The sequence below is a fragment of the Cupressus sempervirens genome, chromosome 1, assembly GCF_028749045.1.
Source record: "Cupressus sempervirens isolate cs-2001-9-10 chromosome 1, ASM2874904v1, whole genome shotgun sequence".
In the NCBI taxonomy this organism is placed as follows: domain Eukaryota; kingdom Viridiplantae; phylum Streptophyta; class Pinopsida; order Cupressales; family Cupressaceae; genus Cupressus; species Cupressus sempervirens.
Genome location: NC_143118.1, coordinates 84444975 through 84517063, shown reverse-complemented (window position 1 = coordinate 84517063; position 72089 = coordinate 84444975). Strand labels below are relative to the sequence as shown.

Here is a 72089-nt window from a genome sequence, read left to right as displayed (position 1 = left end):
CTCCCATCCTTTATATGTTGGCAGCTACTATAGCAGACCGCGGGCCTGCCAATGGCAGGCCGCAGCTGTGTATGTAGTCTGTGGCTACCTTTAGCAACCCGCGAGCTGCTAATATCAGCCCCTTTTTAATATATGTGATAAGTGTTTAGTTTTAAATTATTATTTTATTTAGTTTATTATTATAACATGATTAAATTTTAAATTATGTTTATTAATTATTTTTTTAAAAAATTATTTATTTATTTATTATTTTAGTTAATTAATGAATTAGTAAATATTATTTAATAAAAAGATTTAATTCAAAGTTTTAATTATTAATTTATTTAATGATTTATACATATATTATTTATAAAAGAATTTTGTGAATAGTTGTTGATTATTAATCAATTAATAATTATTAAATAACTATTAATTATTAATTTAGTAATGTAAATGGATGTTAGAACTAGGTTGAATTTAATGATAAATATCATTTGATATGTTAATTATATTTATTATTAAAAAATCCGAATATTAATGGATTTGGGATTATTTTTATTTAATAACCAATTATTATTATTTTAATAATTTAATAAATGATTATTATTACTCTTAAGTCATGATATGATTTTCTAATTATAAGAACAAGAACAGGTTGATTCGTAGGGGTAAACTATGAAACTAAGTTACTTGAAACATACATTAAACTAGAAACTGGAACCTTACATTTAATTCAACTATATGCTTTCAAATCAAACCAAACTATGAGATTATTATGTTTTCTATGTATTGTTTATGTTTTGGAGTTTTGGGGTTTGTCCTAGTGTTGACTAGTCTTAGGTTGTTTACCAGAGGCTTGGGGGTTATGTGCTTGTGATGTCATGTTGATGTTTTGATCTCGATCTTTTTAAACTCGACCATGGTAATGTGATGGTATGCTCTATGATAGCTTGTATTTACTATTTGTTCTTGCTTTCTAGTCTTCTTGTATGAAGCTGAGGTGTATGTTTATGAGATACCTAACTTAATCATTTTTGTGTCCTCGATCAGTTATATTTGGGTTACTTTCCAGTTGCCTTGATGGGACTGAAGTGTTTGCTTTGATCTTGGTGATGTCATGTTGTGACACATTTGACTTAACCATTTTGAGTCGTTGACTAGTATTATTGGGATACTTTCTGGTTGCTCATTGAGAACCGATGGGTATTGTGATTTATCTTGGGATGCTTTCTAGTTGCTCATAGAGAACTAATGTGATTATTGTGGATTATCTTTTGATGCTTTCCAGTCACTTGTATATGATTGAGGGGATTTTACATAATTATTGATTTGTACTATTATGAGCCTAGGGTAGGTTATCTACATTTAGTGTCGGGAAGTGGCTTGCAATGGGGTCGGGCCCCTAAGTGGTTCCCAAGGTAACTCATTGTAAGTTGTTTAATAAGTGAAAACATTACACTAAATGGGGATTAAAATGAACCTAATAAGAGTCTTTGTATGTTCTTTCCCATGCCTCGAGTGCTAGTACAGACCAGGATGGGAGTAGAGAGAACGCTTGGTTGCGACATTTCATTCTGTAGTATGCATTGTCAGTACGAGAGGATACTAGCGGTCACATAGGGATCACTAGGGACCCTGGAGTCCTAAGAAACTACCAAAGTAATTCTAACATGATTCGTGCGATGACACTTGCCCGCTTACATAGTAGATTTCCTACGTGTCTTGTGTGCCTCTGGGAATTAGATGTCGACCTATCTTAGAACCTTTGAGCTAGATTGCTTTTAGGATTTCCTGAACTTAGAGAGTATCTTTTGATATGTGGTTTGATATCTTGTTTGGGACTTGAGAATATCTCCTCAACGTGGTGGGAGTGGGCCATTTAGGTTCCACACGATCGGGTGGTAGTGCTTTTTCACTCTTACCATTGAGATCCGTTCATAGTCACCGTGGCTAGAGCTTCCTTGTCTGCATTTACTTTCATTCTTTCTATGTATCATTTGATGGATGGTTATATTTCATGATGGATGTTGTATCTTTTATGATAGATGGATGTATCATGTATGGTGGATGGTTTCATTTATCTTATTGCACTTTGTATCATGGATCTGAGGAGGATGATGTATTTCTATTTCTACATATGTATATTCTTTAGCCTTTCATACCCTATGACATGTACAGTGGATGATTGAGCATTCCGAATTTCATTTGCCAAGAGGCATTTAGAGCAAATGTATATTATTTAAATGGACATTGGACTTTATAATTATTCTTTCATATTGATGTGGTATTTGATGGACTTAGTATTAGATTAAATTTATATGTAACTCAACGTCATGGGATCCTTAAGGAATGTAACCTATTATGTATGCTTTTAGTTGATTGTATGTTAATGCTTTTGTTACTTTATGTCTGATGTGTATGTTCTATCTTCCTTGTTTTTTTATAATAAAAAAATTGTTGGCAAACTTAGTAAAATTTTAGGTTATTTCTTTTGGATCCCTTAGCAATGCATTACAGGTAGGGTTAGGGTTAGGGTTAGGGTTAGGGTTAGGGTTAGTGTTAGTGTTAGTGCTACAATTAGGGGTATTGTTAGGGTTATAGTTAGGGATAGGGTTAGAGTCAAGGTTTAGGTTAGGGTTAGAGTATAATTATGTTAGATTTAGAGTTAGAGTTTGAGTCAGAGTTAATGTTAGGGTTAGAGTTAGGGTTAAGGTTATTGTTAGGGTACAATTATTGACATGAAGTTATAAGTGAAAATTAAAAGATAAGAATTCACTATATGGAGCACATTTTCATTTAAGATTAGGGATAGGGTTAGGGTTATGACTAGAGTTAGAGTTAGGGTTAGAGATAGGGTTAGAATTAGGGTTAAGGTTATAATTAGAGCTAGGTTTATATATAGGGTTAGGGTCAGGGTCAGGGTTTGGGGAAATTACTCCATCTCCAATTTCAAATCCAAGCATGAGAATATGATATTACTAATTTTATGTGAAATTAGTAATAAAATTTTGAAGATTATAGGATAAAGTTACCATAAAATTAGTCATCAACATTTATTATAAAAAATATATTCTCTTTACAACACCTAATCTCTCTCTAGATATGCCCCCTATTCTCTCTCTATCCCTCCTTGCTCTCTAGATACCCCCCTAATATCTCTCTCCCTCCCTTCTCTCTAGTCACACCCCCTAATATATGAATATCTCCATGGTCTCTAGATACAACCCCAATATATATCTCTCTCTCCCTTCCTTCTCTCTAGATACAACCCCTTCTCTCTCTCTCTCTCTCTCTCTCTCTCTCTCTCTCTCTCTCTCTCACACACACACACACACATCAACTTCTAGGAGTCATAACTTTTGACTCAAACCTAGGTTTTCTCTCAAATTTTTACAGTGGTTTCATAAGGTGGAGTTTGATGGCCTAACAATTCAACTCTACTCCATTGTGTCTAGAATAAAAAAAAAATTAGGTCCTAGAAAATCCATTTAGACTCCCAAAACTTAGTTGTCATAATCTTTGTCTATTTTTTAGAGTTTTTTTTTTCTAATAACTTTGAATGGACATTTCCAAATTCAAAGATTAGTTGGTAGGTCAAGTTGTTGTAGCTTAAGGAAAGCCCAGTTTTATTTTTAGATTTTTAGGAGTTAATTTTGAAGGTTACCTAAAATGGAAAAATTGAAGATTTGTTAAAATATGCCAAAAAAGGTAATTTTCTATTTTTTTTCAAATTTAGAGAGTTTTTTGTTATTTAAGAAGCTGCAAAATGATGTAGAAGGAGGTTGGTTAATGGAAGATATGCGAGTTTAAAAATATGTCTATTGTATATGTATTTTTCTATATGTTTTCCTTCTGTAGAATGGATTATTGTGAATAGGTTCTTGGGTACTACATCATTTGGTATCAGAGTTGGAAGATGGCTAGGAGAGGAAGACGAGGTGTCACTCCAATGAAAAGAATGATGTTGGATATGCAGAGGTAGATTGAACAGCTAAATGAGTGAATGGATAATCAAGGAATAACTGTAGTACAAGGAGAGAATGAATCAAATGAAGAGGGAAACTAAAGGAGTGCTAATCAAAATAAAGAAAATAAAGAAGAATAGTTGGAAGAGTTGAGCTATGAAGATAGAGTGCTTCGAGCCGTAGAAGATAAAAATGAAGGGATCAAGATTGAAGTTTCAAACTATGCTTGTAGTCTTAAGCCAAAAGAATTGATAGACTAGCTAAATGAGGTCGGAAAATTTTTTGAATGGAAGCTTATGGAAGAAGAAAAGAAGATGAAGTTTGCATGCACAAAATTAAAAGGACATGCAATGATATGGTGGGATCACCTCCAAAAAAAATGAACCAGGAAAAAAAAAAAGGAAAAGATCAGAACATGGAGCAAGATGGAGAAAAGATATGGGAAAAGTTCTTACCCTTGGATTACTTACAAACCCTCTTTCATAAGTTCTAAAATTTGAAGTAAAGTTTGTCCCCTATACAAGAGTACACAAATGAGTTATATAATTTATCGATGAGAATATAACATCAAGAAGATGATGAGCAGATGGTTCCTAAATACATAAATGGCCTAAACTTTTCTATTCAAGATTATTTGAGCATGCATCATATTAGCAGTATGGAAGAATCCTACCAACAGGCCCTAAATGATGAAGAAAAATAGAATCAATATTAAAATCAAGGAATAGAGGAGGAAGAAGGGTTTCCTTAACACCGTTTTGAGGAGGTTCTAATTACGGCCAGAGAGAATCCTCCCAAGGATTTGAAAGAAATATAGATTCTAGACAAGACCCTACAAGACAAGAAAGAGGAAGGGGGTTTCAGCAAGGACAAGGTTATGGTAACAAAAGAGGTTGGGAAAACCAACAGAGGCCCTTTACCTATTCAAGATGTGGCAAAGGACACAAAGCTTTTGAATGCTCAAATTATAACATGCTATAAATAAATCAAGGAAGACAACCTAGAGTGAACCTAGTTCAGATAAAAGAGGAGGAGCAAGAAGTTTCACCAAATGTGGGAGAAACCCTCATGATGAGAAGATCAATGATCATTCTAGAAAAAGATGAAGTTCCTGCAAAGAACTATGATGATTCGTGGCTCCAGACCAACATCTTCAGAACTAGATGTACTTTTGGTGGAAAGGTATGTCAAGTTATTGTTGACGGGGGTAGTTGTGAGAATATGGTGTCTAGAGAAATGGTAGAGAAATTGAATTTACAATGTAAAAATCATCGTCATCCTTACCATATTGCATGGTTTAAGAAAGGAAAAGAAGTAATTGTTTATAAAAGATGTTTAGTCAGATTTACCATAGGAAAATTTTATAAGGATGAAATACGGTGTGATGTTATCCTTATGGATGCTTTCCATATATTGTTGGGAAGACCATGGCAGTATGATAGGAAGGTCATACATGATGGGGAGAAAAATACTTATACATTTTGGAAGGATGGCTCTAAAGTGGTTCTCTTGTCACTTGAGGATGAAAAGAAGAATGAAACCATGTTGTCTACAAAAGAAGTTGTCAAAGAAATGAAAGTAACAGGATGATGTTATGCACTAGTACTAAAAAGAGGAGAACAAGAAAATTGGATGCCACTTGAGGCAATGAAGGTGTTGGAGGAGTTTGTTGATGGTGTTCCTGATGAGCTACCTAATGGTCTCCCACCAAAAAGAGATATTCAACATCAAATTGATCTTAATCCTGGAGCAACTCTACCTAATCAGGAATCCTATTAGTTGAATCTAAAACAACATGCAAAGTTGAATAAACAAGTGACAGAACTAATGCAAAATGGTCTGGTTAGAGAAAGCATGAGTCCATGTGTAGTACTCACATTATTGACTCCAAAGAAGGATGGCACATAGAGGATGTGCAGTGATAGCAGAGCAAAGAGCAATGAATAAGATTACCATTAAGTACTGGTTTCCTATTCCTCAGATAGAGGACATGATGGATGAATTAGTGGGGGCTAAGTATTTAAGTAAGATTGATCTCTGAGTGGCTACCACCAAATCTATATTCGAGAGGGGGATGAATGGAAGATGAAATTAAAGACAATAGATGGTTTGTATGAATGGATGGTTATGCCTTTTGGGCTTTCTAATGCACCTAGTGCATTGATGCAATAAATGAATATTGTACTGCAACCTTACCTTAGTAAGTTTGTTGCAGTTTATTTTGATGATATCCTAATCTATAGTAGAAGCAAGGAAGACCATTTACAACACTTGTGGGTCATCTTGAGTGTATTAAGGAAGCAGAAGCTCTTTGCAAATTTGAAGAAGTGTAGATTCATGCAAACTATTTTGACCTTTCTAGGCTTTGTCATTTCTCAAGTTGGTGTTCAAATGGATCTAGAAAGATAAAAGCAATCCTACAATGGCCCAGTCCTTCTAGTATAACATGAGTAAGAAGTTTTTATGGGTTGGCAATTTTTTACCAAAATTTTATCTGAAATTTTAGCAGTATTTTAGCACCCATAACAGGATGTACCAAATGAAGAGAATTCACATGGACAATGGATGTTGAGGAGAGTTTTTAATTCTTGAAGAAAAAAGTAATCAAAGCTCCTATATTGACACTTGCAAATTTTGACAAAGTTTTTGAAGTAGAGTGCGATGCTTCACATGTTGGGATAGGTCTTGTTCTTAGCCAAGTAGGTAAGCTTGTAGCCTTCTTTAGTGAGAAATTGAATGAAGTGAGAAAGAATTGTTCTACCTATGATCTAGAGTTTTATACAATTGTTTAAGCATTAAGATACTGGAGGCACTACGAGTTTATCCTATTTACTGATCATATTGCTCTGAAATATCTCAACACACAAAAGAAGTTGAATAGTCAACATGTCCAATGGGTATCTTTATTATAGGGATATACCTTTGTTCTGAAACATAAGTCTAGAAAAAAAACCAGGTTGTTGATGCCTTGAGCAGGCATGCTACAATGGAAACTAAAGTCACTAGTTTTGATGCTATTAAGGCCTTATGTGAAGGTGATGATGATTTCTAGGAAATTGTAGAACAGCTAAAGACTTCATCTTCTGGTTAGTTGGATCATGTTAAAGGTGACTATTTTATGCAGGATGGCTACCTCTTTAAAGGTAAACAACTATGTATACCAAGCGGATCTATGCGAGAAAACATTATCAGGGAATTTCACAGTGGTGGACTAGCTAGACACTTTGGGAAGGACAAAACGATAAACTTAGTTGAAGATAAGAATTATTGGCCCAAGATAAAGAGGGACATCAATAAATATGTGACAAGGTGCAGGATATGTCAAGTGGCTAAAGGACATTCACAGAATATAAGATTATACATTCCTTTGCCAGTACCCACCGAACCATGGACTGACTTGAGCCTAGACTTTGTATTGGGTCGCCCACACACTCAGCGAAGTAATGATTCTATTTTTGTGGTTGTTGATTGATTTTCAAAAATGGTCCACTTTATTGCTTGTAGAAAAACTAATGATGCAACTAGAGTAGCAGAACTATTCTTCTCAGAAGTTGTCTGTTTACATGGTTTTCCAAAGACCATTACCTCTGATAGAGATACTAAGTTCTTGAGTCATTTTTGGAGGACTCTCTAGAGGAAATTTGGAATAAATTTATAGTTTAGTAGTGCTTATAATCGTCAAACTAACAGACAAACAAAGGTAGTCAATCAGAGTTTGGGAAATCTGTTACGTTACATTGTGAGTGAGAAGCCTAAACAGTGGGACTTGGCATTGCCCCAGGCAGAATTTTCCTATAATAGTTTTGTAAACAGATCAATCAAAAAATGTCCATTTCAAATTGTCTATGGTCAAAACCCTCAAGGTGTTCTAGATCTTGTGTCACTTCCATTGGGAGATAGAATTAGTGATGATGGAGTTGTTTTTGTTGAACACCTTCGCCAGCTCCAACAAGATGTCAACAAAAGTTACAGGATAGTAATGTGAGTTACAAGATTGCTACAGATGCTACTCAGAGGCAATAAATATTTTCTACAAGTGACTTGGTGATGGTTTTCTTGAGGCATAAATGGTTTCCTATAGAAACATATCATAAATTGAAGTATAAAAAGATTGGACCTTGCAAAATCATCAAAAAGATCAATGATAACACTTATGAGGTTAGCTTACCAGCAAATCTTGACATCTCCCCCTTGTTTTTAATGTTTCTGATCTGTACACATTCCATGGAGATGTTCCAAATACAGATGACGTACAAGGATTGTATTGGCAACATCACCTTCCCAATAAGAAGAAGAAAAAGATTGCCAAAATTCTTGACAAGCATACTACCTCCACAAGGCATGGCCAGCATAATAGATACCTAACACAGTGGGATGGGTTACCTAAAATAGAGAGTACGTGGTTATCTAAGTGGGCTATGTTTCTTTCAAGAAGGGGAGAATGATGCATCAACTTCTAGGAGTCATAACTTTTGACTCGGACCTGGGTTTTCTCTCAACTTTTTATAGTGGTTTCGTGAGGGGGAGTTTGATAGCCCAATAATTCAACTTTGTTCCATTGTTTCTAGAATAATTTATTTTTTCAAATCTCAAAAAATCCATTTAGACCCTCATAACTCAATTGTCGTAATCTTTGTCTATTTTTTAGAGTTTTTTTTTGTAATAACTTTGAATAGACATTTCCAAATTCAAAGATTACTTGGAAGGTCAAGTTTTTGTAGCTTAAGGAAAGCCCAATTTTATTCTTTTTAGGAATTAATTTTGAAGGTTAACTAAAACGAAAAAATTGAAGATTTGTTTAAATCTACCAAAAAAGGTAATTTTCTATTTTTTTGAATTTAGAGAGTTTTTAGTTATTTAAGTAGTTGCAAAACGATGTAGCAGGTTAGTTAATGGAAGATATGCGAGTTCCAAAATATGCTTATTGCATCTGTATTTTTCTATATGCTTTCCTTCTGTAGAATGCATTATTGTGAATAGGTTCTTAGGTACTACATCACTCTTTATATATACCCTATAATCTCTCTAGATAATCTCTCTCTTCCTTCCTACTCTCTACATACACCACTTGATCTCTCTCTCTCTCTCATCTCAAGATATGACCCATAATCTCCTCCCACTCTTCCTTCTCTCTAAATATGCCCCCTAATTTCTCTCTATCCCTCCTTGCTCTCTAGATACACCCACAATCTCTCTCCCTCCCTCCCTTCTCTCTAGCCACACCATCTAATCTATAAATATCTCACTCGGCTCTAGATACACTCCCAATATATCTCTCTATCCCTCCCTTCTCTCTAGATACACCCCCAAATCTCTCTCTCTCTCTCTCTCTCTCTCTCTCTCTCTCTCTCTCTCTCTCTCTCTCTCTCTCTGTATATATATATATATATATATATATATATATATATATATATATGCACAATAATAAAAATATTTTCCTATGGCCTTGATCAAAATCAAACTCTAGCAAAATCCATAATCATACCCTGACTCTAATTGTATGCTAACTTCAACTTAATGTGAAGCTCGACTAATTTAAACCCTAACCATTAATTCAATTCTAACTATAGACATCTCTTATTAATATAATTAAACCCTAAACCTAATAATAGCTAAACTTTGTCCATAAGCATTATCGTATTCAAACCTTAATTTTAATTTATTAGAACTCTAATATTAACTTTTAATAAACCATTATCTAATTTTAACACTAACCTTAAAGCTAACCCTTAAAAAACCCTAACACTGAGATTACTTAATAACTAATCAATCTAACTATCACCCTTTCCTAACTCAAATATTTTATTTATTTTAAGATACTTATCTATTACCATCCTCAACAACTACTTATCTAGATTATAGGTATTTATACTTTACATATTTTAAATTAAAAATGAAAAAGACTATTCATTGAAAATTGATTAATGATTATTTGTTAAAATAATAATCAACTTAATTGTAAATAGTATTCTCCTAATTGTATTATTAACACTATAGTAATCAAGACTTATATTTGTAATATAACTCATTCTCAAGTTTAGAGTTTATGATGATGATGCATAATCCTCACCCTAATTGAACCCTCATTTTAAATTTAATAAGACTTTAATATTAACCATGAGAATCCTAAACCTATTGAACACTAATCTTAAATATAATCCAAACTTGTGTATTTATAATATAACCTTAATTGAACTCTTACTATAATTTTCTCAATTATTCTAGCCCCAACTTTATTTGATTTTTAACTAATTCAAATCATAACCATAATTAAATTCTAACCAAATATTATTCAACCATAAGTCTAATAATAACATAACTCTATACATAACCATTATCATAACTAAATCATAATTCTAATTGTATAAACTCTAATCTTAACCATTAATAAACAACCACCTAACATAAACAGTACACTTATTTATGTAAAGTGTATTATTAATAAATCCTTAATTTAAGATAAACTTAACATAAACATTACACTTATTTATGTAAAGTGTATTATTAATAAATTCTTAATTTAAGATTAATAGTAGAAATAGTTTTAAATTTATTTTAAAATTAATTTGTGTTTCATTCAAAAGTAGAGTTTATATTTTTTTATTAAAAAAAATTTAATCATTTAAATATTTTTACTAAATGCAAACCAATTAACATGTTCTCATTAAATATTTAAATGAATCATCAAAAATCTTCCAAATAAATTTAAAACAAAAGTCTAGATTTCAATTAGTTTTAAAATTTATTCTAAAATTAATTTGTGTTTCATTTAAAAGTAGAATTTATATTTATAAAAAATTTAATTAAATTAAATCATTTAAATGTTTTTACTAAATGCAAATCAATTAACATTTTCTCATTTAATTTTAAAATATTTGAATGAACCATCAAAAATCTTCAAAATAAATTTAAAACTAAAGTCTAGATTTCAATAGAATCTTTTTATATTTTTTTCTAAGTATTTTGTGAATATTTCTATTTTTGTTTTATATTTCGCATACAAAACATTCTAAATTTTTCTAATTAAACAAAAAAAACTACTTTCTAAATATTATAGAATAAACTATGTTTTATTTCCATTCAGTCTTTGACATAAATAAATATCTAACTAAATTTCATATTACATATTATTATACATAATAATATCATATAATATCATTGAATGATTTATATTATTTTATAACAATTATTTTTATGTAGTGTTTATAACAATTAAGAATATTTTTTTTTTAAATTTATTTCTATGTTTTTTCTTGTTTTTTTTATTTTTTTTTTGGGGGGGGGGGGGGGTGGGGCATGTGGGGGGTCCACCTTTTTATTTTGGTATGGTCATTTCACCTTATTATTTTGGGATGACTATGTGTCACCCTCTTATTTTGAGACCTATTATTTCAAGAATAAATTTTTGTTTTATTTTTTTATAAGGTGCCACATGGCCATGGCAAAATAAAATGTATTTATAAAATTCTTTTTAATTAAATTAGTGTGTGATCGCTCCCATTTTTTTTATTGATAGAGAATCTATTTTGGCATATTTTCATGTTGGGATTTGCATTTGTGCTCCCATTGTATAAAATGCCTCTCGGCGTAAAGATGTCTCAACCTTTGCAATCCTAATATTGGTAATTCATTTATTGTATTTTATATTTATCATTTATTTAATCAGTTGTCTACAAAGGTGTAGGCATCTCGTGGGACTCAAGCTTGGTGGCATTCTACATGGCAATGACTATATGATACATCAATTGTACATGTAGGCATCCCACTTTGAAGATCTTACATTAAGTATTTATAGGTAATATGTGCCATGTTATAACAAATTTAGGGATATTTAAATCAATACATAATGATTTATACACTAAATTGACCTACATAATTGTAAACTAAATTAACATACATAATTGTAAACTAAATTAACATGCATAATTGTAAACTAAATTGGCATACATAATTTGCAAAGTTGTAGATTGTTTCACTCTTTTATATTTGACCTCAAGAATGTGTTTAGTTACACCAAAATCTTCTATTTTAAATTTATCTACAAGTTGACACTATAGCTCTAACATTATTTCTTGTTACCAATAAATAACAAATTATTAAAATATAATGCAATAAACAAGAAACAATCAGCATCAAATCTATGTTAAGCACGTAATATGATTTTAAAAGCCCAAAACCTAAACTCATATCTCATTGTTTTGGTACCACATCCTAAACCCTAATTAAGGTGATATTTCAATTGACATATCAAATTACTTTTACCTTTCACCATTTAGTGTGATGGTAGTGTTATATGAGTATGCTTCTCCAAACACCATAAAGCAAAGTAATTTTCACATTTATTTTTCAACCTGAATATCATAAGCAACAACATCAGACGACAAAAAATCTAATAAAAGCAACAGCATTAGACAACAAAAAGTCTAATAAATGTAAATTTTGCAATAGAAGAAAACATCTCACCGTAATAGGAAAGGGAAAGGGAAAGGGAAAGGGAAAGGGGAGGGGGAAGGGGGGCTTTTATAGTCCACGACACCAGCCATGGGTGTATGGGTTGACATATGGTGAGTTTATGAGACTACTGCGTACTCCTTGCAAGAGGTATCTAACTGCACTACAAACGAAGTGTACATACCCTACCCCCTAGTAAGATTTGAAGTTTATGAGACTACTGCGTACTCCTTGCAAGAGGTATCTAACTGCACTACAAACGAAGTGTACATACCCTACCCCCTAGTAAGATTTGAACTTGTGACCTCTATTTTGAGAGCACAATGAATCAACACCCTCAAATCTTTGGCAACCTTTCACAACCAACCTTTACAATTCTCAATGCCTCAATTGAACCAATTCATTTTTATCAATCCCAAGCTATATTGAGGTTTTTCTTGAAATTTGTATATTTTGCAATCCAATTCAACTCCTAGTAAATATGTAAGGGATTACTATACTATGTGTGCAAAATCTAGCATGCTCAAACAAGCTCTGAGTAAGAGTGGCAACCATTCGTACAAGTAGTGCTCCAAGGACTGCCCTACAAATTATCTACCCTTTACTTGTTAGGATCGATGAGAGGGCTTTGACACAATATCATATCAGTCAATGTAGAAAGACCTCACAAAATTATGTGTGATGATAAATTATAAATGTAAAGAGATAAATTATACATGTAAAGGTAGTGAACAAATCACGTTAAATGGAACAAATGAACAAATGGGAAAATTGACATATAACAGATGATCTCCTAAATATACTATCTGACAATAACAAACTACTCATAGCAAATAACACAATATCCAGCAAGCATTTTGGGGTACGTTAGTATACAAAATACATTGAAAATATCACTTACATGTGTATGGATGATTTCTTTTAAATCTTGTAGTTGTAGAAGGTGAAACACCATGCAAACTATGTAGTAACATAGCCGAAAAGAAGTTTTTGCCCAAAAGAGGAAGCTCTGAGATGAAGGGCGGGCCAACACGGCAACGGTAACCAAAGAAATTCAAGCTAGACAAGCACCTTAAGAGCCTAAGGTCAAACATGACAATCTCCTATCACGGAAAAAAACAAATAGTTGGAGGGGACCATCTCAACACTTGTATCCTCCCCAATGAACAAGAGAAAGAATCCTTCTGTTAAATTTTGGATAACATCTACGTTAACTCCATGTTAAACCTACACAATGTTTATCCAACAATAAATCATGCTTCCAGATGGCAGACAACCTACAAAACAACCAAAGAGAAAAAACTAATCAAAACAGTGGTTTAACTAAAGACATTTCTCAGGGACATCTTAGTTACAAACTTTTAAGATCCTTCAGTGGCATCACTGCTCACTATAACACTTCGATATTAAAAACCATAGTGAAAGATGAGCACCATTAAAAAGAGGTTCCCCAAGGGAAAGAAACACTCAAAGCTACCACAATAAATACAAGCAAGATTGCAAAATCCTTTACCCTATTGCAAGCAATATGATAATAGAAGCAACCAGCAGAAGCGTGCAAACCAAAAGTAACCTAACCTCTCACTCACTCTCATGAACTTTCCTCTTCAAGTCAACCTTTGTATAATCCTCAAGATCTTGTGTATCATTATATCATAGCATATGTAACATGCCATTACAAACAGTTCTTACTTCCACCAAAAGAAAAACAATCATATCTGAAGCATGTGTTGCTTAGGAATTCATCGTGCAGAGCTGGATTCGTACTCACTGCCAAAAATACTATACAACACTCAACCATAGAATAAGATGAAATAAGGGACTTCAAGTTTCCAAAAACAATAAATTATAAGAAAAAAAAAGTTCAACAAAGAAATTGTCGACATGCAAGACCAGATGTAGTCTGAAATTTCTTCCCTGAAGCCTGCTTTCTAATACTCAATTATGGTCAAGTGATGCAATAAATTGGTTTGTAAATTCATCTTAGCAGCTTGATAAAATTGCATGGAAGATCATCTAAGAGATCACAATAAAGACACTTGAGACAAATCGTAATAAAAGGCAACATTATAAGAACCCCATTCCACAAATCATGCAAAAAAGACAAGTCATAATAAAAGGCAACATGATAAGAATTCCATTACACAAATCATGCAAAAACAATCCAAATAATCTAAGATATGCAGAATTGGGGTCCATGTCTTTTAAAGGGTGACGTTCCACAATTATGAAAATAACTTTTTAAAGCATTGCCACATGCCCAAAGTCATTGGAAAATAGAAACAACAAACATGAACATACGTTTTTGAAGTAATAAATTCCTTACCATCCATTTTTGAATAACTGGTGAGATAATAGCAAATTTTAAACTCTGTTTACTCTGCAACAGGCATAAAATGAACAGCTATCTCTAGGCCATTTAACGTAAACTCTTCAAACATGCAAGAGCTTTTCATATTCACCTCTTACTTTGTGTCAAAATATACTAAACTACTACCAAGCAGGAAATTATTCTACAAGCTAAAGATAGCACAAAAGATGAAAAACAATTGCGCTTGAGGTTCTTCAAACAAAGATCAGACAAGCACTGATCCACAGTTTGATGGCAACCCGTGCAATAATATGTACATTCTCATCATCCAAGGAAGACAATCAAAGCAAATAGTTACCATGTCATGATTTTATGAATCCTCACAAGAATTGTGTATGATTCTAAATCCGTATACATCGCAAACATACAATCATCTTTGAACAATGACGATTAAAGAGCTATTTTTCAGTGCTAAAAGAATTGTGTATTTCCAGAGCTACATTATTCTCAGATACTTGCGTCTGAGAAAATAAAATTGCTTTACATATCGCTGATTGCCATTCCCAAGCTCAAGATATACATCAAGGGTGGCAGTAATTAAGCCAAAGTGATCAAAGGGTAGTTAAGCCTTCAAACTTGAGGCAAAAAAACATAAAACCCTCTATACACCTTGAAGACTTAAAGCTGTAATATGTCTGTTGTTGAATTCATTGTTGACTTCTGGACCTAAAGAATGCACTGCTTGAACTGACTCTGATAACCTAGAGAGAAGGTTTATTAAAGCAATTACTTCATTTCTGTGCAGCTGTAGCTGTACCTGTTATTTTACAAACACAAAATACACGAGAAAAATCACTGAATACTTAATACAAAGTCAAATTATTTAAAATACAAAACCAAAGGTAAAAAATCAATCAGTTAGGAAGGGCCTTGTTACAGATTTCTCAACTGTATCAGTGCTATCCTCTGAGAAAAGGATCTTGAAAGCTGTCCCAAGACCAAGGATCTGGAGCTTTCCCCATAATCGACATTTTTCACATCCAACACAATCCATTAATGCACTGCATAAAACAGATTACCGAATTTGAGTGAAAATGAAATCTTGTGCAGCTGTGCCAATGAGAACCTAATTTTAGATCACGATTAACAGTATGGATGCTAGATCTGGAAATAATAACACAAGTTAATATAAACCTGATAGTTTTGAACTGTGACTGAACTTGACTTTTCAACTCTCGTCCATTTTCACCATTCCATATTTTGGCCTCATCATATGGAACTGGACAGGCCGACCGTAACCTATTATTATTAACTAGCTGATTTACTAATAAAAGTGTATTTTGGTCTTCTAATGAATTATCAGTACTGTATTCTGCCTGAGAGAGATAATCCCCTGCCTGTTGAAGGCACATCCATGTAGAAATTAGACACTATTCGCTCAGGATTTTCTCAGGCCAATACAATTTATTAAAAATAAGCTTATTTATTTATATATACCACATTATATTTACTTACTTTTGTCACAGCACGAAGGACAAAAAGATATGTGAAGTACAAATTTCTCACACGGTCAGGATGTTTCAACACCCGTTCATAGAGAAGAGTTGGATTTGGTCCCCACTGAAAAGAAATCAAGCAAGTAAAATGAGATTTAATTATAAAACTATACTAACAGAACTAAAAACTGAAAAATTACAAGACGTAAAATGAGATTTTATTATAAAACAATACTAACAGAACTAAAAACTGAAAAATTTCAAGTTACCCAAAAAGTTATCAGATCAGAGCTAACTTTACAACATAAGACAACTTATTTCTGAATGTGGTTAGGTGAACTCAAAAAGTGAATCTGTGAAGATTACTCACCAAATTCTTGTCTTCATCAAGTAGATAATCCATAGCAATGTGAACAGAAATAGAAGAATGCAATCCTGAAATAAGCTTGTATAATACTCGCCTCTCTGGAGAACTGTCTCCTGGTAAATCTGCAAGCATATAAAAAGCACACCAGAAAAGCTGAGGAATTATGTTAAATGCCATCATAAAAGCATTGACATACACAAATTCAAAAATGTTCTAGTCTCATTTTCTCCGAGTCCCTGAGAAAAAGAACAAGAGAACTACCAATAATCACCATTACCCTGGGCTGGATCTGGCTCAAACCAGCTGGCTCCATATTTTCAGAGCTGCAGGACGTCTGATTATACCATAACCTTTTTATTCCTACTGATGTTTAACCAATTTTTTTGAAAATAACCTCTCAAACAAATTGAACTTTTTTATTCCTATGCCAAAAATATAACCGGTCTTTTCATGAAAAAAGACAAAATATGCAGTATGTAAATATGGATAGGTAATGTTAAATGCCAGTAAGAGTTTCAATATACTCAACTTTGGATGACCAAATATTAGAAACAAAATGGTGAAAACCTAAGGATGGGCTGAAATTTTCGAAAAGTCAGATCAGAAATTACATGGACTACATCTTTCAAAAGAAGCAGATTGTCTAATTGCACAAAACTCTGTACATGTCCCAAATTTAAAATTTAAATGAACCATGCTCACCTTTGAGACAATGATTTTTGTATATAGTATCCCATATTCTTTGAGCTGATGGCCCAGTGTATCCAGTGTAACGTTCAGGATTTAGCAAAAGATTCACATATGTCATCTCTGCTGCATGAACAAAATCACACAATTTTATTATCCTAAAGCATCTACATGTCAAAGAAAAGCCCTAACATCACTTGTTAAGTAGTACCGAGATTTAGAAAGCTAATACAATTACATAGTTGTCAAAAAAATAGCAATAACACTAATAAATTAGAAATATTTGAATTCAACAACTCCTCATAACAGATTTTAAAGTATTTACAATTGTCTCTCTCGTCATCATATGTCCAAGGGTTGTCTGTTTCCATCCAACCCTTAAAAGCCTTTTTATCTAGAGTTCGGTCAACAATAGCCTGGGGTTTTCCTTCTTGGCATGTTAAGTCATCGGTAGGAAGATGTCCAGCTGCTGTTTTAAAAATTTTTGGGAACTCATTGTCTGGACATTCACATACACTACAATCTCTTAGACGGCACATCCCATCATCAGGCCAGAATGGACAGTCACACCAAAGCCTTGCCTGAATGCAACAACAACAATAGGAAGTCACCTAAGTGCCATAAAGCATATAATAATAAAATGTTATTCCTAATAAATTCACAAGAGCAATGTTTTTGATAATGGAGGGTCACACGTGATATACTGCAACGACCATGACCTGTTATGGCACTTAAGTGACTTCCTATTGCTGTTGTTCCGTGAAAGCAACAACAACAACAATAGGAAGTCACTTAAGCATCATAAAACATATGATAATAAAAAATTATCCCTAATAAATTTACAAGAGTAATGTTTTTGATAATGGAGTCACACATGATATACTGCAATCAGCAATGACCATGAACTGTTATTATTTTTGTTAATTAGGAATTATAAGCTGTAATCCCAAAGAGAAATTACATATCTAACACCTTTTGAAGTTCCAACAGCCAGCAGCTAGTAAAACCATCATAGTAAATACCAAAAAAACTGCATACCATATCTAGGTATTATCAGACAAGAAAAAAAATTGATATACGAGCTCACCCAAACCCTGAATCTGTACCTGTTCCCACACCAAAACCAGCAACTTCTATTCGACACCATAAAACAGGCCAAGCTACACAGAAGAAGCAGCCTGGGCAGTACCAAAGAAAAAATCCCAGACCCCAAAGCAGTTGAAGACACAACCAGAATGTTTTCAAATTTGAAAGCATGGAGAACTGCAATGAGGTGCTCCAAGCAGTAAAGCAACCATAAATTACACCAAAGAGGGCATTCATGAGATTCCTCAAACCATTGTCATTTCCCACACCATTAACACCCTTCATATCCTTATTTCCAATCATGTATGCATGGTTGATGTCCATCTTAGATTCCTATAGAGTCACTCTTGCAAGTTGCAAGAAAATCAAGCTAAGTTGGAGGGAGTGTACGATGTCACCCAGCTGCCCATCTCAGCAAATTCCCAAAAATGGTCATCATCAACAGATTCTTTGTTGAGCTCCATTGATCAAAGATGGTACAGACATCCTTCGCCTCTTCCACAAGGAGTGACCAAACAATGTCCCCCACATATTCAGTCCTCCAATTAGACTCAGTTTCATGTTATATGTTGACAAATGTTTATTCATCTAAGCTCTAGAAACCATCACCACCACCCTCGAGCACATATTTGTCTCCTTAGTATTCCACTTTAACCTCCACAGAGGTTGGGAATTGGATAGCATGCACATCTTACGTAGCATGATTAGACATAGAAGATTGTGAAACATAAGCCTTACACTTAGCATTTTCCTAGTACTTTGGAATTTTCTTAACAAAAATGGTAGAGCTTGATTAGATACATTGTAATAAGAAGGATTCAAATAAATCAAGGGCATATAAATAAGGTAGTTTTTGCACCCTTGGACTTTAATAACAAGGGTTGGCCTCAGACTCCAATACTTATAAAATTGGTTTTTGCCTTTTTACGCACTGTTGAAATCTATTCTATATTTCCTATTAAAATCAACAGACTAATATTCCCCTATGCTCGATTATCATGTTGTGCTACTGTTTTGTAATGTGTAGACTTCAAGGGTGAGCACTCCAAGTGCTAATGATATCAATGCATCTCAAAGTCCAGTCTTCACTCCACAAATACACTCACTCAATGTTCTGTTTCCTACTTAGGGTCACACATATCATGTCAATACTCTTAATAATCCATCACTCACTGCCTTGTTCAGAATGAGAGAATGAGTAACACATGTTTTGTGGTTGCAAAGCACGTCACAATAATTTTCCATATGTCAACCCATTGCCCTGTTCTCTAGCAAAACTAGTGCAAAACCTCATAAACCTTCATGTATGGCATGACCTTTAAAGACCTGAGCCAGCCACAATATAGAGTCCCTTCATTTTCTTTCAAGATTTACGTATGGCAAGCTAGTCTATTGTTTAGCTTGCTACTCTAATAAGGAAGCAGAGGCAGAGACTTGGTATTCCTGAGTGGTTGCCAAGCCATTTTTCTGTGTGCTCATGAATACCCAGTTTAGATTTAAATCATACTTAGCGGTTGCATAGTAGGGGCTTCTGATGAGGTTATGGGGAAAACTCCAAAGAGATCAATGCTCATTTGGAATTGCCAAATGCTGGACACATTAACGTTATGAGTGGTTTTATATTTATATATTTATGCTGATAATCGAATCTTGCAATCTTTTCTGTGAAATGTTGATTTATGGTTCGGTCTATAGTAGTGTATTTTGACCAGTGGAATAAATTTGTAAATGATGTTCTGGTATTTGCCTGAGGATTTGAACTGTTCCATTGGAGTTCCCAGATTTTTATTTATATATAATCGGCGCTTGATCTTTTTATGATTAATCCATGTTTAAAATAAATTATAAATAAATATAAATATCATCGACGTCTCTAAATTTGTAAATGATGTTCTGATATTTGCCTGAGCATTTGAACTGTTCCATTGGAGTTCCCAGATGTTTATTTTTATTTAATTGGCGCTTCATTTTTTTATGATTAATCCATGTTTAAAATATATTATAAATAAATATAAATATCATAGACATCTCTTTTATAGCTGGAAACATGTCTTTCTTAAGAACTGTGTATTGAGATGGATTCCTTTGGCAAAACACATCCTTCTATGCATTCTGGCTATGGAGCTACCAGTTTCTTTAAATGAAATAGGGCACCACATGACTGTTCATTCTGTGTCTGTGAGTGCTTATCTTGACTTACTAGGCTGTTCAATAAGACCAAACCTCAAGACCTTCATGCTGTTCTACATTTCAGGTCTTAAATAAGAATCTTTGCCATGTTATAATATTATAAGTTTGCATTCATAAAATGGCGCTATTCTTGCCTTCATATGCCATCTGGAAGATCAATACCTGAGGTCTTCATACTGTCGTATCTTTCAACTCTTGCATCAGAATCTTTGAGATGTTAGATGTTTTGAAGTTTAGATCCATGGTTTTTATTTTATTTCTATTATGCAGTGGATTACTTCAGTCTCATTTTGCCTACATTTTATTGCTTGCCAAAAAATAAAAATTTAAAGAGTGATTACTCTCCACCTATTGATACAGATTCTAAAGCTCCTTTGCAAATCAAGACATAAACAGCTGCTTATATTCTTGAATCAGGAAACTTTTTATTCATTGATCTGTGTTTGTGAGATGTCTACATGCTGACAGATCAATTTCAAATTCCCAATCTGATTCTGATTTCTATTTCTTCTGAACTCTGTGAATGGATCTGTAGCTCTAATATTATGCATTTCCTATCTACTACTCTTGCCTTGCTCCAATTGTTTATTGAACATTCTTCCCATTGTGCTTGTTTATTCACTTAAAATTGTCCTTTTCCAAGGGCTCCTGTGAACAATCTAGAGATTTGCACAGCTGAAGTCTATTGTCTATGATGTGTGTGTGTGCTTATTTTGTTTTCCTGTTCAGCTAGAATAAGGACCTTGGAGCATTGGCATTTCACTGTACTACAAAAAGTATATCTTTGTATCTTGTTATCAAGTATTCATACTACTGCATGCATGATGAAAAGGAAATGTTTTACATTTGAAAGTGCTGTATAATGGACCGTTTTGTGGGTGGTAATTATTACTGAAATGTCTAGGGTGCACCCTTGGAAAGGACGTCACCAATAAACCCACTACCTGTGACTTCATTCAGCTAAGTAATTTAACCCTTCAAATGTGTTTTATCCATTCGGAGCTTTTTCAATCTTTAAGTGCCTGTTGCTGCTGTAAGTTAAATTAAATGATAGAATTAATTTCTAGATGTATTGAATATCTTTGTGATCATCATTTGGTCAATGCACAAAATTGGGTGCTTGAGGGAGCCTCTACCAATTCATCCAAACTGGTCAAATGACTGAATGCGGATATGGCTTGATTTGACTTGTCAGCTATCATCACATTCAGGTTTTTGGCCAACTGAAGGAATGGCAGGACTTCGAGGGTCTCAACCATTTTTTAAGAATTATCCTACAGAGTACACATGGTCAAAGTTGAAACCCAAGGTTTTTACTACATCGGAACGTTCAGGAATATTACTGATATCATTCGATGTCTTTCAATAATGTCTTTGAGATCCAACCAGCGGTACCATATAGTTTATATTTGTGCTAAATAAGGCAAGGTTGGCACTAATAATCTTATTTTTTAAATGCATACCTGACAAGTCCAGGTCAGCATCATCAATGTAAAGGAATGTGACAATTGAAACTTGTCAAATCCTGCTCACATTTATGAAAAACCTTAGCAAAGGGAATGTGTTTTGAGAGTACTGTCTTTTTAATGAGTATATCCTATTTGACTTTGCATCAATATAAAGAAAATAGTGAAAAAAAGGAAGGGTAGTAATTAGGTACACTCATGAGTCCAAACATAAGGCCCTACCCCTGAGAACATGTAACAAAATAACAAGCCAAACCAGGCAGAAAAATAAGCTGCTAAAGCAACTCCCAAAGGAATAGGATCCTTATAATCTTGTTTCCCCCAAACATCTCCAAAGGTGGAGCTGTCAATAGACTCCCAACCAGTGAGAGTATTATCTTCAACATTTCCTCAAGAGGTGCCTGAATGCAGACTGGAGACAATGCAAGTGGCACGTGAGAAGACTTGCCGGTGTCTGGCTGGCTAGTGTCCCACTACAGAGATGGCAGATGCAAAGGAATAGACCATCCTCCATGAGCAGAAGAATCCCTAGGGTTCTGAGGAGTTGGACCACAAGAATGACATCTGCAATAGCCAAGACCGTCCCGTTTGGAGGAGCAACACACCCATGCCAATGCCCACGAGGAGAAGTGGAGTCAGGAGGAACCCACGCAACAGCACAAGGGGCATTCCCCCAATGGTCCAAAAGCTCCTATAGATGAGCAACCATAAGTGCAAATTTGCTAGCTTGCACTCAAATATGCATTAGGGCATTACAACGAATCATAGCTTTAGAAGATAACAAAAAGCATTTGTCTTAAGAGAATCTTTTAAATAAAGCCTCTTTTTCTCAAATTCTAAAAAGAATCTCCACCCTGAAAGTGAGGCATATCTAAGTGAACTTGTCAGGAAGGGAAGGCAATTCTCCAAATAGAACCATTGGCCACGAAAAGGGATTGGGTTTGAATGGCTTAGAGAAGTCGTGGATTCAGTTCCAATCTTTTTGAGCCCATGGACAGAACTAGATAAGGTGTTTCAAAGATTCAATATCACCACAAAAGATAGGATTAAGAGGCAGAATACCAATGAGTCAATTGGGTCCCCATGGGGAGACCTTGGTAAAGAAGGCGCCAAGGAAAATGAGCAAACTTTGGCTCCAGAATATCATCCCATATTTCATTGAATTATTTCTTGCCATAACCTGTGAATGCTGCAATTGCTATTGGGAATTGAGTTGGTCCAACTTGTGCAAGCAAGGTGAGAGTCAGGAGTGTGCGAAGACCATTTCTAGTCTTTCCACCAGGGTTTCATACTACGCACTCCCAACTTGTGTAAGGACAAAAAGGAAATTGAATCAAGAATCAGCTAGTGGATCTCCTGATACTAACTAGGGAGTTAGAATTTCACCTCAAAGTATAATTGTTTGAATCTTGATTCCAGTCATACTGATTATCCAGAATTTATTCTAAATGTTTTCCTATGCTGTACCGCTTTTGAGTCGAAGTCAAAACCTTGAATTTAAAGAAAAAAAAGTTTTTGATTTATTGTGCATGGCAGAGCAACATCAGCACCATTTGAAAAACTTGCTGTTATTATTGATCTTTATTATGCTACAAGTGTCAGGATCTCCACATGCGTGTTATCATTTTTTACTTCATCATCAGCAGGATATGGTGTATGCCATATTATACTCATGTGTAAACCATAGTAATCATCTGCACATGTTTCGGGCTCTTCTTTTGGGGAACGCTCTTTTGAAACCATTCACTAGGGGAATGGCTCCACATTTAAGATGGCCTATGGGGAAGCCATAAAACTCTATTGTTGGTGGGAAAGTGCTCCAACAATCTCTCTCCAACTTTTCTATTTCTGATTTCTGCAATGTGTCATGCAATGGTACAAATGAAGGTTAATTTTAACTTGGGCAGTCACCAAACAATCTTTTACATAAGTGTTGCGAATATAAAAGGAAAGTAGTTACCTGATCTAATTACTACAGGCTGAATATAGTAAGAAGTGTCCAATGGCCTCTGCGTGCTGCGTCTGGACAGGGTTAGGGTGAGCGTGCCCTAGCCTGTGTTTTCTCCTTGGCTCTCTGCTGACAGGTCTGCACTGTTTGGCTGTGTTCGGTGGTTGGGGTGTGTGGATATTGCGGGTGATGTGTACGGAGACTGCAGGTGGGTGTTTTGTGGCCATCTACAGGTAGTGTGGGGCTGCATGCCGGCTGGGGCCAGGCTTGGTGGGGGTGGTTCGAAGGTGTAGGCTGTGCATGGTGGACATTATTTTTGCGGCAGGCTAGGGCTTCTTCAGGTTGGTTTAATGGGGCAACGAGACTTCCCCTCTTCTCAGATTTTATCTGCTGATATGGGGATAGCTGAAACTTCTCTGTCGGTGCAAATTGGAGCCAACGGGAAGGCTGATAATCTTCCTTCCGAGGCTGATGTTGCTTCTTCCAACGGCATGATCTGTACCAAAAAGGTGAATGGGTGTCTCGACAGATCAGATGATCGACCAGTTTTAGTCATTTAACAAGAGCAGATTTCAGATGACATTGAATACTAGAGCAAGCATTCGCTCATTTGCAAGTTTATTCTCTTCCAATGTTGGAATCATGGGCACATCGGATTCGGAATCCTAAGGGGGGCATGGAAATTCTCCTCACTGCTAATAACTATTTCTTGGTATTTTTTCGAATATGATAGACAAGAATAAGGTGTTTGAAGGTGGTCCATATTTCTTTAACCAAGTGGGCCTCTTCATCAAGCCCTAGCACATAGGATTTAATTTTGCAGAGAACCCCTCTCGGAAACCTATGTGGGCTCGCCTGCCAAGGCTTCCATTGGAATTCTGGAGAGAGGATATTCTTCACTCTATTTCATTACTGCTTGGGAAATCAAATGGTTAGACTATGCAGACTCAGGAATGTAAGGTCATTTCTTATGCACGTATTTGTGTTGATGTAGATCTAAATCTATTGCCAAATTCTATGGATATTTGCTTGGGACCAACCACGTGGATTCAACAATTGGACTATGAAACCCTTCCATTTAGATGCGGAATCTATCATGAATATGGGCACTTACAATACAATGCCCTAGAAATAAATCTTCTCCATCATCGGGCCTTTCTGCTCCTGCTTCTAAGGAAGATAAGGGTAAGGCCCCATTGCCTGATGGACTTGCAGACAAGGGGGGATTTGTACCAATGAAGTCCCCTGATAAGGGTAAAGGGAAGAAGAGAACTTGGATGGACAGACAAAATGATGGCACCTTTAACAAATTTAATGTCATAGATGAATTGGCTCAGGAGGAAGGTATTCCAATTGATCTGGCCTCTAGCGGTGGGCCTCAATAGGGGGCAGATGAGGAGACAAAGGATCTAGTTCAGCCACCAGAAGGGCAATAGGGTAAACAAATGACAATGATCAAGCCACCTCAGGAGCAAGATAGTTGTGTTCTTGGGGGGACACAACCCGTGGGGGATATAAGTAATTCAGCTTCTACTCTCCTTGCACATAAGGGGATGACAAATAGTTCGGAAGGTACCAAAGCTTCACACACATTAGAATTGCAGCAGAAACCTTTTAAAAAGAGGCCCTCAAAGAAGCCACCCAAGAGTGGAAGGAAGACTGATCAAGAGAAGGTTAAGATGATGGGGGAGACATTAGTAGATTCGGGGTTTGTTAAGCCCATTGATTCCCACTTCTCTCAACCCCCCAAATGATTATTCTCTCTTGGAACGTGAGGGGGTTGAATAGAATCCCCAAATAAAAGGTTGTTCATAGATTGAGTCTCAATCTCCGGATATTGTTTTCATTCAGGAAACCAAGCTTACAGTTGATGGTTTGGCTAGCTACACTCCAAAGTTGTGGCCCCAAGGTTGTTGGCAAGGAGTGGATGCTTAGGGTAGCTCCAATGGGATTGTTTGTGTTTGGAATCCAAGGAAAGTGTCACTTTTGCGGTGGATTCCGAGTAGGTTTTCTATCTCTTTGATTGCTTCTCACTTTGAGACTGGAGAAAGTTGCATGTTTTCTAATATCTACGCTGCTAAAGATTTGGCGGGTAAATCTCTTCTTTGGTCTCACATCACCTTTGTTTGTTCCTTAGATCCTTTTCTCCTTTGGATTGTAGCTGGTGATTTTAATGTTTTTATTAATTTAGATGAAAAAGAGGCAGGGTAGCTCGGTTGGACCCTTTCTCAAATATGCTCAAGGATAACATTGGTATCTTGAACCTCATTGGTGTTAAAGCTGGTAATGGTACTTTGACTTGGAAAAACAGGAGCGAGAGGTTCTTAGATTCTTGTTATTGGATGGATGTCAGGTGGTCTACTAGCTCGGAAATTCTTGATTGGAGATGCTCTGATCATTGGCCTATTAAGTTATCTGTCACTTCCTTCAAGGCCACTAAAAATCCTTCCTTCAAATTTTAGCTGATGTGGTTAAAGAGATCGCTCTTTATGGGATCTTATGACAGTGTGGTGGCATGAAGGTAGACCTACTCATGGCAATACCATGTTTACTTTTGAGAAGAGGCATCAACATATGAAATTTAGGCTTAAAAGGTGGAATAAACAGTGTTTGGGAATCTATAGGATCAAAAGTTGGTGACCCAATCTAGGTTGGACAATGTCACTCGCCAAATTCGGGACCAAGGGATCACTTCAGATTTGATTACTGTTGATGTTACATCCCAAAAATTTTGATCTTTTAAAACAATATTATAGCCAATGTAATGGTTAGTTAAGAAACTCTCAGATATCATGATCTTATGAAATGGAAGTTATAAATAACTGAATTGATTCATGTGAAAATGACTAGTTAGTTGATTTTTGTTATTTCAACAAAAATGAATGCTTATATTTTAAAGATAAGGGTTAGTGGAGGTCAGCTGTTGTAATAGTTATCTGTTATTTTGTTTTCTTCATATTTCAATTTAAATTGGAGGAACGTGTTATTATTGTGGAATATGCATTCTTGGTTATAGGAGCAGAAAAAGGGGAGGAAGCATTGCTAAACGGGATTTCAAGGAATGGGGCACCAATTTAGTCCATCCATCAGGCATGGGCTCTAACTACCTTGATGAAGGATTTAACAACTAGGCAACGGAGTATACCTTGAACAGTCATGAGCTACATGGTCAATTTTTATAACAAGAGAAATATTAAACCTTTAATATCATGAAAAGAACTATTACCTCTCTTTCATTTTTGGGACTATGGATGTGCTCAACATTATAAACTTTACATACATACATACACACACACACACACATATATATATATATGCATGCAAAACTAGAGGGAATATAATGGTAAAAAGAAATCATATGTACTCTCAAAATTACACATGCGTATAGATATGTATCTGTAGGTACAATTATAGATAGAATTCAATAGCATGATCACAAAATATTTATATGTGGAGAAAATACAAATTATAAACTTTATTATGACTCCAAAACAATGAGCATTGCCACCTTTTTATCGGCATCAATTTTTAAATTTGAATCTATACCAATAATTGAGCTCCTTGTCACCGGAAGTGGGAGGCTATATTTTCCTTCCCCACGGCCGAAGGAGCATTCTCACACTTTCTCATTTTTGTATATGATTTCTCTATAAACCAAGTATCCTCTCACCTTTCCATTTGAAATCTAGAGTATACTACCACAATATTTTCTGCAATATTGAGTTGCACGGGTGGAATCCATAGCGTGCAGAGTAGTTGCTACTACATCCGTGATTGCATTGTTTCTTTTTTTCTCAGGTCATGTATCTTATCGCAAGTTAATTCACAGTTTATGCTATGCCTTTATAATGCAAGAACTTATTTTTATAGTCATCATTTTCCAAATGCAGTAGTAGCATAAGCTCAATTGCGTATCAAAGAAGCATCAGCTCTGCTCTCTTTTTTCTTTATGTGTGACAAGTCCCTATCTCTATACATCGGGTGTATGCCTATAGGGACAGAACTGCTATAATTCCTTTGAAAAGGAATGCTTAGGGTTAATGCATAGCACTTTTATGTTGTGTAAGATATGTTGTATCTTTGGCTTGAAGTATCTTCTGATTTCTCTGATACTTGATATTTACCAATTGTGGTTAAATTCAAAATCGCTCTCACAAACAAATTTGATTAATAAGAATCTCATGATTATCAGCAGTCTCCTAGGATGCACCCAAGGCTGGTAGAGCCAAGTGTAGAATGGGTGGAGAAGAGGTGTTCCTACAAGCAAAAAAAAAAACTATTATTTAGTGTCTTAGTTTTCTGATCATTTAAAGGAAGAAATTGCTTAAGTCCAAGTCAGCTCATGGTTGTCCAAGATATAATCGGGTGTCAAGTCGAGCAGTGGTGATCGGGTTGTTCAATGCCCACCTAAATCCTTGGCCAACATAGAATAGAGGCATGCTTTCCATAAATGATCACTAGAGGTCGGAAGTGCTAGCTAACAAAGGGAAGGTTGATAGAGAAATTCCTCAACCTTGTCTACTGCTTAGCTGACACTCTAACACCGGTATGCTTAGGAGAGCAGGACTATGGTGTCTCAAGCCTAACCCGGGGTGCCTTTCTTGTGAGAGATTGTGTGGGGATATGTTAAGGTCCGCAGTTGGAAGGTTAAGCCTATGTCAATGCTTGTACTCTTTGCCAGAGGCCAAGGCTTGCACAGCACACCAACAAATGTTTCAATTCATGTATGAAAATCTAAATCTTTTACTTGTACGTACTTTTATATTACTCTGACATGTATAGTTGTAAATATGGTTAAATTGATTTGGTTCTTTAAAATGTAATCATAGAGATTAGTTATGGAAGTAATTTAGTTGTCTTTCATATGAAATGTATAAGTCGTTACTTAAATTTGGATTTATAGCTTGTATAGATCAGAAATAGTTTTCATGATGTATTGTCTCTAAATTACTTCATGTCTTTCCATTATGATATTTAGTTACAATTTCAGAATGTGTAATTTAATTTCAGTGTAGTAAAAATGGTATGCTATAGTTGAATCTTCGACACTTAAGGAGTTAGAGGAATGGGAGACACAGGAGGAAATATTTTGGAAGCAAAAGTCTCATGTAGATTGGCTTTAGAGGGAGACAGGAACACGGCTTTTTTCCATAACTCAATTAAGGCTTGCAAGTTCGCAAATTCTATCTCCTCTATTGTCTCAGTTTTTGGAGCACAACTTTCTTCCAAGGAGGATATTTCTTTGGAGGCCATCAGATACTTCTCCACTCTTTTCTCTAAGGAGGAACCTACTCCTAGGATTGAGGTAAGGACCATTTTAGATTGCATTCCCCACTTGGTTTCTAATGAGATGAATATGAATCTCTTACGGCCCATATCGTTATGTGAACTGGAGAAAGTGGTGTTTGGTATGAAGAAAGGTAAGGCCCTTGGCCCAGATGGATTCCCTATTGAATTTTTTCAAGAATTCTGGGAGATTATTAAATTTGAGCTTTTAGAAATGGTCCAAGAATCCCACAAAACAAACAAATGCTCAAGTCTTTGAATGCTACCTTTTTTACTCTCATACCCAAGATTGACAGAGCCAATAGTTTGGATCAATTCAAGCCTATTTCTTTATGTAATGTTACTTACAAAATTATCACCAAATTGATGGTTGAAAGGCTCAAGCCTCTTTTGGGTACTTTGATCTCTGAGGAGTAGGGAGGCTTTGTTGGCGGTGGACAGATTATTGATGGTGTTGTGATTGCAACGAAAGCTATCCATGGCCACTTCCAAGGAAAAGGCCATGTTTATCAAGCAAGAATTTGGCAAAAGCTTATGACCAAGTAAGCTGGGACATCCTAAGTAGAATTTTTCTACCTTCTCGTTTTGATGCAAAATGGGTAGATTGGATTCTCATTTAATGACCCGTTTCAGGGCCATTAGATTTTAAACAAAAACTGTGCATATATTTTATATTTTTTCTTCTTGATGATCCTTTACTAAAGTTTTTATTCCCTCTATATATTTCAATGGTAAGAGTTGTGTCTTTTTATAATAATATAATATTTATATTAATAATATAATTATATTAATATATATTATTAATATAATCATTATTTTAAAATTTAATAGTTATATTAATAATATAATTATATTAATATATATTATATTAACACATAGATTATACTATATAAGTTCAATTATACATAACATATCTATCGTAATATAATTATTCTTAATAGTATTAGTGATATAAATATTATTTATTTATATCATAATATGGATGTGTGTGTGTGTATATATATATCTATATATATATATATATATATATATATATATATTCAATAGTATATTATTTAATATCTAATTACTATATATATATATATGATAGTATTTATATAATTTATATTTTAGTATTATTATATTATTCCTATATATTATTTATTCTTTTAATATTATAGCCCCTATGTATAATATTTATTTTATTATTAAATTATATGTCAAATGGGGATATCACATCTCAGTCGTGTGACTTCCCCCTCCTTTTCTATTCTTATTAATGGAGAACCTACAGAGTTATTTTCTACTTCTCGAGGACTTCGACATGGGAACCCTCTATCTCCTTACCTCTTTATTATTATGGCAGAGGGCCTTGGCAGACTTATTAAATTTCAGGTTGGATAGGAGCTCATCCAAGGGTGGAAATGGAATAATAATCTCCCACCGTATTCTCATCTTCAATTCGTGGATGAAAATGGACTAATGGGTGTGGCTACAATCAATGGGGTAGGAAATTTCAAAAGGGCCTTAGACACCTATCTAAAAGCTTCTAGGCAAAAAATCAATGAAGATAAGTCCTCCATTTATTTCTTTAATACTCCTTAGCCTATTCAAAACACGATTGCTAGGATTCTCATATTTCAAATTGGTTCTCTTCCTTTGATGTATCTGGGAGTCCCCTTGGCTCTAGGAGCCCAACAGAAGGATTATTGACAGGTTCTGTTGGATAAACTCTGGAGTAGGGTTAGCCATTGGGCTTGCAGGTGGATCTCTTCTGTTGGGAGAGTTATTCTCCTTGAGACAGTGGTTCAAGCTCTCTTCATCTACAGTTGTTTTGTGCAGACTCCTCTTGCTACTATTATAAAAGAATTTGATGCTCTATCTCAGCAATTTCTTTGGTCAGGCAACCTTCTCTCTTCTAAGTGGAGTTTAGTCAATTGGGAAACTGTCTACTTGCCAAAGTTTGTTGGGGCTCTGGGTCTCAGGTGTAAGGCTCTTGTTGTCAAGGCTCTGGCAACTAAGTTATATTGAAGGTGGTGCAATAATGAGGACCTAGATTGGGCTAAGATTCTTGTCCAAAAGAATTTTCCAAAAGTGGGCTATCAAGATATTCCAAGACCAACTCTGGTTAGGAAAGGCCCTTTCATTTGCAACACTCTCAAAAAGGGAGCTCATCTTATTAAGGATGGCCTTTTCTAGATATGTAATGAGGGATCGTGTGCTTTGTTATGGCGGGATTCCTGGGATGGTCATCCTCCCATTCTCTCCAGTCATCCCCATCTTCAACCTCTTTACTATATTTTACGAACGCTGGGTGGACTAAGGTGGAACACTTTAAGACTGTCAAAAGATATGGTTTGGTGGATGTGACTTGCTGGAAGGCCCACATGAGTGGTCGTTAGGTGGGCGCATGGAGATTTGGGTTGAGCTTGCTAATATTCTCATGAGCAGGCTCTACAGTTCTACTAGGGACAAGGATATCCTTCCCTAGGGCACAAGTCCTAAAGGAAAGTTCATTGTTGCCCAAGGATATGCTTGGCTAGATAGACAATGGCATGGATTAGCTGAAGGGCCCTGGTGGAAGAAGGTTTGGAATAGTTTTTCTTGGTCTAAGTGTAATTTTCTCTTATGGTTGGTTGCCTAGAAGAAATGTCTAACTTGGGATAACCTTCAAAAGAGAGGATTTCAAGGGCCTTCTCTTTACTCCCTCTGTATGCATGGCAAAGAGAGTACCTCCCACTTGTTTTTTCTTTGCCCCTTCTCTAGAGAAACATGGCACAAGTGGTGGGAGGCGTGGCACCATGGTTGCATCCATGTTGTGTCTCTTATTGAATTCTGGGAAAGCCTTGGTAGACCCCTCCTAAAACTACTTTCCTTCAAGTAGCTTGGGTTATTGGACCTACTTTCATTATATGGAATCTTTGGTTGGAGCAGAATCGTAGGATTTTTTGTAACTCCAATTTGGGAGTTACTAAACTGTGGCAGAAGATTTTGACCATGCTCCAAGAGACTATATATGCCAACTGTGATATGTCTGAAAATATCGACCCTGGAGATGATAGTATTGTGAGGAACTTGGGCATAGTGGACAAGGAAGTGGACAGCACAGGTGGTAAGATATCTGATCCGGTCAAGAGAAGGGTTTGTAGAGATGGGAGGTGGTGACCTCCCCCTGCCAGTATCTTGAAAAATTAATATTGATGGCTCCTCTCGTGGGAATCCTAGATAGGAAGGTATTGGGGGCATAAGCAGACGAAAGGATGGTGAAGTTATCATTCTTTTCTCTGTCTATAAAGGTGAGCATTCTAATAATTTGATGCAAGCGCTTGCTATTAAGGTGGCTATCGAGCACGGTTGTTCTTTGGGATGGAAGAGTATTATATGTGAGTCGGATTCTCCGATTGTGGTGCATATGTTAAATATCCAGAGTGTGGCTGATGTTAACTGGCAATTAGCCTCTATCATCAAAAAAACTTTGTATCTGTGTAATCATGTAGATTTTATCTATTTTTGTCATATTCCTAGGGAATGGAATGGAGTGGTTGATGTTTTGGCAAAATGGGCATCGAAGAATGGAGTTGGTTGGGATATTGCAGGAACAAATAGGCAAACTGCTGATTATCTTGGGATTTTGGAGCAGTCAGTGGAAAAGGATAGGATTCAATAGGTCTGGTGGTTGACTTTGGATTTGTTGGGCCTAGGGCTCTCTGTATTTCCGTTGCCATGATCGAATAAATGTTTACCCCTTTTTCCAAAAAAAAATTACTATAGGCTAAAGAGTTAAGTTACGCTGTTAGAATGATCTAAAATTGTTCTATAGAATTTGTCATGAATGTGATGTAGACATTGTGCATTTGGCAACAAATGTGAACAACTGTATAAGCTTGTGTTTACATCCCAAATTTTTGACCTAATTTTAAACTTGTTCATAACTATTGGATTTAACGGATTATTCTTTCATGATCATGTGAAATAGGCAATTATTTATATCCGTTGTATTAACTGTTAATGAAGATGGTCGTTAACCATTATCTATATTATGATGTTAGCAATTGCTTGATTTTGGAATTATGATTAATAACTTAAAGTCTTTTAAATGTTTATATGAAAATTATTATAGAATTATTATTATAGCAAAAGTGTTTTCATGGGTGATTGCAGGAGATGAAGGGGGGAAGCATTACTAAACGGGATCATCAGAATGGGATGCTCGCTTGGTTCAGTCATCAGGATTGACAGGTAGGACCTTAAACTTCTTTAATAAGGACCCAACGACTTGAACACAGGATACATTTGTGGGACCCACATGAGCTATTAAATAAATAATTTTAAAAAACATGAAATAATCTAATTAAAATATAAAACATACGTCAAAGGATTTTAAATGATCTTTCATCATATTATTATAATATATATGTATATACATACATATAGATATAAAAATGAAATGGCACCATTATATTATAATAACTTAATAAAATGATGTCACCCCATTGATATATTTACATGAACGTATGAAAATAAATATTATAACAATAAATCGAATTATAATTTTTCCAACTCGTTCTTCCATCCTTCTATTTCTCTTTTCTTTTGATTGTAACCGATTTAACACTTGGCAAGTTAATTGACAAATAATCTTTAAGTTTGCGGAAGCCAAGAAGTCACGACCACTCTCCTTATTTGAGCCATGTGTGTAGAAGGTGGATATTATATATTAACACCCAAACTCCTATATGCTGCGACTTACATCTTTCCGGCAATTTCTTCCACCTTCATCATTCCTGATTCCATAATTCATCTTGTGATGATTTCCCTAAAATATCATTTTTAAAGCTTTGTTCAAGCAGCTCATTTTATACACCCTGTCATACAAGTATTATGGCTGAGAATAAGAGATCATATGTACTGAGGTGACATCTTCAAGCAACTAGAGGGAAACTGATTTCAAATCAATTTGCAAAGTTCTCAGACAACTCCGAATTCATATCAGGTCATGAGCTATCATTTCAAATTTGATATTCCAATGTTTTAATTCAATTTCTATAGCAGTCAGCTAGGCTCAGAAACTCCCTTCTTATCCATGAACACGTTATAAGCTTACTGAATAATCCATGTTATTTATAATGGTTTTCTTCTCAACTCTCATGGTTTCCAAAATCATCATAAAAAGAGTCGAATAGTATCTCTTAAAGAAGAGTTTCTAAATGCAATAAAACTTGGATGAATGATACCGGTCTCAAGAACATATTTTATTTTGTCATAGTTCATGATAAGATATACAAATCAATGAATCTTTTTTTTGAAACTATGCCAAGAGTAGGATGCTCATAACTTTCCAAAAAACACCTGGGATTCACCTGAAGTGTAGCCATGAACGGTGAAGAGGTGGAAAGAGTAGATTGCTCATAATTTTCCAAAGCACCTAGGATTCATCGGTTGTTTAGCCATGAATGGTAAAGAGATAGAATGAACATGCAAGAAAGCAGAAGAGAAATCAAACATGATTAAATAAATTAAATTAAACATATTTAATAGCTCATGTTCATCCCTGTAACGAAACCTGTTGTCAAGTTGAGCAGTGGTGATCGGGTCGATGAACCCATTTGAAATCCTCGGCCAAGGTAGTTTAAAAGCATGTTTTCCATCTAATGATCACTTGATATCAATGGTGCCAGTTATGCAAACATGTCTGTTTCATAACTATGCGGACATTCTAAACACCAGGATGCTCAGGTGGCTGGAGTAAGAACATCTCAAGCCTGATCCCGAGGTAGGGAGGGTCTTTCTAATTCAATAGATTGTGTGAGGATAAGTATGGTCCAAGGTTGATGTCAATGTTTCTCTTACGAAGCCAAGGCTTGCACAACCAGTAAAAGTTCCTCCGGATGATACTTGTATGTTTCTTTCCTTCTTTTCTTGATAAGCATGCATTTACTTGTATGTAGAAAGGATAGTTCAATTATTTTCAAATGATCATTAATCTAGTTACTTTCAATTGATCATAAATACAGTTATTTTCAATTGATCGTTAATTTAGTTATTTCAGTTAATCATAAATGCAGTTATTTTCAGTTGATCGTTAAATTAGTTATTTCAATTGATCATAAATACAGTTATGTTTAGTTAATCGTTAATCTAGTTATTTCAGATGATCATGAATACAATTATCTTCAGTTAATCGTTAAACTAGTTATTTTCAGATGAACATTGATATGGTTATGGTTATTTCAGTTAATTGTTAAAACAATTAATGTCATATGAAAAGGATTTCAGTTGTCTATCAATGAATTTTGGAAATTCTTTATTTTAATTGTCTTAGTTTTCGATATGAAAAACCATTTGTTACATATGGTATCAGAGCACTGGGTTCAACAGTAAACCTAGGGCACACTACCTTCCATGTAAACCTGAAAGATTCTTAGAATAATTGTACAAAATGCAAGTACGTAAAACACCTCATAAGAAGGCTCGACATCCCATCTCCCCTACTTAATTAAAAACATGACAAAATTCGACTATACTTGCTGCTCCATGCCCCAAGATAACAAACTCTAAACCACGCATTGCAACAAATGAAGATTGAAAGAGTCAAGTGGACTCCTGCTAGTAAAGCAACATACAGGAACAAACTAATTCAAAACTAGAACGCTCGTCAGGGCAACTCTCTTTTCCATTTCCACAGATCCTAGATGGTGCGGGATATGTACAAATCTAAGTCAGAACTGAATGTTGAAAAGCAAGATCAGATTCCATAATGTAAACATCCTCAATAGACAAATTTTTTTTTTTAAATAAGGCTGCCATGAATGTAGCAGCAAAGTATTAAGTTAATTAAATAAATTGGTTTAATTCATGTGTTCTATGCATTCACAAAACTCTTTTTGTTGTAGGTACAATTTAAAAATATATATAAATTCAATAAATTGACACAAAATTTGTAAATTCACAAGTTAAACCAGTAAACAAACAAAATGAATAGCAACGAGAATGATGCAGATCATGACATGGTCTGTGAAAACACACAATCATGCACTGATTTGTTACTTCAGATTTTACAAGAAACGCAATTGAAGTTGGATAATATGGAAAGGAGAATGAATGAGATGGCAGCCCAGATGGGGCATAACCATGAGGAAACACAATCATCACCTCCTCTTAGAACAGAGACAGAAGCCTCCGGATTTAATAAGAAAACCTCTTCACCCACTCAAACTGAAAAACAAAAGAAACAAGAAATAGTGGTTGATCTGTCAGCAGATATTAAGAAAATCAAACCACCCAAATTTGTTGGTTTTGAGTCTGGAGAGGATGCAGAGGCTTGGTTAACTGAAATGGAACAGTATTTTGAAATTAGGAACGTCTCAGAAACCTCAAAGTCAATTTGGGGAATATACCACTGTACTGGAGATGCTACAACCTAGTGGGGAAATAGCAAAGTTGAGAAAAATATCAACACCACTGAGATTACCTGGGAGAAATATGTAACCATATTTAGGAATTGCTGGCTACCCCAAACCTTTTATGACCAAATAATATTAGGCTTTCAAAACTTGAAGCACGAACACATGATTGTACATAAGTACTGGGAAAAATTTACCCGACTATTTAAGTATGTACCACCATATCAACAAAATAAAAATCTTAAGGTGAGAAAATTCATTATGGGTCTGAATAACAAAATAGGAGCAGCAGTTGATGTTCTCACTCCTTGAACTATGGAAGAAGCTCTAAAGAAGGTTGTTTGACAGGAATACAAAATCAAGAAGGATGACTCCATTCAGGATAATAAAAAGAAAACAAACTAAAATATGGAAGGTGCCGATATTGGATCTCAAAAAAAACAATTTAAGGATTTCAAGTATAGCAAGCCAAAATCAAAAGAAAACGGAGTAAAGGATGTTAAAAGTAATTCTAGTACAAGTAAGAATAATAAGTGTAATGAAAGGAAGGGGCCACCTTTAGGATGTTTCAATTATGGAGGAGATCATTATACTAATAGTGCCTCGTCAAACCCAACACTAATCAGCTGCAATGACCACCTCTTCCACAGCAACAAGAAGTGTTTTCATGGGTGATTGCAGGAGAAGATGAGGGAGAGGGAAGCATTACTAAACGGGATCATCAGAATGGCTGCTCGCTTAGTTCAATCATCAAGATTGACAGGTATGACCTTAAACTTCTTTGGTAAGGACCCAACGACTTGAACACAGGATACATTTGTGGGACCCGCATGAGCTATTAAATAAATAATCTAAGAAAACATGAAATAATCTAATTAAAATATAAAACATACCTCAAAGGATTTAAAATGATCTTTCATCATATTATTATAATATATATGTATATACGTACATATACATATAAAAATGAAATGGCACCATTATATTATAATAACTTAATAAAATGATGTTACCCCATTATATTATAACAATAAATCGAATTATAATTTTTCCAAATTTTTCTTCCATCCTTCTATTTCTCTTTTCTTTTGATTGTAACCGATTTAACACTTGGCAAATTAATTGACAAATAATCTTTAAGTTTGCGAAAGCCAAGAAGTCACAATCACTCTCCTTATTTGAGCCATGTGTGTAGAAGGCAGATATTATATATTCACACCCGAACTCCTGTATGCTATGACTTACATCTTTCCAGCAATTTCTTCCGCCTTCATCATTCCCCATTCCATAATTCTTCTTGAGACAATTTCCCTGAAATATCATTTTTAAAGCTTTGTTCAAGCAGCTCGTTTTATACACCCTGTCGTACAAGTATTATGGCTGAGAATAAAAGATCATATGTATTGAGGTGATGTCTTCAAGCAACTGGAGGGAAACTGATTTCAAATCGATTTGCAAATTTTCAGACAACTCCAAATTCATATCAAGTCATGAGCTATCATTTTAGATTTAATATTCCAATGTTTTAATTCAATTTCTATAGTAGTCAACTAGGCTCAGAAACTCCCTTCTTATCCATGATCACATTATAAGCTTGCTGAATAATCCATGTTATTTATAATGATTTTCTTCTTAACTCTCATAGTTTCCAGAATCATCATAAAAAGAGTTGCATAGTATCTCTTAAAGAAGAGTTTCTAAGTGCAATAAAACCTGGATGAATGATACTGATCTCAAGAACATATTTTATTTTGTCACAGTTCATGATAAGATATACAAATCGATGAATCTTTTTTCTGAAACTATGCCAAGAGTAGAATGCTCATAACTTTCCAAAAAACAATTGGGCTTCACCTGCAGTGTAGCCATGAATGGTGAAGAGGTGGAAAGAGCAGATTGCTCATAATTTTCCAAAACACCTAGGATTCACCAACTGTGCAACAATGAATGGTGAAGACATGGAATGAACTTGCAAGAAATAAGAAAAGAAACCAAAGATGATTAAATAACTTAAATTAAACATATTTAATAACTCATGCTCATCATTGTAATGAAACCTGTTGTCAAGTCGAGCATTGGCAATCGGGTCAATGAACCCATCTAAAATCCTCGGCCAAGGTAGTTTAAAGGCACGTTTGCCATCTAATGATCACTTGACGTCAGTGGTGCCAATTATGCAAACATGTCCATTTCATAACTGTGCGGACATTCTAAACATCGAGATGCTCAAGTGGTTGGACTAAGAACATCCCAAGCCCAATCCCGAGGTAGAAAGGGTCTTTCTATTTCAATAGACTATGTGGGGATAAGTACGGTCCAAGGTTGGGAGGTTAAGCCCATGTCAATGCTTCTCCTCTCACCAAACCAAGGCTTGCACAACCAACTAAAGATCCTCTGGATGATACTTGTATGTTTCTTTCCTTCTTTTCTTGATAAGCATTTACTTACTTGTATGTAGAAAGGATAGTTCAATTACTTTCAGATGATCGTTAATCTAGTTACTTTCAGTTGATCATAAATACAGTTATTTACAGTTGATCATAAATGTAGTTATTTTCAGTTGATCGTTAAATTAGTTATTTCAGTTGATCATAAATACAATTATGTTTAGTTAATCATTAATCTAGTTATTTCAAATGATCATGAATACAGTTATCTTCAGTTTATCATTAAACTAGTTATTTACAGATGAACATTGATATGGTTATAGTTATTTCAGTGAATTGTTAAAACAGTTAATGTCATATGAAAAGGATTTCAGTTGTCTACCAATGAATGTTAGAAATTCTTTATTTAAATTGTCTCTGTTTTCGATATGAAAAACTGTTTGTTACAGCTTGATACTACTGTCTTGTAGTGGTAAGAGTAAATGAAAAGGATGCTTGACCTAAATACATTTTCGTGTTGACTGAGTGTTTGGTACTGTTGGTATGCCTGGAAAAATTAGAATTCAATAAAGTAACGATAAAAATATTATGAGTAGTACTTTCCATTCTTTTGATTTTGAGCTAAACAATTATGGTTTGATAATCTCTTTAAAGTGTAAAAAGGATTTGTATGTCTAGGCAGCACTTAGATTAATGTAAAGGATGAACATTCATTTATTTGGAAAAATTAAATATAACAAATTGATTTCATTGTTGCTGCCAAGAATCGTATCTGTGCTTATTACTACTAAAGTAAGATGATGATTATAACATTTCATTTCTAAAGTTGTGTAATGTTTGTCGTCTTTTGGAATTTACCTAAATTCACCCTTGAAACTAAAAATCCAATTCAAGATGAGAAATGTATCATTCTCAATAACATAAACTAGAAATAAAATTTCTGTCTAAAGTCCCTTATTGAAATTATTAATGGTTTAGGACCTGCACACATCATTAATCACTAGAAACTTAAATTAGTGCGATAAATATTAATAATCCATAATGGCATTTAATTCTATAAATCCATTATTAATAGCTAATTCCATATCAATAGCATTTTAAGCATGTATATTCCAAATGTCAATCTTATTACAAATTAATTAGAAATATCTTGCAAACCACAACGTAAAGGACAATTATCTTTCTTTGCACACTTCAATTTCACTATGGCGGTCTACCTTCTCCTAAGCTAGCTCATTCTCCAAAGTAATGATAGTCTTCTACTTCTCTACCACTCTTTCCTATAAAGCTAACTCTTGTCCTAGTATCAAAAAACTCTCCTCTTGTGCCTTTCGTACAGCCTAGGTCGCCCACTAAAGCTAAAGAACTATCTCACAAAATGCCCACTCCATGCTCTAGTGGATACTCATCATACTGGCCTGCCCTTTTGAAATATGTTGTTTGTTCTATTCCTCCATGATCTCTGCAGTCTCTTTGTCGGGCCATCCTCCAACTGTGATGTGCTCTATGAATTCCCACTCGTAACTCCCATGCATGAACCAAAGCCTCTCTACCTCCACTATGATAGGGCCTATGGCTGACTGTCTAGCGAGGTCTACCACTCCACGTGCTGCTACAATGATCCACTCCAACTCTATTTAAAATGGTTGGATGGATGCAAGTCCATCATGTTTGTCGAGTCTAAACATTAAAATGGAAGCCTCATCCTAAGTGGCCTCTCGCACATCGTCTCTTGTCACCCTTGCCTCCTGTAGGGATGTTTTCCCCTATTGAACTTCCTTCCATCTCAATAACCTCATCTTATACCACCAGTGGTGCCTCCTTCATATGTCTTTACTCGTCAGTGTGTTGCACCATCAATAATGTCGGTGAGGATGGTGGGATATCACCAACCCCATCTCAAGCATCTCCAAGATTTTGTCCATCTCAGTCTCCTCATCCATCCCTTTAGGCTTTTGCATTATGTTCCTACCTAGCATGTCTCCCCCTCTCCTGCATAATATACCATGGTCGTCTCCTCTCCTCTATCGATGTCTAATCTTTCAACCCTCAGACCTTTGGTTGTAGGTCCCACACACTCTCTTGTAGGGACTTCACCCCCCATCATAGGGATTGAAATTGTGGTCGCAGGGGTGACATCTCCAATGGAAGGTGTAAATGCTACCAACAATTCTACAAGAGTGGCCTGCTCAATGCCTCACGAGGTCACAAGGCAAAGAGTGGTGGGCCCCACTCTATTTGCCCTCAAGTCGACCAACCTATGCGTGTAATGTGCCCAACATGCCCCCTCTATTGGGATCATGTGCTGGGTGGGAGTTGTGTTAGGGTGAATATAGTTTTGGGCATTGTAAACCTTTTGGCACCCCAGTCGACAACCACTGGTATGGACCTCTCTGGTATTGGTATGGTGATCTCTAGTGTAGGATCAGTACAACCCTCTCTGGTACTATTATGGTAATCCCTACCAATTCTTTCTCGGTTCCCCCTCCAACTAATTCATCCTCTCCATCCATGGCTTTATTCTCTCCTACGGTGACCTCCTCTTCTAACTCAACACTGCCTCTCAGGTGGGATGCCATACAAAACCCTTCCTCCACTATACTCACTCTCAAAAAAAAGAGAATATCATTGCATCTTCTTTCTCTCTCTTCATCCCCTTTGTACTAGATGTCACCTCCTGCTTGGGTTTCTTCCAGAGGGGTTCCATGCCACTACTACTTGTGGGAGTATCCAAATGCATCCAATAATACATGGCAAGTCTATATAGCTCCACCCCATTGCTTGAGACAAACTTCCTCCATTGTGCGGATGGTACTCGAGTCTTCAAGGCATCTAGAAATAATGTAATTGAATGGTGTGGTATGTAAAATCTCTTATGTCCGAGAGATTATAAAACTCTCTTATACGCTCTAATAATACCTGCCCCTAGTTGTATACATTTTCATTCCTTATATAATTCATCAATGAGCAACCATATGTCGATGTTCTTTACCAAGTCCATGATGTACTTCCACTTGGTAGTGATGATAAAGGACTTCTTTAATCCCTAACTGTTGTTACTACACGCGCTATCCCATTATATTGGGGAAAGGTTGATCTTGCACACCAACTTAAGTAGTAACCCCTTATCTTGAGAGGACGTTTTCAATGAGTTCAATGGTAAAAGAGCTCATCAATGGCACTGAAAAAACTTTCGTAAATTCTTTGGGCAAAAATGAAACAAACACTATATGGTCAAAATACCTAATTATGGACATGCATGGTGGTCATATCCAACCACCATAGACCGCAATACAGGTTCACACTCCCATAGATTGAATATTTGTATAAAGATTATCCTATCTACCTCTGCTCTTATCAAGGAGTCCTTCAACTGGTGGTTGTCTCGAGCAAGATTGAAAAACTCAAACTTGGTAATAACATGGTCAGCCCAAAAATTTCCATCATTTAAAAATCAAAATTTATGTTTCATATGTAAGATGGAAAAAAAATAAGTTCAACCAATGAATACATTTGAATTTCAAGTTTCAATATTTGATGATAAAATTTATAATTCGTTTCAAATGTAACATTATATATAGATCTATATAATTAATATATTAAATATAACTATTTCTTAGTAATTTTAAAACTAAAACAAATATTACTTATATCAAACTTTTTATTATAATATATAATTTCTCATTATTATATGTAAAAAATAACTATTTAATACTAACTTTAACATTAATCTAAATATTATTTTATATAAAATAATAATATATTATAATTAAAATAACTATTTAATATTAATTTTTACATTAGTCTAAACTTTAAATAACTAGTAGGTCAAAAACTATAAAAATTAAGTAACTAAAATAGTATTTCACCCAATACTAAGCTAATGTAGGTAAATATTTAATATATATAAAAATCTATATAGATAAATCAATAAATATCAAGCCCTAATAAAGTCAATAGATAAAATCATAGACTTGAAACTTACCTCTACCCTCCCATGGTGAATCAATTATACAATGACTAATAATGAAGTGAGAATGCTCAAAAAAATTTGTGCTACAGTTGTAGTGCAAAGAGTCAAAACATTGTTGTCACATTATTACTCCATTATCTATCATCATATTTCATTGTTTTGGCGCCCATCGCCCAAGAGTGTTGTCATTCAATGATTTTAGCAAGTAACAATTGCACAGCTTTCCAACATTTATGTAAAAACTTGTTGGGTGTTTTTCCATTAAATCGTTCGCATTTTAATTGGTCATTTACTTTCCAGTATAAATGACCTCGAATATATTGTGAGTCCTGTGATTTATTGCAGATTTTATCAAGCATGGTCTAGAAGGATTTGCCACTATGTTCTACACTCACTCCTGATTACAATCTCGAACATAAGATTCTCCAAGGTAACTTGTACATCTTTTTGCACCTTTACACGTAGCTTCTTGCTCCTGGAAGTGGCCACATCTGCCTATACTGTTTTTCCCTTGCCAATTCCAACTTTATACTTGACCTCATAACCATGTGTGCTAGGGTTTCCATAACTACCCTTCACCATCCTTGTCAAATTTATCACTATCCAACCTCCTCCAATCATTCACACAAGCCATACAAATCTCCTTCCTTCTTGTCTGCACAGTGTAATTTTGTTGTATGAGGTTCCTTTAACATCAATTGGCTTCATACCATACGACGCATAGTGGGATTCCACACCTATTTCATCTTTTGTATGGGTGATTGTGTCTGCAAGAGGTGGCATATGGTTTGTTGATCTGATACATGTTGTGGCAACTAGTTGTTTTGTGTAGTATGGCGTACTCCCATACAAACCACCAACAACTTTCATGTATCATACAACATATGGGTTGTGACTGATTTGCATGAATCGGCTATAATATGAACTACACCCATATGGCATGTCGTTGATGTTACGATTAGCGAGACAAAAATAACAATTACATGCAAATATAACCAATATCAGAAAATAATAAATCACAAAAATAAGAACACAAGACACAAAGATTTAACGTGGTTCACCCAATCCCTGAGCTACGTCCACCAAACTGCAAGTCCAATATTCTTATTATCCAGTGATTACAACTTGATTACAATCCATAATCCCTTACAGCTCAATACCACTACAAGAAGCTACAATCTCATCACACATACTGAAATCCTTAATCCTAAGCCATTTTATACAATATTTTTGTCGCTTACAAAATTAGGGCCAAAATAACTCGTCCAATAGAAAAATAGCAGCCAACACCTTTAATAAAGTTGATCAAGCTTTTGGGGGCGTTGCCCCTAAAAACCCCCACGAACCCCACCATGTACTACGACAGGGAGCGCACCTGAGGCAATACCCCATCTTGGCAGAGTTGCCCCAAACCCCTGTAGTAAAATTTGGGTGGAAATTGTGCCGAATAAAGTGGGGGAAAATTAACCTCTAAGTTTGATTAGGCTCCACATCACAAAAGTTCCTTTAACCCCGTACGTCATATGGCCTACGCATTGTTGGAGGTTGTAGCTAAGATAAAGATCTCCATCTCTAGGCATTAACACTGTTATGGTCACCTTCAGCTGAAAAGGACATTTATGATAAATTGCAATATTAAATATAAAGACATGCGTTGAGGCATGGAAATACAAAGAGTTGTATTTGAAAATAAAGAATTATGTTTTAAAAATTGAAAAGACCTTTGGTTGTAATGTGAAGAGTCTCTCTTTATGTTATTTATATTGCATCAAGTGAAAGGCATTGTGCACTTGAACATTTTATTATCAATAAAGTGATATTTCTTGGTTGTGGCTGGGTTTTTCCCTTCATCTTGAAGGGTTTTCCCAGGATAATTCTGAGTGTGTCTTGCATCTATTTTTCTCTCCCTTATTTTTGTTTATCTTTATTTTCTAGGCTCAGAATCCAACATGGTATCAAAGCCTAGTTTGATAACAGTAATGAAGTTAGTTTTTTTCTTTAGTTTGTATATGTGATGCAAATTAAATGTGTTAACGTTTTTTGCCGTATTAGAGATTTGATTCCTGATAATCCTATGAGAGTTTATTGGTTGTGCCTCTCTTAATCTTGGTCTGCGGTATTATTTTGAGTTGTATTGTTTTTAACTCTATTGCCCTTGGAACCATTTAATCTTTTCTCTACGCTCGTGGTTTTTTTGGCAGCTCAGTTCTGTCTTATTTGTTTTATCTTTCTTGCTATATGACTCAATTGTTGAGTCGGGTCCATTTTCTCGTGTAATGTTTCTACAACAGTTTGGCTTTGATAGATTTGCGAAGGTTCTTCAACTCTTATATGTTTCTTGTCGTTTTTTGTTATGGAGTTGTCATTTTGTTTCGGAGCTATTCTTTTCCTCTTAATTACCAACAAGTCATATAGTAAATAAATGTGTTGATTGGCTTCTTCTTGCAGTAGCGTATGTGTGTAACGACAGAAGACCTTTCAGCATCTTCTTCGTGTTGCTACCTTTGTCGGGTATTCAACAGGGGTCATTCCGTATAATTCTCTTAGTGTTCGAGTGATGTTTATATTCTTCTCTCATGCGTTCAAGTTTTCTTTCATGATTGCTTTTGATCATATCCATTAGTTGCTTATGAATCTCTTTAAATTTGATTCCTTCTGGTTATTCATATTTATCATTTATGTTTTATCTTGTTGTTGCCAGAGCCTATTCTTCCTATCATTGTTTATGTCTTGGCCATCTTATGCGATGACTTGGTATTTGATTTTTAATATTATGTGCATCGGTTTCTTTGGAGGCTCAAAATTCAATTTCCTAAATTGTGGTGGATGTCTCTTAACTCCTGACAGTTGAGTTGCCAGGCTCTCTTGGCATTTTTATTACAAAAATCGTGTGCATGTTGGGTGTCAATTTGTTGTGAGAAGTGGGCATACTGTTTTAGAAAAGAATAAGCATATAGAGTTTTTTTGGCAAGAAATCTTCAAACAATATTTGGTAAGTGAGGCGGCAGTGAAAATCTTCAAATTTTACTAGAGAGAAGAGCGGAAGCAATGGCTTTGGAGGAGCAATCGGCATTAAAGGAGGCATTGTGCCTCCCATAGAGATCAATTGTCAGGACAACATCAATTGCAAGAGCTTGTTGGTCACACAGAAACATCTGAGACCTCATATGTGTATCCTCTAACTTTTGAGGGGTCAATTTTTTTTAAATGCACAGTTCCGCTTCTTGCTCGAGCATATTTGAATCTTAGGACATGATGTTAGGCACTTCATTCTTGTTGCATGCCACATAATGTGCCTAAAATTGGTCAAAGGCATGGAATAAGTGGGTATTTATTTAGTATTGCTACAATGTGTTTGTTTACACCCTTAGTCAATCAATATGTTGTTGTAGCTGTAACAGGATATTTTCGTTCAATCAAATAGGCTACAAATAAAAAGGGGGGAGATGATAGATTACAGGAAATTGTTCGATTACTTACATTATGATTCAACCATGGAGCTACATTATGTTCAGTTACATTATGATTCAACCATGGAGCTACCACTGAAGTACAGGAAGCATTAGATGAAGGATTTGACCTAGAGATGTTTCCCAAGAAGTTGGACTATGGACACAACAAGAAGTAATAAGATGGTACTTTAGCCTCTGAGGGAGGGTTCATCTGCAATCTTCTTGTGATAATCTAAGATTATTAAGAGGGTATTTGGAGTTGTTATAAGGTTCAAGTTGCAGGAGATCACTAAAACGGGGTCGAATCAAGTGTATCTTTTGCAGATTTTGATACAACCAAAGAAAGATATAGAGATAAACTCTAAAAAAGCAAGAGATAAGTTTTCACTTCTTTAAATAATGATTTTCTAATTTATGTGTTGATTATCTTAAAACCATTCATTCTTATGATTTCTTCATAGGCTTTACAACATCCTTCATTTTGGTATTGAAGACATTTGATATTGTGGATCTATGAAAATCTGTGATTGGCATCTAGCTGCAAATTGGCACCTGTGTACTTGTTTTCAACTACACAATTCTTCAATGAGCTCTTGGACTTAATGAGAGAAGGATATATTAACCTTCAAATTGAACGGAACTTTTGGAGATACGAATTTTATTTTGAGTATTTATATGTATGGTTATTGATTTCTATCAGCTTTTAATAAGTCTCTTGTTTGCAGGAAGCAACAAGAACTAATAAGATGGGAACATTGCTTTGATGTAAAATATTCAAAGAGAGATGCTCTGCCTCCTCTTGCTTATTGTTATGACCAAAATAATTTTTGATTTAGAGGGAGTATTTATGGAATCCCTACCAATTTTATGCATACTTGTTATTGTAGAATTTGAGACTCTTGTTGAGTTTCGGCTATGATTTCTTTTCTTGTTGATTATGAGTTCTTATTCATGCAAAATTAATAATAAGTTGTAAGGACAATCTGAGAACTCTTTCACTTATACTCTATGAGAGATTCATGCTGAACATCATGTAGAGAGAGTCCCTGACTGTATCACATTGAAAGAGTTTGTGATAAAATGTTGGTTGTGAATCTTACTAATTTGTCATGTTGAGTGATTCCATGATTATTAACAATGAGTAAATTGTTCTCTCAATGTCATGTTGAGAGATTCTATGACAACATCACATTGAGTGGGTTTGTGATGAAAGTTGATTGTGATTTTTGCAGGTTTGTCATGTTGAGTGATTCCATGATTATTAACAATGAGTAAATTATTCTCTTAATGTCATGTTGAGAGATTCCATGACAGCATCACATTGAGCAAATCCGTGATGAAAGTTGATTGTGATTTTTGCAGGTTTGTCATGTTGAGTGATTCCATGATTATTAACAATGAGTAAATTGTTCTCTTAGTGTCATGTTGAGAGATTCCATGACAACATCACGTTGAGCGAGTTCATGATGAAAGTTGATTGTGATTTTTGCAGGTTTGTCATGTTTCGTGATTCCATGACTATTAACAATGAGTAAATTGTTCTCTTAAGGTCATGTTGAGAGATTCAATGACAACAACACATTGAGAGAATCTATGATGAAAGCTGGTTGCGTTTCTTGCAGGGGTTTCATGTTGAGTGATTCCATGAATTTTATATGATCTATATGATTAGATTTTACTATTGACATTTTTGTTGCAGCCTTGTGCGACTATTCAACTAAAGACCTCTCTCTCGCTAAGAGGGAGAGTTGGAGATTGTAGCTGCGATAGAGATATTTATCTCTGGGCATTAATACCATTTATGATCACCTTCAGCTGAAAAGAACATTTATGATGAATTGTAATATTATATATAAAGACATGGGCCATACAACATGCATCAAGGCATGGAAATACAAAGAGTTGTATTTGAAAATAAAGAGTTATGTTTTGGAAATTGAAGAGACTTTTGGTTGTAATGTGAGGAGTCTCTCTTTATGTCATATATATCACATCAAGCAAAAGGCATCGTACACTAGAACATCTTTTTTGATGGAGGTCATCCACAAACAAGTATTAGGTACCCGATACGGGCCCAAGCATGCCTGAAACCTCTTCGGCGAAGAGCCAAGGACTAAGGAGCATACACGCTACCAAAATCGCCCAGGGCACAATCTCGGCCTCATCCCTTATGATGTCTTCAAACCTTGCACTCAAAAAGACTTGATCCCTAGTGGGCTCTTTGTGAGCCATTCAACTTCACCAGTAGACCAAGGGCCCATTGACCACTAGAACATTTTATTATCGATAAAGTGATATTTTTTGGTTGTGTGGTTGAGTTTTTCCCTTCATCTTGAAGGGTTTTCCCAAGATAATTTTAAGTGTCTTCTGCATCTATTTTTCTCTCCCTTATTGTTGTTTATCTTTAACTTTTGGGTTCAAAATCCAACAAGCACACCTTAGAGGGCATATTTTTGTCATACGGTGTGCCATTACCTCTTTGTAAGGTCCCTTCACACGGCCTTTTGCAATCAAGTAGCCTCAATCCTCCTTTCTTCCTTCTATTCCACACCTTTCTCTATTGCTCGGTTCCTTACTGCTTGTTTTCACAAAATGATTTGGCCTCTAGATAACTTATAAGAACTTTTCAGGGTTAGGTTTTTAATAAAGAACCTTTTCTTTTCAAGGGATATTAATGCTTTTATTTTTCTATGGCATGCCCCTTTATTTTTGTATCTTCTTTTAATTTTAGTTCCCCTATCTTTTATAAGTTATTCCAACATCCACTTTTTGACCATCACTTTTTAAATTTTCCCATTTCATTTATCCTTCATTTTCACATTTCTCAATTTCAATTTTTTTAATGCCTTAATTTTTTTAATTTTTTACACAATAATGTACCTTTTAGTTTTTCTTCTCTTTTGTATCCTTGTTTAGCCTTTGAATGCTTCCCTTTGAAAAAAAATATTTTTCCATGAGTGCTTTTTCTACATTTTTCAAGCCTTTTTGCATCTTCCCACTTTTTGCTTTTTCCACGACTTCATTTTCTTTCTTATTCTTTGCTTTGTCCCCTTTTCTTCATCGTAATGAACCTTGACCTTGGAAGTTTATTGCCACATGCAAGTTCCTAGAGGCGTCTTGTAACACTCTAGGTTCCCATATATTCAAGGATAAATATTGAGTCGATTAAGGGTGTTGGCCCCACACCCTTATAACTCATGTCCACATATTGGCCACCACACTTTTAGTACCATACCGCTTTGTCTTCATTCACTATCAAGTGCCCGATCGGATTTAGTATTACTTTCAACAATGCATTCGAGGAGGGCTAGTACAAGGCCTCTCTCCCTTCGGCAGCACACTTTTGGACGACATGATTAATGTACCCATCTCCTTCTCAATGAATAGATCATTTATATAACTACCATCTTTAAAGATTGTCCAAGAATGGCATCATACTCTTCAAGGTCGAATCTCTTCCTCCATGTTCACGTGAACTTCTCCCTTGGTTGCTTGTTCTATCTTGTGTTTCTCCTCAACCTCTTTATCGATGTCATAGGTCACAAAGCCTTCTCAAATTCCCTTATAGGGTTCCTTCCACCTCTAATAGCTATTTATTCTCACCTATAATGTTTGTGGCCTAAATAGTGCATTTGGTGAGTTTTTGGTGTACAAAGGGGATTGTAATTCCTTCAACATATTTCCTTACCAATCGCTTCTCTAGTGCCATCATAGGTTTGGCCCAATACAAGTTTAGTTTGTACGGCTCCTTTGTGATAACTGGATCCTCTTCAATTTCCTTACTATGACCAATTGTCCAATCTCCTCCAGTGGTGTATCCAAGCATATTGGTTGTTATTTTTGGCCTCTCTCTCCTCATAGATTGAGTTTTGACCTATTCACCATGTCTCATACAATCATCGTCCAATGTTGATATTTTAACTGAACCATTTAATCCCACTTGCCTAACTTTATATGGTCAAGTCAACAAACTTGAAACTTCCCAGTCCAAAGATCATTATTGTTGTTATACTTGAGTGCTAACTGTCCTAGTCGAAAATCCATCTGTTGGAGGTGCTTGTCACACCAAAATTTCCTTCTCTATTGAGCCCCCTCTATCACACACTGTGTTGTCATATCTAGTTCGTCTAACTTGTAAGAGTAAGCAATCATTCTTCAAGCTCTCTGCGCACCCAAGCCAGTCTTCTATTACAACTCTCAGACTTGGTACAGTGTATTATGTCGATACCATGGTTTCTTGCTCATACATTAGCTGAAAGGGTGTGTGCCCTATGGTCACCTTGTACATGGTACGCTACGCCTAGAGTATGGCAAGGAGCCTCACTTCCCAATCTTCTTGTTTCAATCTGTATGTCTTGTACAGAATTGACACCAACACTTTGTTGATTCAGCTTGCCCATTTTCTCTTGGGTAGTATGAACTTGGCAAGTTATGGAATATCTTGAACTTTGATGGTCATCATACAGATCACTTGGTTCACAAAGTACACCCCTTAGTTGCTTGTGATCTAGATTTGTATGTTGAATCAGGTCATGATTTGTTCGTGCAAGAACCTTGTCGTACTAAGTGCAGTGTTTTCAAGTAATGCCCTTGCCTTTTCTCATCTCGTAAGGTACTCTATGGCCACCACTATATACTAACATTGGTGCATGTTGTTCACTTCCAATGATCCCACAAAATGGAGACCCCACCTCAAACAATTTGTGTGGCCGAAAGGGAAATAAGGGCATGAAATTTTGCTTTGATGGTTTGTGTGCCCTCTAGCAAGTAACACAACCTAGTACTTACTCGCAAGCATTTTTGTGCAAGGTCAACCACCACGGCCCTGTAAGTAGTACCTTGCATTTGGTGACATCTAGCATCACGTGACCTCTTGCCAACCCTAAGTGCAATTCATCTAGCACACTTGATGTGACTTCCTCCATTACATATCTTCGGAGAGCTTGGTTATGCCACATACAGCAGCATATTTATGACTTGGAAAGTCTTGCTTTTCAGGGTTAGTTTCCTCCTTTCACTTGGCAACATGTCCTAAGGGAATATCAAAGCGGACAAACATTGGCTAATGTTTTTGTACCAAAGAGGTAAGATTGCAATCTAGAGTAAGCAAGCATATGGGAAATCCTCATTTACTCCCTCTAATGGCTCTCTTGATTTGATCTTCAAGAATTGGTTTGGGATTACATGGCTTTTCTCGAGTCGTACCACAATATTGAAAGTGAGTTCTTAGGTAAGAATAACCAGTGACTCAACCTTCCTTACGTGATCCACTTGTTCTCCAAGTACATCAATGCCTAGTAATCCACATAAAATGTGAAGGGCGTTGCAAGGAGGTGATGCTAGAATTTATGTGCACTATACACCAACATAACGCCAATGGCATAGTTCAAAGAATGCACATGTACATGGAATTCCATGTCCCAATTAGGACTTTGCCTAATCGACAAGGTCCTCTTCTACCTCATCGAGGAGAGGTAGGTATCTAGCATTTTCCTCCCACTCCTGCCTTGTAGGTTGGGTTATACCTTCCTTGTCAGTCGGCTTTTGCCGACTGCCACTCTGGCTTCAACTGACACTTTGACTTCTGCTTCATGGGGAACTTTGAGATTCCTCAACAATTTTCTACAATTGTTTTCGCCTATCACTCTGCTCCTTGATTCGTAGAGATCTCACGAATGTATCTCCTTCTCTCTCTTCTTCTATCTCTCTCCGAACACGCCTCCTATCCTTGTTTGGCAAAAGGGGCATTAATTATTGGAATTGTCAAAGGAGGTGTCTGCTAGTGTCACGCTCCTTGCTTTGGTTCTTGTCCTTATATTGTTGTATTTGTTGCCTAAAGTACCCCTGCTTCCTTGCCTCATGCCATTCTTGGAATTTGATCAAAGTGCGAACCAACAATCTTGGAAGGCTTCCTAGAAGATCATACACCAAAGTGTTCACTGTGAGTTCGGCATGTACTGTGTCAGTTGCGACCTCTCTCTCCCAAGCCCCCTATTGCACATACTTCTCAACCAAGACCTCCCACACCTTAACCAAATCCTTTGTCAGTTGGTCTTCTCAAGTTTCTACCCAAATGTCATCAGAATCGTTGACGGTCCCCAATATTTGTTGATCAAAGGTGTGGCCCATTATTTCGTCTGTCATCCCATGTATTTCCATTGCCTAAAACAAGTTCCAATTAGGTATCGACACCAAAATGTTTACTCCCTAGGGAGTAAACTGTTTTACACAGTAAATAGGTGGTTTCAACCAAGAACATGGATATCGTAATAATTCAAAATAAACACAATGCACATAGTACTGGAAGAATGATATACTTTTACAAAGTAATGCCGTACCAAAAAGTATTCTTGATGCCTGTTAACATATATAAAGCACCCAACAATTGGTTGAGCATACCAATCATCGGTTCCTAAACTACCCAAGAACCAATTGTAATTAAATTGCCATGACTAACAAAAATCTAGAGTATTATTCTTGGTGATTAAACTAAGGCTGACACCCTACATCCATGATCATATGCTTGGTTTAACCTCTTTCTTCTTGTGAGCTGCCAATTACTGCAAATCTTTGGGTGAAGAAACCTCAACCGATACAATGTCCCAAGGATAATTTTCCTTCAATAACAAAGTCACCCTAACTTTCCAAGGCAAGAAATTTGATGCAACACCTAATCAATCCTTTACCTTGAGGGTAGCTATTCCCACTTAAAAAATCCTTCACAAATTGTTGTTATGTGAGGTTAATTTTCCCCCACTTCCATCGACACAGTTTCCCCCCAGATTTTTCTACAAGGGTTTGGGGGCAGCGCCCCTTGCGGAGTCATAGGGCAGTGGTTAAGGATTTTTATGTGATAATTTAGCAGCTTCTTACAGTGGTATTGAATTTCTAGAGGTTGCAGATTATAATTAGGTTGAATTACTAGATAATAATATTGGACTCCCTGTTTGGAGAATGTAGCCCAAAATTGGGTGAACCATGTTAAATCTTTGTGTCTTGTGTTCTATTTCAGTTTGTGTTATTCCTTTGCAATATTGATTATATTTGAATATAACTGCTATATTTCTGTCTAATAATCCTAACAGAAACTTCTAAATCTCAAATTCTTCACAAACTCCTAGATCTCAAAATATGTATTAAAGGCCCTTGTCTTGTTTTAGGAAAACCTCATTGGCTCATTGTTGAAAGAAAGGGTAAAAAGTTTAAAAACCCTGGCCATCACTGCTGGCCTTCCCTCCATTTTCCAACCCTAGCTGCAAACTCCAAACCCCTAGTTGTGGGTTGAAACACATCCTCGTCGTTGGATTTGTCAAACAATACAGCAAGATTTGAAAAAAAATGCAGACATGATTTTTAGAAATAGTGGATGATTATAAAACAAAAAATTCAGTCGCCAATTATGCCTAAAAAGACCTACTATTCTACAAAATAAAAACACAAATTAATGATTAAAAAACAATAATTTGTAGTTATTTTTGCCACAATTTTCCCTACAAAAATCTAGAATTTATCCCTCTGCTTAGTCACATAATTTCCTCACAAAACCATCCTATGTCAATTTCAACCATTCTACCATTCTAGTTTTTGAACCCTAATACCATGAAGCATTTTTGCAAACTTGGTGATTACATCCTGATGCTAAATAACATCAAATAAAACATACAATAACATGAACTTCAAAATGTGGAAGGATACACACATAATTACACCTTGAAAGCTATGTTTCATCCATTCAAAACACTCACAAGGCAACCACCACGACTAATGTTACATTGCACTACAATTCACCATTCTCAGTATGTTTAAGTCTTTCTTTCACGTATCTCTATATAATTTAAGCTAAAAATCTGATCATCCAAAAAAGAGCTTTAATTATAAAAAACATGCTCCAGTTATAAAAACAAGATGGAAGATAATTCTAAGTATTTAAATAAATTTTATTTAGACTTTATTTAGCTAAATAAATTACTTTAACTTTTATCTCTAAAGTGCAATACAAAAAGACTAATTCAAAGCACATACACATTCCAACATGTTCACACTCAACCTGGGCAGAAATTCCTATCCAAGCTAAAACTTTAACATAAGGTTGCTTGAGTAAGTCCATGCTAATCAAATTATACCTGGTGTTAGGGTTTACAAAAACAATAATCCTTGCCTTCTGAATATATCCATGAAAACTGAAAAATAGAATCTCTATTTCTTAAAGAGAAAACGCATGTACTTTTATCTTTCATTTCTTCTACTTTTTCCTGTTATTATCCTCCTCCTTATCATCTTCTTTAGTTTCAACTTCTTCATGCTTATCCTCTTCAAACATCATTTTTGTTGCTGTCAATCTACCTAAGAAAATATTGTTCTAATTCATCAAGCGAGGAAATGCCTATACAATGGTCTAAGTCATTTTAGAGCTCCGATACTCAAATGTATTAAGAAATTGATAGGACTGTTGAGATTGGGCAACACCATAGCAATGCTCCTTATCAGAAAGAAGGCACTCCATACTATATTCCATATGAAATCCAAGCATATACAATGTCTTTCACATATCCGATATGAGTCCCTTATCTTTATCATATGCTATTCAAATACCTACCACGTATATTTGACCCCCACACATGTGGGACCATACTTTAGTAATTAGTGGGATGATATATAAATCATAGAGACCCCAATATATCTAATACAGTATAATACAATGTTATTCTCAGGTTGCAGTCTTTGCTTGTACTGTACCTGCACTCTGTGAAGGTCTCAGTGCACTGCTCCCCCAGATGAATGGTCCTTTTGGACTTTTAACCTAGCAAGTGATGGTAAGTGGAGCTAGGTAGAGGTCAATGTGTGCATTTAGAAGATCCTTATAACAAACTGAATGGTTGAAATGCAAAAGTGTGTATTGACAAATAGTTGTGTATCTCTATGATGGAAAAGAACAATATGTGAATAAGCTCTGCCCTCCATAATTGGACCTCTCCTAGAACAATAAGTAAAGGGAATTGAAATGGGAAAACTGCAGCTTGTGTTTCCCACATTTATTATTAATGTTTTATGCACTGACTTACTGATGAGAATAAAAATGAATATTCTCCTTTGCTTTCTAGATTAATTGTACATGGCAATGTGAAAAAAAGAAAGAAGAAAATATGGACTAAAACAGCTTGCTGAATGGCCTTGTTTTAAAAGATATGATTTGAGATGAAAGTCAACTCCCAATAAATATCGGAGTTTGTCTAAATGTAAATTTTGACTTGTGCTTATATATATCAAAATACAAGTGAATAATGAAGAAATTCCCACCATAGGATTGAGTTAATCATACACCACAAAATGCTTGGATTTGATTGCAAGATCAAGTCATACTTTTGTCAAGTGGCTTCCCTAGTGCTCAAGTGTGGATGGTTTCAAGGCCGAGATCACAACTCGAATGGAATGATTTGAAGGTAGAGGAAAAGAAATGTATATCTTTTATGCTGATTCAGTTGATGGATTTAAAGATTTGCAATGCAATTACAATCTCTTGATTATATTATAAATTGAAAATAACTGTTATTCCAAAAAGGTCATGAACAATATTCCTTATGATTGCAGAGACAATGCTGCAAGAAAAGTAAATGTGAAAAGATTATAATAAAAGCTTGTGAATCTGTTTATCAAAGAGTATATATGACATGAAAAGTTCCATCGTGTGATTTCCCATTTAAAGAATGTAATGAAATAACTATTATCTTTCTGTAGTACATTTCTGGACTTGTTACACACGTTAAGGCACCATAAATATGCATGGTTCTCTCAGCATATTTCTCGTAGACCTGATTTATTTATGCACTTGCATCAGAGTAATTTATGAAGTCATTAGAAAAATCAGTTGGTTTGAGACTGAATTCTCTCCCAATTGATCCATCCAACAACCCCTTGGGAAAATTATTAACTCATCAGACAAAACATTAGACTTTAGAAATTTCTGAACTTGTCAGACAAGTCGATTTAAGACAGAATTCTCTGCCAGTTGATCCATACATATAATCAAAATAAATGATAGGAAGGAAAGAAAGCTATTATGGAGAAGTGAACACACATTTTATCCTAGATAACCCTTTGAAGGGAGGAAATAAATTTTGGCAGTGGCAAATGCACTACTACCAAATTATTATTAGATGCTTGACGAAATAAGCTAATGTTATGTCTAGCAAGAAATACACTTCAAATGCTACATCTCCATGCTCTACAACACTAAAGTTTACCTACCTCTACAATTCAAGCCCTTTCAGTACAACCATATATAGCTGGTGGGATATCCTCTCAATACGCTAGAAGGTCCTAGAAGCAAAATTAGGAGTAATGTTACTATTAGCTTAAAACCAGAGTTGCCGGAAACTCCTCTATCCCTCCTTGGGTGCGTGTATCCCAGTATCCAATTTGGAAACGTATCCAATTCTGCTCGGATACACGTCGAATATTGTACCCATGTCTGCCTAATAAACTTGATTTTCCAACCGTACCAAATACTATGGGATTTGCTTTTTTTTAAGATTTGATGTAGATCTTCCCTTTAATGTTAAAAATATATATATTAAAACAATTTTATTTTTTTAAATAGTATTATAAAAAGCCTCCACTAGATGAGAAAGACAAATAAAATGTTTTTTCTATTTCAGCAACCCATTTTTGGGTTATCTTCTAATGCAACTCTATTGTGTTTACAAATTGTAAAGCGTTAAATTAACTTATAAATATTTATGTAGCATTTATGTGTCAATATTACTTCTGAAGTAATGAAAATCTCCTGCAATTATTTAGAAAACTATGTTAAATATATGCATATGTATTATTTATTAATGTTGTGTCCAGCCGTATCCATATTGGGTGTCTAAATAAATGGCCGTATCAGTACCCAATACCGTTTTTGTATTTGCATCCGTATCCGTATCCGTGCAACTTTGCTTAAAACTCCAAATTTCTAATACATGGCTGCATATTACACCCTTCGGAGGAGCCAAGCAAATCAAGTAGCAGCAAAGAGGACTTGGAAGGAGTCAGCTACCAAGCTAGCCATGAAGAGGACAGCTTGGGAATCCAAGAGGACAGCATTGTTAGCCTGACAGAGTCAGCCATAGAAGGTGGCAGCGGAGAAGGAACAGTTAGCAGCCGAGGAGCGACTGGCAGATGAGAAAGAGAGAGAGCTGGGAGAGATTGCTAGGATGATGCAGTCGGCTTTGGAGATTCAAATGGAGGCTGAAGTGGAATTGAAAGTACGGAAGGAGCAAGTGCATAAGCTACGAGCAGAGCTAAACGAGCTTAGGGCACAAGTGGCTACTACACCAAGGACGCATCCCTCTTCTTAGTGTTTCAATATTGATGTAATTAATTGTTTTTGTAATTTGAGTTTTGTTGCAAGGGTTGTCTCTATTTTGTCATTCAAAGACGACATTACTTTTTTGGGGGAATGATGTTGTTGGTAAAATCTATAATGTAACCGACAAGTGGAATTGCATCCGAAAGGGCGTGTGACAGTTAGGTCACCCCTTCGGAAAAGTATATGTACACCGTTCGGAAGGGACTTTGGAACATCATCATAATCATTATTGTAAACATTGTATTGGAGTGTATATTGTGTATATGAATAAAACATTGTTCTATGTTATATCTTACTGTACTACATGCGATAAGTATCCATTTACCCTGTACGGTAAACACCTCTCACAATCTAACAGAAATCACCTCTTCTAACAGTTTTAAAATTGCCTCCTGCAAGAACTAGTGATTTTGTCCTCTTAACCAAAGCAAGTAGTTGCTAAGAGCTAAAACTTTTGGATGTGATCCCTCTAAAGAAGCATGACCTTCTCATCCTCATGGATTACACCTCCCTCATTCGAAAGGCTTTTGGAACCACTAAAGCTTACTCTTGAAATATAAAAGAATTCCTCCCCTCTCTAAAACTTTTGTTTACATGCTCTTTGTGGTCATGGAACAAGACTAGTGCACGAGCACCTTGGGCTTAGGTCCTCAATTTTGTTATGAAAACCCTAGATAGGCTTGGTGTGAGCAATAAGGGTCTACAGTAAGCCGTGTGTGTGTGTGTGTAGGCCTTTAGGCATGGTGGTGAAGAAAAATGCCAAGTTTTGTATCCAAAATGTCAAAGTTGCTTGGTCTAAACCTATGTTCCCCCAAGTTTCCGATACGGGGACGGCGGGGGATGGCGGGACGGGTTTTCGAGACGGCAAATTTTTTTGGCAATTTTGGGGACGGGGGGGGGGGGACGGGGACGGCTATATATATATAGGAAAATTTTAAAATATAGTATATACATTGAAATTTGTAAATATACATGTCATTCATATGAAACTAAGCACAAAGCATGTCATTTAAACATTATAGAACCATAACATACAACATTTGAATGCCATCTATGAAATAATATCCGATTTTAGTATTTTAATATATAGTATTTTAGTACCCAATTCTCAAAATGCATATCAATACAATATCAGAGAACACTGAACAATGAACATTAAGTTATTAACCATTGTCAATATCATAAGACTCATAATGATAAGGATGATAAATCATAAATCTGAAAATCAAAATCAATATATGCCCAAAGCTATAGGCTTCCATAAAGTAATAAGTATCATATAATCAATGTATCATAATCATGTTCATGTTCAACATAAAAAGCAAAACATAGAAAATGAAGCAGACTGTTGCTCCTATTCTGCCTCTACTAATCCATGGCATCAAAATCAGAATCCTCCTCACTGTCATCCTCCACAGGAAGCGTAGTCTCATCTAATGGAACCCCAACCAGTCCTGGTGCTATGTCATCCTCACCTATCTGAGTCACATCCTCGGGCTCAACATCCCATCACAAAGCTGGTGTCTGCCTATACTTTGGAGTCTGGCGATCGGCAAGTCGAAGAGCATGATGCACTGTCACTAGCTTCTCCACTCTTTTAGAGGTAAGTCTATTCCTCTTGATAGAGTGGATATATGAATGTGGACCAGTTCCTCTCTGCAGCTGAAGAACTAGCAACCTGTGAAAGGAGGTGACCGACAAGTATCTTTGACTCAGGTGTATCTCTCCCATGCCAAGTCCACCATCCAATAGGATCCCTCTGTGCCAAAACAACTCTATCCAACCTTGCTTGTGGCTTACCCAAGTTTGGTCCACGAAGGTTGGTGAAGTCAAGGAACTGTGCACGAAGAGTAGAGGCATCTTGAGCTGAATACATCTTATCAATTGCTTTTGTGAAGCCATCCAAAACCTCAGGATCATCACATGGGAGGCCCCTTCCACCCAATTGTGCATACCATTTGGGATTTAGAGCAAATGCTGCCATATGAAGCGGGGTATTCATTATGTTCCACCTCCGCGTCACAATAGACCTAATATGCTCCTCATAAAAGCCCAATGTAGGATCCTTTGCCGCAACAATTCTCTTCATCTTACCCAACATGTTGTCAATAGTCTCATAGATCTCTCCTAAACTAGGAGCATCAGTATCAGCATATCTAATGACATCAACAATGGGTGCTATGACAGAGCAAATGTATCTGCAAGATCAAAATGCCAACAAAAAAAAAATCAGAATTAGAATTTTAAGAATTTTAAGATTATTAGTAGGAAAATCAGCAAGCAAAAGACTAATAGTAAATTTAAAAACCAACAACTTACTTCATTGTGAACCACCAACTCTCATCAAGGATCCTTTGCCTCACCGCTTTTCCTTCAGTGGACTTAGAATGAGACCATCGTCCCCACTCTGGATTCACCACCATCAATTGAAGGGCCTCATACACCTCAATCATCCTCTCCATCAAGATGAAATATGTGCAATACCTATAGCAACAATTAAAAATTTAAAATTTAAACTTAAACATTAATGATTAAAATTTAAAACAAAAAGCATCACATGTAAGTAAACTTATAAATAATTTTTTTAAATAACTTAAAGTTAAAACAAACTAAAAGTAAACTATAATTATAATTGACATACCTTGTCTCGGCTGGTTTAAGGAACTCCTTCTTAGAGAAGGACTTGAATAGAGCAAGTGAAGTGTGGTGGTTGCAAATAAACATTTGCACTTCTCTAGCTTCTAGCACCGATTGCTTCACCCATTCAATCTTCAATTTGTCCTTCAATGCATTGTTCAAGGAATGAACACAAAAAGGGGTCCAAAATATGTGCCTATAAGCACCCTCTATCATCAAACCTGCTGATTTGCACACAGGTGCAGAATCTATGATAACCTGTACAACATTAGAGGGCCCAATCTCCTCTATGGCATCTCGCAAAATGGTGAGCTGAAAATCTGCATCCTTCTTCTTTCCTGAGCAATCTATGGCTCTCAAAAAATAAGAGCCAGCAGGGGATGTGACAATGATATTGATGAGTGGCCGATGTCTAACATCGGTCCAGCCATCCATCACAATAGAGCAGCCTGTCCTAACCCAAGTGCGTCTCATATCCTTAAATAATAAAGCAACCTTTGAGTACTCTTCATCTAGGATAGTGGTTCATAGCTTATGCTCACCGGGGGGCACAAATGAGGAATTCATGCTCATAATATATTTCACCATTTGTTTATATTATAAACCAAATGTTGCTAAATTGCTAAAAAGTTGTCAAAGGGGTGGAACAATTAACAAGGGGCTAGTAAGGATTGGAATGGCTTGGAATAGGCCTAAATACCCATAATACACCATTTGGCACCATGGGAAAAACTTAGAAGAAGTTAAGTTGAAAAATTGTCAAAATGTTGCAATTTGACAACTTTTGTGAGCAACTTTTTCAAAAGTGTAAAAATCAGTTCAGGTGGTATTGGTAAACAAATTTGTTCTCTTCAATCTTTTGTGGAAATGTGACTCTTAATGCCCAGTCAGTGAACAATATCTATTTACAACAGCTGAAAAAGCCGTTTATGGTTAATGGCTTTTCTCTGAATTGGTAGGTACAGCTCCCTATATGAATGGTATGCAAGGAATTATGTTTTATTCCCAAGATTAATGCGAGGTATGCTCTTAACCCGAGAGCAGGAGAGGAAACCAAGTTTCACCCAGACAAGTGAAACTCAAGTAGGGATTTAAATGCAAGGGTGTTATGTTGATGATCTTCACAGTCTTATGAATTTCATAACACGACGATATGAAATGCAGAGTATGAAGGTATGATAATGTAAATGGAGAAACTGACAGATACTATTGGATTCGAAATCTCACAATCTTATGGTTTCCGATACGCAACAGAGTAACACGATGCTTAAGAAACGAACTCAGAACAGATTAGAAAGATATGACGAAATGTACATAGAAACGAAAGTTAACAGAAATATTTCCCACAACCAGTTCCAATTCTCTGATTGATTTACCAGCCCTATCAAACTGAAATAACGAAATGAAACTCTCTTCATTAAACCATTCCAATCTAATATCAAAGGAAATACAACATACACAGATGGGGAAAGCGAGCAGTAAAGAAATGGCACAAAACTTCGTTGTCTCTGCAACCCGATTCACACCAAAAATTTGCCGACCCTTTATTAATCATTCAATTTCTACATATAGGATGAGAGAGATGACCGTTACAAAAGAATTTTAATCGATTCATCTCCTCCAGATGACAGATGGCAAAGATGCCAATGTTATCATTTTGACATTATTACAAAGTTAAATAACGGAAAACGGAAAGAGGGGAATCTTGAATCATTTGGACTTCTTTCCCTTTTCAGTTTTTGCCCTATATGCTTTAGCAACCGCCATGATTGGAATTAATTCATCATGGCTAGGTACGTGTACATTAGTGAATCTCAGGAGCCATCTTGCATGTTCTTGAGCTAACTCCTTTACCTCATTCTGCAGATTTTTCGCTTCTTCAGCAGCCACGTACACACACCCGCCAAGTGTTTGTAATTCTAATACTCTATTTTGGCTGCTCGAAGTCATCCTGGACAGGTTGCTCAAATACATAGAAAAGTTGTTTTTCATTACTTCTATGTTAATGAGGGATTTCCCTTGCCCACTGATTTGTGATTCGGTGTGCATTTTTCCCATGAGCTGAAATGATCTTTCCTGGGCTTTGCTGGCTTTATCCAATGTTCCTTTGAGACCTTTTTCAGCTTCTCGAATCATCTCTAGCTTGAATTGCATGCTTTGGAGCCATTCATTCAAGGGCTCATTTCCTTTCTTCAGAATCTTTACTTCAACTGCGTCCTTGGCTTTCATTTGAATGATCATTTTTAAAAGAGAGACGCACTCAGCACCTTTCGCCTCTTCTCCAGCTAAGATATTACTATTGGTCATAATGTTATCTTTCTCCGTTTCTAACCGGATGATCGCATTGCCAATTTGGTCAATTAGAGCCATTCCGTCTACATTGAGCTTCTCGATCCATTCTTTCCCAATTTGGCCTAAATGCCTATCTTTCTGCAATTGAGATATGAAAGCTTGCACCTCCTCTGTTGAAGGATTCTCAGTGGCAGGCACACCAGTAATAGTTGCCAATGGGACAACTAGCTATCTGATAAATTTCCTTAATTCCTCAATCTCTGCTTTCATCTTGATCTTCAACAACTTGAGGTTCTCTAGTTGTTCTTCTATTACATCATTGGTCGATCTCCATAGGCCCACCTTGGTATCGTGCCTGGCTTCTCCGAGATCAATAGAATGCAGGGTGAAGTCTCTTGGTGTCATATCTTCAATTCTCCCCGCCTTGTTTGGTTTTGCCACTTCCATAGTCAAATGCCTTGTTTCTGTATCTTGTCCTAGTATCGACAGGGTCCTCTGTTTCTTAGCTTTCACTATTGCAGATCCTGTGCGAACCGCCTGAGATACAATATCTTTTGCAGGAGTACTTTCCTCTTTCCTCTTTCTTTTCTTCTCCAAAGTATCTTCAAGCCAAGATTCCGTGCTAATTATTTTGGAGGCGGTTCCAAGAGACTCTATGTTGAACATCTTCCTCTTTACTTGAGTTGTCGCCACTGCAGCTGCTGAAAAAGGATTCTTTGGATCTAGAGAGAGAAGCCGGGATGAACCAGGAGCCTTTCCTTCTTCTTGAGTCTCCTTCGTAGCTTCCTCGGACTCAGTGGATTCGCTGCTACTACTCTGATCATCTCCAACTTCCACAATTTGAACAGGGGAATCAACAGGCTTTAAAAGAGGAGTAGCTACGGATGGAATAGGGCTTTGATGAGAAGGTAAAATAGGAGCTACGTGAGGTGATGGAATTGGGGCGGATTGTGGAGATGGAGGTAGAGTGGCAGAGGAGGGTGAAATTGGAGCAGTAGCTCCATCCTTCGGCTCTTCGGCTCCTTTTTCCTCTGCTTCAGTTTGAGCTCCGATGACTAGTAGCGATCCACCTTGGCAAGTTGGAGTTATTTGAATATTCTTCTCTGGGGGTTGATCGCCTCCTCCTGTAGACTGAGCCGGTCCTTGAACCGCTGTAGTTGTGGCACTTGGAGTAGCACTCTGTGACGAAGTAGGGGTAGCTGCAGCTGGAGAAGCTTGAGTAGCTTTACTTCTGCTCCGACCCTTCTTAGCTGTCCATTCGACCCATTTTTCGGTTCTTTTGATGATTCTTGCCATCATAACATCAAAATCTTCTTCAATGTTGACATATGGCTCGGAACTGATTGGTGTATCTCTCAACTTAGTCAAATATGTATTGCTATACATATTTTGACCGTCATCTTCTATTCCTTCCACGTCCAAATTGATGCCATACATCTCCACTTGGTCCACCGTGAATCTGGCAAATGCACGATCACGACTTTCCAACTCATTCTTGCAGTCCGCCCTGTAATCCTCCATGGTGATTACATGTTTGATCACGCTCCCAATTTGAAGCACATCTCGGGCATATCCCTTTGGATCGAACATAGGCCTTACAACGTCATACTCCTCCAATTTATACTTACTCTCAAATACTTTGAGAATATTCTTTGCATCTGTTCTGGCCTCGCAGCTGTAAGCTCCGACCTTAATGGGGAATTCATATCCCTTCTTCCGTAGACTGGCGCTCAACACATTCACCTGAACAGCTTGTCTCACGATCTCCACGAGCACGATCATATCATCTGGGTATCTCGGCAGCTTCATAGGGAAGCCATCAAAAGCTGCAAGACGAAGATAAGAAAAGGATGAGAATTGTATGAAATAGCAGCCAAATTGGCTGATGGCCGCCATCGCTTCTGGGCCGAATCTCCGTTCTGGGCATCCTTGAAGTTCTCTGCAAATTCTCATAGTGAAAGCATCATTAACTCTGATAAAGTCTGCATAACTGTTCTGTAACTGTAAGCATGGGTAAAACTCATAACTTTTAACATCATCAGGAAACTCTTCAACTCTAGGGAGTTCCGGCCATAATTGGAGGGAAGCCAACATGTATATTAGGAAAGAAGACATGTAAAAAGAATTGTAAAACTTAGCTACAGCAAGAGCTCTAGCAAGATGCTCACTGACCTCATGCACCCAGTCTATACACTGCGTATCTGAGCAGATAACTTGCACTAAAAAGAAAAACTGTTCTACAAAATTGAAGGCTTCTACCTCACCTTTGAGTCGATGCAACAAAACTAGGATGTCTACAATCTCTGGCTTGAGGTCAGTACCGAAAAGGGTTTTAGGAACCTTACTCTTTGCTCCCCTTGGTTTCTGGAACCAAGAACTCATGATCTCCCTCCTCCAGACCATCTTCTTCAAAGAGAATTCTAACATGGCCCCTCCCATTGTTAAGTTGGAAAATTCTTCTCTCTCGGGAATTCGCAGACAATTCACAACTGCTTGCCTGTCAATTGAAATCAAAACTGATTGATCGAGCAAGAGAATCTGCTTTGTGTCCGGGTTGTAATGGTTGATGCACTCTAGAATCAACTCCGGGTCTTGTACTGCTACAAGGAATCCGGCTGCTTCCACTAATCCGCTTCCTTTAAGTTTCTCTGTGATAGGATGAACGGGCTCTGTTCTCAATCTCCTTTGAAAGTCCTGCATGTCGTAGAAACGGAGTGAAGTATCCGTGATGGTCGACCATGCAGACTTAATTCCGCCCAATCCATCGAAACTCGCGAATCTTACTGCCATTTTGCTTGATGCGTGGTAACAAATATCAACAGTTGAAAATGATATAAGAAGCACACTCAGCAGTTTGAAAATTATTGCAAACACTATTCAATCAAAACAGTATCACAGTAAAGCGGGAGTTTGAAAGTCTGTTACATTGCTCTTTATAGAAAACCCTAGATTTGCCCGTTAAATTTCATAAATCACGCCACACGAACGAATTTAAGGTTGAATCCATTGGATCAGTGAAGGTAAAAATTCTAACGGACTTATCTTTGTCTTTTCACTATTCCCGTTGGCTTCAACAGTAACTTTCATTAATTACAGTCTTACCTCCCATTTTAATTAACCCTTCTGCGGAAAAATGGAAACAGAGTACTCCCTAGGGCAAAATCCGCACAATCTAATTATGCTTGAGATAACCCGGCAAATTCGACTGATCTGCTCTCAATTCATTCCCAAAAACAATCAGCGATCAATCCACATACTCACCATGCTTACAGTGACGATTTCTCACCCAATGCGGAAAATCGCCTATGAGGGTAGAAAACCCGCAATGGAGAAGCCGATTTCCGATTTTCCGCCGATGCCTTTCCTTTGCTCACCTTACCTTAGTTGCTTTATTTATATCCTTTCGAAAAATCCCAAAGTGACTTCGCCGTGGAAAAGGTGGGACCCATCATGTCGATTTCCCTTCTTGTGAAAGCCTTTGCGGAGAATTGACTTCTGACTTCGAAACCCGCCGCGGAGAGGTTCTCTCCTCGTTTTCCGCCAATCATCCTTCTGATCGTTTCATTGAATTCTGATCGATCCAGGTGATGAGATCATGACGATGTATGAAGGATGTTTCAAAAAAAAAAAAAAAAACACAAATTACTTCGCAACGATTAAGTTTTTGACTGCATATACAAGGCCTTGCGGAAAATAACCTTCGGGGTGCGAAATCCGCCAAGGATAAGGCGATACTTGATTTTCTGCCAATCCAACTTTCTTTGTCCGGATTGGAATAGACTGCAAGTAGATCATATGAAATAGCACAGTCCGAGAGTCTTCATCGAGTAAGGATCTAAACTACCCAAACGACTCATGATAATCAAAGAAAACCCACCCGGCTATGCATCGCGAGGGAGAAGGCCAAAGGTAAAAACCCGATGAAGAAACTCATCACCTTAGAGAGTAAAGACTTATTGACCCGACTGAATAAAACAAGCCACAAGGTACTCCACTTTGTAAAATTGGTACAGGGCGAAAAAGTGGAGCAACTGGTGGTTATCCACAGCCACCAGCTGGTTGAGGATGATGCATCATGGCTACATAAGCCCGTTCAATCGAGATTAGAGGGTTGGTTGTTGGTATTTTGTGAAATTGCTAGAGTATTTCTGATAAAATTTGATTGTACATTGGTCTCAGACATTGAAATCTTGTATTGAGTGGATTGATTTAGAAGTTTCTTTGTTTCCATTTGTTAGAGTGGTTCATTTTGCACTTCTGTACATGATCTAGACTTGGTGTGATTAGTAGAGAATAGTAAATTAAAAAATTCTGAGAACTCCCAGTTTACTCGCCTATACTGTATTGTTCAAGGAAAATGGGATCTAACTGACAATCCCACAATTCAATCTCCATGGCCCTCTGGGATATGTTAGTAGACTCATTATATAGTGTACCATATCAAGTAGGGGATAAAACAATGAAGTTTTCTATTTTAAAGGACAAGCCCTAGGCGAGACTGGTAAAATCTCGGCTAGGTGTTGTCACTATGAATGCATGAAATACTTGTAGGAGTGTATAACTTTTAGAATATTGGTCGTTGAATGTTGTTAAGGGATGTGTGGAGAATATCTATGCCAAAGCGAAAATGATGAACAATCCATTTGTGGGAGTGCAAGCCTAAGAAACTCAAGACTAGTTCAGAGGCATTGATTTGCCCTAGAAACCTTCAATATATGGTTTGGTCATATGCCAAGTTTTCAGTGAATTGAAACCCTAGAAATCTTAAAGAGCTTTGAAAAGGGTATTCCGAATACTCATTAGAATCTTGGGTTGTTCAGACCTTTTTGGAGAAAATCTCAAAACACTAAGTTAGGGCCTAATTGATGACCTAATAGGCCTAGAAGCAGTTGGAGGCTACTTGGTGAAATCGAGTAGGAACAATGGATTTGAGAAGCCCTAAAGGGATGGAACACACTCCTCTGGACTAGTAGAACAAGCCTCCACACCCCTACAATGTGGATTATAACCAAGGAGGCACATTGCATGTATGAGCCTTGTGGAGACAAGATGCGCAAGAAGCAAGAATAATAGATAGTCTAGGAAGCAAAATACCTTGACCTTGTTGGAAGGTGTAGAATTTGACAAGCAAATTGGGTAGATGAACTCTTAGGAGAAGGTTTCATTGGACCCTACCTAGACTATTCCTATCAAAGACTCTCTCACATTTCCCTGCTCATACTTCAAGGTGGTGCTCAGTAATTAGGTCCCAACAATGCTATGATGGTTTCTTCCACACAACTTGCTAAACAGAAAAGTGGTGCTAGTTCCCTTTCCTTTCTATACCATATGAAAAAAGTAGAACAAACTAAATGTTACAATAACAACATTGTCATTAAAAGATGTGCATGCCTACAATATTTGGAAAATGTCCAAACTATTGCTGAGGCGTCTGATTTTCCAAACATGTGCTTCTGGAAATTAAATATAATTACAGACTATTATATTCATATTCAAAAGAAATGAAGGGAAGAAAGGAAATAACAATATGAAGGAGATGTAAACACAGATTTGTCCTAGAAACCCAAAAAGGGTAAAACCAGCTTTTGTAGTGGCAAATGCATTGCTACCAAATTATTAAGATGAATGCAATCAGTTGTGGAAGTTGCAGAATACATTTTGGCATATGCTCCACTGGATTGCATGTACACTGATAAGCCTATGGCATGAAATTCAACTTCGCCATGTTCTGCATGTTCCATAATTCCCAAACTCGGACCCGGATCTGACTCGGCAAGGGTAACTCGACTCATGAACCGGCTCGGACTTGGCCATGACTCGACAATGACTCGAGCAAACCCGACGAGTTTTGAAGTATAAGTCATATAGTGATGTACTTAAATATTTATAAGTAAAGTGACTTGGCAAGGGTTGCCTGGACCCGGCAGGGGTAACCCAACTCACTAACCCAGGAAACTCGCCCAACTCATGGCGAGTCTGGGAACTATGTACCACAAAACACAAATTTACTTCTCATGATATAATCTAAACCACTCTTATCCATATAGATGTTGGGATGTCTTCCTTATGCACTAGAAGGTCCAAAAGCATAATTAGAAGGCAAAAAGTCCCAATTGCACAAGCTGATGATTTCATATTCATTACTCTAAGGAAGTTGGCAGTTTTGGTATCACCTCCTACAAAAACCGATAGTCTTATCCTACTACCAAAACCAAGTAGTTTCTAAGAGCTGCAACATTTAGAATTGATTCTTCCAAAGAAATATGACTTCTCTTAATCCAACTAAATTTAACAAAGAATTGGAAATAATGATAACCCCCTAGGAACAAAAACAACAAGATGACACTTGTACAAATGAAAACAAAATGAGAATGGTGGCATTCTGATTTGTGTGTTCATGGTGTGTAAAACACAGGACATGGACTACAACATATAAATTTTGAGCATAAATAAGTTATTCTAATGGGTGGTGAACGGATTTAGATGTTCTTACAGTCCCAGAAACAGTTTTAAGACAGACAACCCTACCAGTGTCACAGATTTCCTGTACACATTTTCAGGCTTCTTGGATAACAATTCAATAATCTGCAGACATTACTGGCAAAGCTTCTTCCAGATTCAATTGCTATATTCAAGAAACTATTTCCTGTGATTTCATGCCTTTCCCAATTGTAGAAAACCCCAACCTTGTGTTTTTCCAATTTCACATTTCATGTGAACAGTAAAAATAGTGATTTAGTGATAAAAATCTCAATTTGGAACACATTCAAAGCTAAATACATAGTGAAGGGCCCATATCATAGTGTGTTTGCATACTTACTAGAAATGCTTTTAAATGAAAATATTTTGTAGAATCCTATAAGAAATTATTTATCTTGAACTTATATATCTCTAAAATTAAGAACCTTAAAATAACAACCATGACATTATTCAATAAAAACCACCAAACTAATAGTTATCTAAGCTTCACCACTCAGGTGCAACCACCTTGGGTTACCCTAAACTTTCATATCGATATAGACCAAATTTGATCCTAAAACTTGTCATTGTACCTTGATACATTCTTCAGTGCCATCAAACTTTCGGTTGACTTGTCGACATTAATAAAACTAATTTATTTATTTCCTTCTATACAGAGAAATGTAATTTATTCAAATAAAGCATTCAAAAATTCACCTTAAAATACCGAAAGAAAGGTGTTCTCACAAGATCCTGCAGCAGGGGATGCAGAACCTGATTGTTTAGAGTGTCAACAGTCTTGTAATCACAACAACAATCCTCCACGATTCCAGAGAGCTTGTGTGCACTCTGCACATAAAAACATAATTAAAAACCACTTTATTTAGGAAGCAAATACTTCTAACATCCTAGAAAAGCGAAAATAAAAATAACAAGCCCTTATTATATTCATGCTTCTGGGTAAGATTGTATGCGAGTTTATTAGCATCAACATTTTGGATCATACTCAATGATCCATCATGAGGATGAGAGAACTAAGAATGTGTTCCCCATAATCTAAAAATAGTTAATCCAAGGAATTGTGTTGTAATGGTATAGGAACGCTTGTAAGAGCATTAGGTAGCTCTGCATCAGTCTCCTTAAAAACAACCTACCCTTTACTACAGGCGGCATTCAGTGAGGGTGTGGTGTAATGAATCTGGGAGGATTTGAAAGTGTGACTCTTTCATATAAATCTTTAAAATATGATTAAATTAGGTTGCGATCCACGAGAATGCACTATATTCAATTGAATTTGTGATGGAATAATTAAGGGATTATTCAAGTCAGATTGAGAAGTGACGATTCTCGAATGAGCTCAGCTTGACTAATGTTTACAAAGGAGGTCATATGTTCAAATTCAATGAGGGCAGGATTGTAGATCTCTTGGACAAAGTTAATGATAAATGGATATGCAATTTTGCACAGCCCGATATAGCTTGATGTTGAAGGTCTGCATATTCTGTGATGGAGGTAAATGGTCTAGATCCGGAAGTGGATAGGAGTGAACACCTTATTTATCAGTTCGTAAGATACCATACGAAAACAATTATCTCGAATAAGGTTGAACACCCTATAAAAGCAATACGTAGGATGAGATTAAAAATCAAATCGCTTATAAAATGTTTTCATATAGAGGTCCCCTGATTCGCCGCGACCACAGAAATTTCGTTGACCTTTTACCAAATATTAATCTCAAGAATGTAGTCGGATGTTGTTTGTGTAATTAAGTGCTAAGCAATACGTTTAAGCATGACCCACATTGACAAATAGCAAACGCGCGACCCAATCTTACATGGGTTAAACACAAACATGAGCCGCAGTTTAACGTTAAAGGGGCGCATTGACAGGAGAGTCTACTAAAGTTCAAATTCCCACACCCAATGAAGGGGACCTCCAATTTAAAGTGCACATTATGCGAGGTACTGAAAATTAGGCAGTGTGGGACTCTGGAATTCATCATTCAGGTTCAAACTCAAAAACTTTGAAACGAAAACAAAAATCCATAGAAGGCAGGGAATGTTAGATCACCTACCTGAAGACAGGTACAATCATCTGTAGAGACCCCAAACAGAGATTTTTTTGATTGTCGTCCACAGGCGGCCACTGAAACAGCTAAAATTATAACAACACCTATAATTGACCAGGTCTCCCACCCCCATCTTCCATTGCGTCTTCTCTTCTTCGTCTCCTCCGATTGCCCATCTGCCATCACTTCCCCCATGCCCTTGTATTGAGCTCACAATCAAATCAAAAATCCTCCTATATATTTCCAATCTATTTCCTACAGAACAAGGCCAGTTCGAATCTCAGTACAACGACCACCTGATGTGATATATATATAATGTTACAAAAAACCGACGATACATTCAAGATATTTGGGATATAACAGGGCAGGATTTTTGCAAATTGGAAACGGTGGGTTTGTCACCGAAAACCGGTTGCTTGGCGACGTGGGATTTGACTAGTTTGAATCGGCGGTTGACGCGGAAAAGGTCCTCACCTGGTAAACGGGTCGGTGCACCCAATTTATTATGTGCTGCCAAATCCAGTGAGATGAATTAAGACGTTTCTTGATCTGCTGGGATGAAGAAAATTTAACACTGCTACCAGCTCAATGACACTTGAAACGTCTGCCGTTAATACTTAAATTGCTGATCTGCGAAAAGACACACATATTTTTTAGGGGATCACTTTGTGTTTTTTTGTTTTTTTTTTATGCGATGGGTTTGATATGATGATATGATAGATTTTAATGACGTGTACTGTTGGAAATAATCAAGACTAGCTAGGTTATTGAGAGGGGAGGGGTGAATCAGTAACCTCAAAACTGTTATCAAATTCAGCACTTAACATAATCCATTCACCATTAATTGATCTAAT

The 72089-nt window shown here is 36.3% G+C and overlaps 2 protein-coding genes across 4 annotated transcripts; both read right to left on the bottom strand.

The window, feature by feature from the left end:
* Positions 1 to 14934: 14934 nt before the first annotated feature.
* On the bottom strand, positions 14935 to 71843 carry LOC149576348 (endoplasmic reticulum oxidoreductin-1-like). 3 transcript variants are annotated; one of them, XM_089816964.1, is made up of 10 exons: positions 71710 to 71843; positions 71242 to 71490; positions 69885 to 70016; positions 17582 to 17837; positions 17272 to 17382; positions 16573 to 16691; positions 16222 to 16326; positions 15901 to 16103; positions 15656 to 15767; positions 14935 to 15523 (listed from the first exon to the last, which is right to left on the bottom strand). In XM_089816964.1, exons 2-10 carry the CDS (start codon positions 71428 to 71430, stop codon positions 15368 to 15370), a joined length of 1383 nt encoding a protein of 460 aa, XP_089673090.1. In that variant the 5' UTR covers positions 71431 to 71490; positions 71710 to 71843; the 3' UTR covers positions 14935 to 15367. The 3 variants fall into 3 exon arrangements, with proteins under 3 accessions (XP_089673090.1, XP_089673094.1, XP_089673087.1); XM_089816968.1 differs by lacking the exon at positions 71710 to 71843 and adding an exon at positions 71638 to 71702; XM_089816961.1 differs by lacking the exon at positions 71710 to 71843 and having other exon boundaries at positions 71242 to 71520.
* On the bottom strand, positions 58999 to 61024 carry LOC149576349 (uncharacterized). The gene is made up of 3 exons (XM_089816970.1): positions 60421 to 61024; positions 60099 to 60263; positions 58999 to 59977 (listed from the first exon to the last, which is right to left on the bottom strand). The coding sequence occupies exons 1-3, from the start codon at positions 60888 to 60890 to the stop codon at positions 59389 to 59391; spliced, it is 1224 nt and encodes a 407-aa protein (XP_089673096.1). The 5' UTR covers positions 60891 to 61024; the 3' UTR covers positions 58999 to 59388.
* Positions 71844 to 72089: the final 246 nt, after the last annotated feature.

What these genes read in the sequence shown, in the direction of transcription:
- LOC149576349 (XM_089816970.1), bottom strand. Translation starts at nt 60,890, where the DNA reads ATGAGACGCACTTGGGTTAGGACAGGCTGCTCTATTGTGATGGATGGC. An exon ending in CTTAAACCAGCCGAGACAAG is followed by an intron (nt 60,264 to 60,420) that starts GTATGTCAATTA and finishes TTGTTGCTATAG; the next exon opens with GTATTGCACATATTTCATCT. An exon ending in AGTTGGTGGTTCACAATGAA is followed by an intron (nt 59,978 to 60,098) that starts GTAAGTTGTTGG and finishes TTGATCTTGCAG; the next exon opens with ATACATTTGCTCTGTCATAG.
- LOC149576348 (XM_089816964.1), bottom strand. Translation starts at nt 71,430, where the DNA reads ATGGGGGAAGTGATGGCAGATGGGCAATCGGAGGAGACGAAGAAGAGA. An exon ending in CTTTCTTTCGGTATTTTAAG is followed by an intron (nt 17,838 to 69,884) that starts GTGAATTTTTGA and finishes TGTTGCATTCAG; the next exon opens with GCAAGGCTTTGGTGTGACTG. An exon ending in TCCTTCGTGCTGTGACAAAA is followed by an intron (nt 16,104 to 16,221) that starts GTAAGTAAATAT and finishes TGCCTTCAACAG; the next exon opens with GCAGGGGATTATCTCTCTCA.